This window comes from Canis lupus, chromosome 21 (assembly GCF_011100685.1).
Source record: "Canis lupus familiaris isolate Mischka breed German Shepherd chromosome 21, alternate assembly UU_Cfam_GSD_1.0, whole genome shotgun sequence".
In the NCBI taxonomy this organism is placed as follows: domain Eukaryota; kingdom Metazoa; phylum Chordata; class Mammalia; order Carnivora; family Canidae; genus Canis; species Canis lupus.
This window is the reverse complement of record NC_049242.1, coordinates 28,725,922-28,798,010: the sequence shown is the minus strand read 5'-3', so window position 1 is coordinate 28,798,010 and position 72,089 is coordinate 28,725,922. Positions and strand designations below refer to the sequence as shown.

The 72,089-nt window shown below is 39.0% G+C and overlaps 6 protein-coding genes across 6 annotated transcripts; all 6 read right to left on the bottom strand.

Moving 5' to 3' along the window:
- Positions 1 to 2,740: 2,740 nt before the first annotated feature.
- Positions 2,741 to 4,305, bottom strand: LOC485266 (olfactory receptor 51Q1). Its single transcript, XM_038568167.1, has one exon. The coding sequence runs from the start codon at positions 4,303 to 4,305 to the stop codon at positions 3,352 to 3,354; it is 954 nt and encodes a 317-aa protein (XP_038424095.1). The 3' UTR covers positions 2,741 to 3,351.
- Positions 4,306 to 10,022: 5,717 nt separating this feature from the next.
- On the bottom strand, positions 10,023 to 10,970 carry OR51Q1F (olfactory receptor family 51 subfamily Q member 1F). Its single transcript, NM_001388702.1, is given in 1 exon segment — positions 10,023 to 10,970. A coding segment is annotated over 1 exon segment (948 nt).
- Positions 10,971 to 25,463: 14,493 nt separating this feature from the next.
- OR51K7 (olfactory receptor family 51 subfamily K member 7) lies at positions 25,464 to 26,417 on the bottom strand. The gene is given in 3 exon segments (XM_038568166.1): positions 25,464 to 25,853; positions 25,855 to 26,111; positions 26,114 to 26,417. Coding segments are annotated over 3 exon segments (951 nt in total).
- Positions 26,418 to 37,902: 11,485 nt separating this feature from the next.
- On the bottom strand, positions 37,903 to 38,838 carry OR51K2 (olfactory receptor family 51 subfamily K member 2). The gene has a single exon (NM_001388700.1). The coding sequence runs from the start codon at positions 38,836 to 38,838 to the stop codon at positions 37,903 to 37,905; it is 936 nt and encodes a 311-aa protein (NP_001375629.1).
- An 8,323-nt stretch (positions 38,839 to 47,161) lies between these two features.
- On the bottom strand, positions 47,162 to 48,115 carry OR51AI5 (olfactory receptor family 51 subfamily AI member 5). Its single transcript, NM_001388699.1, is given in 1 exon segment — positions 47,162 to 48,115. A coding segment is annotated over 1 exon segment (954 nt).
- Positions 48,116 to 56,616: 8,501 nt separating this feature from the next.
- Positions 56,617 to 57,609, bottom strand: OR51M1 (olfactory receptor family 51 subfamily M member 1). Its single transcript, XM_038568165.1, has one exon. The coding sequence runs from the start codon at positions 57,607 to 57,609 to the stop codon at positions 56,617 to 56,619; it is 993 nt and encodes a 330-aa protein (XP_038424093.1).
- Positions 57,610 to 72,089: the final 14,480 nt, after the last annotated feature.

Genomic DNA, 72,089 nt, shown 5'->3' with positions numbered 1-72,089 from the left:
CCTGGACAGTCAGCCAGACCATTCGTCATTGAAGAACTTATTTTGCCCAATAATTCTGCTTTGTGTTTCCAAACTCTAGTCTCTTTATAGCTGAAATATTTCTACTGTCTTCTACAACTGACCTTAATTTTACAGTTATGGAAATATAGGTCATGGGTTGGTATAGTCTGGTAGGGCTGCCATAACAGTACCACAGACTAGGTAACTGAAACAACAGAAACTTATTTTCTCACAACTCTGGAGGCCTTGCACTCTTTCTCATGACTGGTTTCCTTTGAGGCCTCCCTTTCCTGGCCTGTAAAATGGCTGTCTTCTCCCTGTATCATCACATGGTCTTCCGAATGTACTTGTGCTTTTCGGTGTCCTAATCTTCCCTTTTTCATAAGACAGCAGTCATATTGGATTAGAGCCTATATAAATAACCTCATTTTAACTTAATTACCTCTTTATAGATTCTGTCTCAAAATACAGTCACAGGCTAAGATACTGGGGTTTAGAATTTCTTTTTTTTTAAATAATAAATTTATTTTTTATTGGTGTTCAATTTGCCACATACAGAATAACACCCAGTGCTCATCTCATCAAGTGCCTCCTTCAGTGTCTGTCACCCATTCACCCCACCCCCCACCCTCCTCCCCTTCCACCACCCCTAGTTCATTTCCCAGAGTTAGGAGTCTTCATGTTCTGTCTCCCTTTCTGATATTTCCTACCCATTTCTTCTCCCTTCCCTTCTATTCCCTTTCACTATTATTTATATTCCCCAAATGAATGAGACCATATAATGTTTGTCCTTCTCTGATTGACTCATTTCACTCAGCATAATACCCTCCAGTTCCATCTACATATGAATTTGCAGAGGACACAATTCAGCGCATGACACTGGTAGATCTCATTGTCCTGAATTGAATTTTGTTTTGTCACTTCTGCTCAGAAACCCACCCTCCCATCTGAGTAAGTCTGTAGGGGGCAGTGGGAATATCTGTGTGTGTGGACAATTACCTTTTAGCCACCCTAATTCCTGTTTTCATGGGGCTAAGACCATACATGTTTCCATAGATGTTCCCATCCATAATCCACAGTGTAACTTTTTGAAGGAGAGATGAAAATAATTCACATTTACATATTGTGTTTCATTGAAAACTTATGCCTTATAAGATGGGTATTATTATCCCAGTTTTAGAAATCCAAATAATGAACTCAGAGAGTTTAATAAGGTGGTCAAGAAGTCACACAATTAATAATGAAAAAAAAAGAGCAATTATTGATGTTGTCAGATGCTCCTCTTCAAAATCTGGCATGATCCCAAGATTTATTTTCCCCTCTGGATGTTTTGGGAGGTTCTTAAGCCTCTACTATCCATTGAAACAAAAGTCTTCTTTTTTTTTTTTAATTTTAGTTAACTTACAGGGCAATATTGATTTCTGGAGTAGAATTCAGTGACTCATCACTTACATACAACACCCAGTGCTCATCACAACAGCTGCCCTCTTTGATCCATATTCCTAACCATTTCCTTGACTTTTTTTTTTTTAACATTTGGATTTCCTGGTCCTGATTTCCCCTGTTTTGAGATGGCATGTGCCTTTCATTTTCCAATTTATTTCCCTACACCACTGGCCCATGGTCCTCTGGATAAATATACTAACTTCTAGGCTCTGACAAAGAAGGAGGAAAAGGGAGGGAAGGATGTCAGTGGAGAAAGACATACTTTCCCCACTTGTTCTCTGCTTTCGCCTCCTAACCCCCACTACACTACCATGGAAGCTCTGTATATTTTGATTTAAAACTAAGTCAGTTCTCATACTGGCTGCTTGTGCTACGGGTTCAGTAATCAGAAGCTCTGACCACAATCATAGCTGCTTTTCACTGCTATTTCTGAGAGCCAATCTCGTTTCCACAAAATAATGATCAGGAAGGCCATATTCCTTCTATCAGAACCTTTTCTGCAACAGAATTCATGATGCCAAAGGGAACTTGCCCTTAAGAATTTGAGCCACATTAAGGACATTAAGATTTAAAAACAAAACAAAACAAAACAACAAACAACAAAACAAAACTCACCACCACAACAAAACAGTGTTCTCTGGTCAGAAAAATGAGTTCTGATTCTTACAAATAATGTATGTAGACTCATTTGAAGTTTTAATTCTAAACACTAAAGGGAACTCTAGTAAGATAGGAGCCTTAGTCTAGCTGTGGGGGACCTAACTGACCATTCCACGCCAATCTTTTTTTTTTTTTTTGGCTTTCCAAGTCAGTTTTATTAATTTTAAGGGATAATTATCTTATCAAATAAGCCATGCTAAACATAACGTCCATAAAACGGTCAACATTCAAAAGGATTTTTCCTTAATTATATTCATGAATTTTTCTTTTTTTATATAAATTTATTTTTTATTGGTGTTCAATTTTCTAACATATAGAATAACACCCAGTGCTCATCCCATCAAGTGCCCCCCCTCAGTGCCCGTCACCCAGTCACCCCCACCCCCTGCCCACCTCCCCTTCCACCACCCCTAGTTCGTTTCCCAGAGTTAGGAGTCTCTCATGTTCTGTCTCCCTTTCTGATATTTCCCACTCATTTTTTTCTCCTTTCCCCTTTATTCTCTTTCACTATTTTTTATATTCCCCAAATGAATGAGACCATATAATGCCTGACCTTTCCCAATTGACTTATTTCACTCAGCATAATACCCTCCAGTTCCATCCACATCGAAGCAAATGGTGGGTATTTGTCATTTCTAATGGCTGAGTAATATTCCATTGTATACATAAACCACATTTTCTTTATCCGTTCATCTTTCGATGGACACCGAGGCTCCTTCCACACTTTGGCTATTCCACACCAATCTTTAGATTGCATATGTTCACTTAGATTTCATGTGCTGAAATCATGTTGGTTAGGTAAAACTGAATAGCTAAGAAACTTGATCTGTTTCCATCTTCCATGGAAGGTTTGTCACTCTTTTTTGCAACAGAAAATTGGAGCATATCCATGCAGTAGAGTGAACCAGCATAATGGACCTAGAATTAACCCAGATGCCTGAGTGGAACTGCCAAAGGGAATGGGTGGTGGGGGGCAACAAGTAAGGGATTCCTTCAAACTTATTTAACCAAACTCATGGGAGAGAAGCATATCCAAAAAGGAAGATGAAACTTAAATCTCTACTCAATTAACAAAGGTCATCCCACTGGCTGGTAAATGTGCTAGAATTTAATCAACTCAGATTCACATCTCTTTTGGATAGAATATTTGTGGCTAGATTCTTTCAGTCTCCATTTCTAATTCTGACTATACTCTCCCTATAAGCCTGTGACTCAACTCCTGAGTAATTTAACAAATCCACTCTTTCATTTTAAGCACATATTTCTTTGGGAAATGAGGTGGATAATTCCCTGGCGGATCTGCTTAGTCTTGACACTGTAAATGATGGGGTTCATCACAGGAGGTGCCAACAGGTAGATATTGGCCATGATAACATGGACCAGTGGAGAGGCATGCTTGGCAAATCGATGGGTCATGGATACTCCAATCATGGGGACATAAAGCACCAGAACAGCCAGAATGTGGGATAGACAGTTATTGAGAGCCCGGAGCCGCTCAGTCCAAGAGGCTGTGCCCAAGATATTTTTCAGGATGAACGTGTAGGAGAGAATGATGAGCAGAGGGTCCATGACAATAATGAGCAAAACCAGAGCAAATCCATACCAGCTGTTGACCCGGATGTCAGCACAGACCAGGCGGATCATATCCTGGTGGAGGCAATAGGAGTGAGAGAGAAGATGGGAGTGGCAGAAAGGCAGGCGCTTGAGTAGGAAAAGGGAAGGGAGAACAGCCAGGATACAGCGGCCAATGATGGCCAACCCAATCCTGCCAATGACTTCGCTGGTGAGGATGGTGTCATAATGGAGGGGGCGACAGATGGCTACATAGCAATCAAAGGACATGGCCAATAGGACTGAAGATTCCATGAAAGAGAATGTATGAATGAAAAATACCTGTGCAAAGCAAGCTTCAAAGCTGATCTTGGGAATGTTGAACCAGAGAAGCTGCATGACTGTGGGCAAGGTGGTGAGGGTGAGGCCCAGGTCAGTCAGGGCCAGCATGGAGAGAAATAGGTACATGGGCTGGTGGAGGGATGGCTCTGTGCGGATGACAGCGAGAATGGTGGTGTTCCCCACGATGGAGATGGTATAGAGGCAGCAGAAGGGGATGGAGATCCAGATGTGGAAAGCCTCAAATCCAGGGATGCCCGTGAGGATAAAGTAGAAGGGGACTTGGGTGCTGTTAGACACCTTGGACATGACCAATGAATGTACAGGGTCTTTGCTCAAAGAGAATCAGAAACATGAGAAACAGTGTTTGTCTTTATCATTTGCCCTAACCTGTATCCAAACAAAAGTTCAGAGTTATTGAATGTTAATTAAGGAAAGATTCAAGAACACCATGGTTGCTCTTCCTTGGCCTAACTCTGTAGAGATTGCTTTCATACAACTTGGATTCCTTTGATAATGCAACACATAGGAACTCATGAGCAATTCTTTATTTTATTATTTTTTTCCTGATTCTATTTTCTCACTCCCATTCAGTTCTTTTTTTTTTTTAATTTATTTTTTATTGGTGTTCAATTTACTAACATACAGAATAACCCCCAGTGCCCGTTCTTAGTGCCCTGGAATCTGCCTTTCATCCAAGTCATGCTACCAATACTATTTTTACAATGACTGGGGGTGAACTCCTACACACAAACATCATGGCTACTATCTGGTCCTCCTCCTTTTTATCCAGTGTCTTCTTTTGAATTTTCTTTTGACTTTTCTAACAGTATTCTCACCAGTTTCACTTTTTCTAAAGGCATAATATTCTCTTTCTCTGTTATTCACTTCATTATGCACTAAGGTCATTATTCCTCTTGGTCAGTCCTTATTTCTCATGTATCCTTTTTATTCTCATTACTTGATGTCATCAGATACCAAGGCTTTCATTTGTGAAGTATCACAATATAACTGGAATCAAAAGGAAGTATGTACAGGAGAGGAGAGAGAGGAATGTCCAAGTGAGGACAACCATGTATCTAGGTTCAGGCACTGCTCTAAGGGATTATCTGTATTAGTTCTTGCAAACCCCTAGCAAAAGCCTCCACCCCTCCTTCTTTCCCTGAGCACTCACAGAGGAGTCTTACTTGTGGTTTCTCTGGTCTGGTGGTGTCTTCTTCACTATCTGCAGCTTCTGCTTTCTGTTTGGCTGACATGATAGATCTCTTATAAGCTCCTGCAAATCTCTAGGCTGGAAGGTGGGGGAGATATGGCAGGTCCCCTCAGGATTACATGAAGAGGCATCTTGAGACCTGAGATCTCACTGGGAAGCCAGGAAGTCAGCTGTGTCCATGGGAGTCTTTGCTGCCCCTGGCACCCTCAGATAGTACAAGTCAGGACAACACACTGAAGTCCTGTTCTTAGAGCTTATTAAATATGATTTGAAACTACATGCTTATGCTTGGGAATGTATAATATCTCTAAAAATTACTTATGAGAAGCTCTCATCTATCAGTAATTTGAAACTGGGCAGAGTTATTGGAAGGAACAAGAGAGCTGCCGGTCAAAGCAATATTGTACACCACTTTCATGGAGCACACGCCCTGCAGCAAACCCCTGGGACTAGAAAGAGAACTTGTTTGTAATTATAAAATAAGTAAATGGTGAAAGCACATCAAAACTGAAATAGAAAGGAAGATTGTTCAATTATTAGTTGGCTATTTGGTGACTCACTTCGCAATTCACACAAAACTAAATTTCAAATAGATAAAGTATCAAATTAAATCACTAACAAAAGATCAAGAAAACCATATAAGAATTTACATATCTCATTGCAGGGGGCCCTAGCCTACGCAGCAATAGACAAAAATCACAAAGGGTAAGATGAGTGGATGTGAGTACCAAAAATGAAAACTTTCTCTGTAACAGAAAAGTAATGAAATTCAAAATAAACTTCTAAAAATATTTATTAAAAACATGCCATAGAAGGAATTGATATCTTAAATATAGAAAAGTTAAATGTATCAAAGTATTTAAAAAGCTAAATATTGTTAATATTTATTAATATTAGTATCACAATAGGTTAACAGGAAAGACAAAGTTCACAACAAAGTTTTGAGAAGTTCACAACAAAAGGAGAAATACAACAACCAGCAAGCACATGACAATATGCTTTACAATCAATATGTATCACAGCGAAATAATATAATTGTTGTTTTTAACCTTTCAAAAAAGCCAGAGGTCTTTTTATGACAACATGCTATGCAGATAAGGATATAACCATGCAGAAGGATTTGTGCTTTCCTGAGACACAATATGTGAAGTGAGACACAATATGACTTTAACCACCACTTTAAATCATTCTCATGCTTTGAGTAATAAAATTCACTCTGGAACAGAGTGATAAGGAAATCATTTTGAATGAGAATAAAATTTTATTCTAAAAATATGTTACTTAGTCTTATCTGTAATGACAAAAAGTAGAAAGTGAATGGTCAAAAAATATTAAGGTGTGTGTATGTGTGTGTGCGTGCGTGTATACACATATATATCATATACATATCTTGATCATTAAAATTATAAGTATATGCAACCACATTTGTTTTTTAAATATTATAGTGTATAATTTGTGTTATATAGTGAAGTAAATAGAAATGTTCTTATTGTTTGGGTCTGTGCTAAGAGCCTGTGGGTAGTTGGCACTTAACTGAGATACAGAATGCTGCCTGAAAGTGTGTGTGTGTGTGTGTGTGTGTGTGTGTGTGGCAGAGGTGGTGGTTGCAGGGTGTCACTAGCACAGGGGGTGGCAGGCAGTTAGTAAAGTTTTAGATACAATGAGTTTGAGATGATGCTGAGCCATCCTAATAGAGATGAAAATTGGGTATATGATTCTGGGAAACAAGAGAGGATTTTAACCTGTGGATATAGATTTGGACATTATATGTACATTAAAGGTAATGGATACCCATGATAATCAACAAGATAGCTAGAGAGAAATAAGAGAGGGAAAAATCAAAGGGTTCAGAGAGATTCCTGAAAATTGTGCCACTTGATAGCCATGTGTTAAAAGGAATTTCATTTACATCTTTGAGCTTAAGAAACTTAACTTTTATATTTATATAATGTTTCTTTTCCCTAGGGCTATTGTCATGATTTAATTCCATAATTTGAACCATCCAGTTATCAGTGGCTGCTTTCATACTCCATTAATAACAATAATGATAATAATAGCAACAGCGGTATGTAAGTAATGAAGAGGGACAAAGACGGATTCCATGTTGAGAGGTTTTTTGTTTGTTTGTTTGTTTAAGCCTGTTATGATTATCTCCCTTTGGAAAAAGGGAAAGTTAGGGCCATGGGATACATGTAATATATATTTTGAATACTCTTATATAGGTAACAAAAGTAGATTGTCCTCAGCAGCAGATTAATATTGCTATTTTAGTGTACCTGTCCTTTGAGTCATGAATAAAGTTAAATTACATAGTAAGGAAAAGACATTTTCTAGTAGCTTACTCTTAAAAATAAGTAAGGGTGAACTATTGAATCTGACGTCACTACTTGAGAGAATATGAATCTATAGCCCTTTGGTACCTGATGTGACACATTGTAAGTGAGTTGTACTCTAAGACCAGCTTCAACTTCCTGGATATGGCACAAAAACTCCACTGAACATAAGAACATTTTTTGAGACACACTTAAATAGGTGGTGGGATATTTAAGAATTTATTACAAAAAATGTATTACAGACTCTTAAAAGATTAAGAATTCCTAAAAGAATTATTAATCTATATGTAGTTTTGGGACTTGATTCTCTTTATTCCTGAATTATTGCTGTTACTGAGAACAATGTATAGAATTGTGTTTAGTGATTCAGAGGCGAGAGATGGGATGTGTAGCACAGGACATATCCTATATCTACCAGGAGGGGTAGTGGGTATTCCCACATCCTTTATATGTCTATATACATGGGTTAATAGTTAAAAATATCATGAAATAACATATATTAAGAGCAATCTGCACACTAAACTGTGATGTTTCTTTACTTACATTGAAAACTGCTTTTCACAGTCCTGGTTTTTTATCCTCTATTGATCCTATCCTTAATGAGAATGCTCCCTGATGTTCCTTTATCAAAGATATTCCTTCAAACCTAAGTCAGTTTACAGATGTTTTATATTTAATATTCATTCAAACTAGTTTACAGAGGTATAATTATACACATTTTACAAATGAAGAAACTGTGCTTCCAAAAAGTTAAACTTTCTCAGCTCATTTATTAGTACCCAACAATATAAAAGCAAAGTTTGAGCCAGCTAAAACGAACAAACAAACAAAAACCAAGTCTAATTATAAACAACTCTCAGTTGTTTCTATACATTCATACTCCAGAGACATCTGGACACATCCAGAAATGTCCATCTTAGAGCTGCTACCTGTGTCTACCATCTTCCTTGAGTAATAGTTTCTATCTCTCTGAATCCCTAGTTCCACCATTGAGTTTAAGTGAACTCTGCTTTGGAAATTAGTTCAACAGTTTCTCAAACCCCAAGACTACATATACTTTGGCTTTTGATATTTGGTGTTAATTTTTTTTTTCAAGTAGCAATGATCTCCACAATGGTTTTCATTTTTTAATTTGACTTCCTACTTTATCAAAGTTCTTGTAAATTCTTGCAGATTAAAATCACATGAGCCCCTGTGTTTAATTAAAAGCTGACATTTGCTTTAAAAGCATGTAGATGTCATAGCTTCAATAACTATTTTTTGATAAACTTATTTTTAATTGGAGTTCAATTTGTCAACATACAGAATAACACCGTGCCCATCCCGTCAAGTGACCACCTCAGTGCCCGCCACCCAGTCACCCCCACTCCCCACCCACCTCCCCGTCCACCACCCCTAGTTCATTTCCCAGAGTTAGGAGTCTTTCATGTTCTGTCTCCCTTTCTGATATTTCCCACTTATTTTTTCTCCTTTCCCCTTTATTCCCTTTCACTATTTTTTATATTCCCCAAATGAATGAGACCATATAATGTTTGTCCTTCTCCAATTGACTTATTTCACTCAGCATAATACCCTCCAGTTCCATCCATGTTGAAGCAAATGGTGGGTATTTGTCGTCTCTAATGGCTGAGGAATATTCCATTGTATACATAGACCACATCTTCTTTATCCATTCATCTTTCGATGGACACCGAGGCTCCTTCCACAGTTTGGCTATTGTGGACATTGCTGCTAGAAACATCGGGGTGCAGGTGTCCCGGCGTTTCATTGCATTTGTATCTTTGGGGTAAATCCCCAGCAGTGCAATTGCTGGGTCATAGGGCAGATCTATTTTTAACTCTTTGAAGAACCTCCACACAGTTTTCCAGAGTGGCTGCACCAGCTCACATTCCTACCAGCAGTGCAGGAGGGTTCCCCTTTCTCTACATCCTCTCCAACATTTGTCCTTTCCTGTCTTGTTAATTTTCCCCGTTCTCACTGGTGTGAGGTGGTATCTCGTTGTGGTTTTGATTTGTATTTCCCTGATGGCAAGTGATGCAGAGCATTTTCTCATGTGCTTGTTGGCCATGTCTATGTCTTCCTCTGTGAGATTTCTGTTCATGATAACTATTTTTTGTACAGTAAGAGCATTTCAAGTTTATAAAGCAGAATCTTATGCATATTTAATGGCAGAATCACATACTTAATGGCAAAGGCATTGTTAAAGAATCAGAACAGGGATTACGTACTAAATAATATTTTTAAACACGTTTTTTCCCTCAAAGTCATATGGTTAGTAAAGAATAAAATAGGGTAAAGGACTTTAGGTTTTTAAATTTCCTGTCAAGGAATTATGATTTCTATTTATTTACATAGAAACTTCTTATGCAATAACTGCTATTTCCCCTATCTGTGTTACTTATACTTTTGATGGAGGTAGTCCCTGCTCTTGACTCCATGCTATTAAATAAAATTACTCCTATAATCCTATACTCCAATCATTAGTACACTTTCCTTTGGAAAAGTACATGGAAGATTCCCTGGCGGATTTGCTTAGTCTTGACACTGTAAATGATGGGGTTCATCACAGGAGGTGCCAACAGGTAGACATTGGCCATGATAACATGGACCAGTGGAGAGGCATGCTTGGCAAATCGATGGGTCATGGATACTCCAATCATGGGGACATAAAGCACCAGAACAGCCAGAATGTGGGATAGACAGTTATTGAGAGCCCGGAGCCGCTCAGTCCAGGAGGCTGTGCCCAAGATATTTTTCAGGATGAACGTGTAGGAGAGAATGATGAGCAGAGGGTCCATGACAATAATGAGCAAAACTAGAGCAAATCCATACCAGCTGTTGACCCGGATGTCAGCACAGACCAGGCGGATCATATCCTGGTGGAGGCAATAGGAGTGAGAGAGAAGATGGGAGTGGCAGAAAGGCAGGCGCTTGAGTAGGAAAAGGGAAGGGAGAACAGCCAGGATACAGCGGCCAATGATGGCCAACCCAATCCTGCCAATGACTTCGCTGGTGAGGATGGTGGCATAATGGAGGGGGCGGCAGATGGCTACATAGCGATCAAAGGACATGGCCAATAGGACTGAAGATTCCATGAAGGAGAATCCATGGAGGAAGAAGAATTGGGCAAAGCAAGCTTCAAAGCTGATCTTGGGAATGTTGAACCAGAGAAGCTGCATGACTGTGGGCAAGGTAGTGAGGGTGAGGCCCAGGTCAGTCAGGGCCAGCATGGAGAGAAACAGGTACATGGGCTGGTGGAGGGATGGCTCTGTGCGGATGACAGCGAGAATGGTGGTGTTCCCCACGATGGAGATGGTATAGAGGCAGCAGAAGGGGATGGAGATCCAGATGTGGAAAGCCTCAAATCCAGGGATGCCCGTGAGGATGAAGTAGAAGGGAGCTTGGGTGGTATTAGTGACCTCAGGCATGCTTTTTAAATGCAAAAACAAAATCTGTGTGTTCCACAATAAGACATTTTATCAGTGTGCTACTACCATAGAATCATTATATATTCTTTAATCTAGGACCTAAATAGGTGTCTGGAATTGCTTTTTAAAAAAATTTTTTAAAGCTTTATTTATTTACTTGAGGTAGGAAAGGCAGAGGAGGAGAGGGGATCCAAGCATACTTCCCATTGAGCATACTCCCTGGATAGGGTCCATCTCACAACCCCAAGATCATCATGACCTGAGCCAAAATTAAGAGTCCGACATTCAACTGACTGAGCCACCCAGGTACCCCTGGAATTGCTTTTCATGAAAACTTTGACCAATACACTAGTCAGAGCAGTAGGAATCAATTATGGATTATTCTGCCATAAATTTCTATTTAAAATAACCTGATTTTTCCAGCTTTCATACCAACACTATTCACTAAAATTTAGCTTTATGCTTTCTTCAAGCCTCGTTATACACTTCCCACCAGCTCTTGTGTATATATATATATATATATATATATATATGTACATGTATACATAAACTTACAGATACTCATTTACTAACTGATACTTCTGTCATCAATATTTCAAAAAATCTTCTAGTAACCAAAGCAAGAGACTTATTTTAGTTCATCTTATACTTGACAGGCAGGAAGATAAGCTTCTGAAGACAACCTCCTTCTATTCAGTTGAATGGGAATACAATTTAGAGATGGAAGTATGGTGATGTCCAGGGGTTTGTTTGAGCAACAGCATGGATAGTAGTGACATTTTATTTTATACAGTAGAGTAGGAGGTACCTCTAGCAGAAGGATCACAGTTTGGTTTGTGCATGTTGAGTTTGATGTTTATAGGAGCTATCCAAGAGAAATGTCAATTGAACAGACAGATAGGAGGCCCAAGAGGAGAAATCCACTAGGGACCTTGGAATCTCTGGCATATTTAGAGTAGATGGGAACCTGGAAGGTGAAGTGATAATCTAGGCAAGAATTGGGGTCAGAATGGAAGAAGGCAGAGAACAGACTTATATAAGGAAAGGTAAAATTTAGTAATTGTGTAGTTGTGGAAGGAAAAGCAAAGAAAAATTGCAGTACTGCTCAGAGAAGTGGGTGGAAAACAAAGGAAATGGGAATTACAGAGGCCAAGAAGGTAAAGGATGTGGTCACTACAGTTCAGTGCTGCTCAGATACTCACTAAAACTAGTTCCGGAAAGCACCTATCCAGTTTAAGGATGTAAATGTCAATAGTAATCTTTTGGAAAGACATTTAGAGTGATGGGGAGAAGCAGCCAAATTAAAGTGGCCTGAGGAGTGAATTAATATGAAGAATTGCACAGTTTCTGAAGACCATGTGTTCTACAGGGGGCACTATACTCCCCCCTGGGGAGGAGTGTGAATGCACACTTGTAATTTTTTATTTTTTTATTTTTTTAAATTTATTTTTTGTTGGTGTTCAATTTGCCAACATATAGAATAACACCCAGTGCTCATCCCATCAAGTGCCCCCCTCAGTGCCCATCACCCAGTCACCTTGTCATTTTTAAATAAAAGAATTTATATAACCAGAGTAAATGGGGCAGCCCGAGTGGCTCAGCGGTTTAGCACCGCCTTCAACCCAGGTTGTGATCCTGGAGACCTGGGATCAAGTCCCAGGTTGGGCTCCCTGCATAGAGCCTGCTTCTCCCTCTGCCTGTGTCTCTGCCTCTCTCTCTCTCTCTCTGTCTTTCATGAATAAATAAATAAAATATTTTTTAAAAACAACCAGAGTAAATGAATAGTTATTAATTTTTGGACGGTTCTGAGAAGGAAAGCTGTGAACTTTCTTTTGAAGAAATACACATAGCACTTAATGTGTTCCTGTATTCATGATGTCTAACTATATTCTAAAATTAGGGAAAATGGGAAAAAGAAGATGAATATCAAAATGTAATTTTTTTAATTAGAAAAATTAAAAAGAATTTTAAAAAATCAAAATTATTTCTTTGAAAGGATCAATGTAATTTGAAACCCTTTGGGAAATCTGACCAAAGATAAAAGTATATAGACAAATATTTAGAAATCAAATGTAATGGAAGAGCCAAACTAAAGAAATTGCAGAGACCAATGAGAGGTCATCTTATTACCTACCATCCATGGAACAGTCCAGCCTTACCTTTGTGCTTTCTTGTTTCTTCAGTTCTCTCTGGGGCTTCTGTTCTCTGCCCTGTGGCTGAGTATGGTTATATGATCATGAAGATCCAGGCTGGAATGCAGCAGGTGGGTGGGGAAACCTTGGAGGGATCTTACAGGAATATGAATATTGTGCCCTGAGACCTGAGGCCCTAAGGGACAGAACTGGGAAAAATAACAATAGTAATAAATATAATAGTATCCAACATTAACTGAGTGCTCGACATGTACCAAAAATTGAGCTAGCAGACCCACAGAAATGTGCAGTTGTTGTTAAGTGACATGGGAAAGACATAGTCCATACCCTGGCAGTTTTTTTCTCAGTGGTTATTAGTTGCCTTCTGCTTACTGCCATAGCATGTGTAGTTTTGAGACAGACTGCTTGTTGGAAGGATTGCCATTTGATGTTGTCACCTTGAATACAACCAAACTCAGATTTGATATAGCTTGAAGATTTGGAGAAAGGTATCTGAGATCTCTTGATAGATTCAAAAGTCAGAGAGGCAAAATGGTGTTTCCTCTTGTAGTATCTTACAGATGTTAGTCTCAACTCTGTACTTTGTTTCTTTCCCAGGGAGGATGGCTCTCTACTCAGACAAGAAGGGGGTATGATGATTATCATCTAGAGATAACTGACCCAAGGTTTAATATGTGACTCTATTTAGCTTATACTTCTCTCTAGACAGTGGAAATCTGCATCTGTTCAGATGTTCACTGTGAATGGCTTGTTTTCTACCACTGAAGGTGCAGTGTTTCTACAAATGTGCATTCACTTTGTGATTCCTCCTGTATCTGGCCTACCTGGATTTTAGGATCTATTCTGGCTTTAAGAAATATGCAGTATTAAGTATATGATTACTCCATCTTTAGTAGGGAAGGCTTAAAAGACATAATTTAAACATTGAAAAATAAAGTTGTAAATAGACACTAATCAGCAGAAAGGTAAGATGCCAAAGTTGATAATATTGATAATAGCGGTAGTTCTTGAAGTTGAGATTGAATGAAGAGTAAATGCCTTAAGGAGCCTCGGTGTCCAACGAAAGATGAATGGATAAAGAAGATGTGGTTTATGTATACAATGGAATATTACTCAGCTATTAGAAATGACAAATACCCACCATTTGCTTCAACATGGATGGAACTGGAGGGTATTATGCTGAGTGAAGTAAGTCAGTCGGAGAAGGACAAACATTATATGTTCTCATTCATTTGGGGAATATAAATAATAGTGAAAGGGAATATAAGGGAAGGGAGAAGAAATGTGTGGGAAATATCAGAAAGGGAGACAGAACGTAAAGACTGCTAACTCTGGGAAACGAACTAGGGATGGTAGAAGGGGAGGAGGGCGGGGGGTGGGAGTGAATGGGTGACGGGCACTGGGTGTTATTCTGTATGTTAGTAAATTGAACACCAATAAAAAATAAATAAAAAAAAATAAGATAATAGGTAGAAGATGGTGGTGGACTGGGACATTCATTAATATCATGATTGTTTATGGTAAGAGATTAGTAGATAGTGTCTAAAAATAGAATATTAGATGTGTATGTTTTTGAATGGGTCACAAGATAAGACTTGTTTTTACATTTTTAAATGACCATAAAACCAAAAGATAATGATATTTTGTGGCACATGAAAAGTATATTAAATTCAAAATTCAGTGTCCATGAATAAAGTTTTATTGGAATACACTCATATTGATTTATATTGTCTATGGCTGTCTTAATACTATAGTGGCAGAATTGAGAGTAGTTTGGGAAGAAGCTGTGTGACCCACAAAACCTAAAATATTTATTATCTGGTCTTCTGTAGAAAAAAATTGCCAATCTCTGACCTAATAGGAAATGGACATAGGAGATAAACAAATTTCAAAGAAATGGAAATAGACATTTTCTTGGTCATACGAAAAGATGTTCACTCTCACTTATAATGGAAAAAAATGAAATCAAATTGAGATAGTTTTTTTATGCATCCTATTAACAAAATCCAAAAATATTAACACAGTGAGTGGCAAAATGATGAAAGAAGTACTTTCAGAATTGCTGACAGGACTGTTAATAGCTATGAGTTATATGGAGGTAAATGACAATACTTAGCTGTCAAATTATAAATGCATGAAATCCTTTACTCAACAATTTAATTCCACTTCTTTTTTTAAGATGTATTTATTTATTATTTTTTAAAATATTTTATTTATTCATGAGAGACACACAGAGAGAGGCAGAGACATAGGCAAAGGGAGAAGCAGGCTCCCTATGGGGAGCCTGGTGTGAGCCTTGATCCCAGGACCAAAGGATCAAGGAATCATGGCCCAAGTCAAAGGCAGATGCTCAACCAGTGAGCCTCCCAGGTGCCCCTCACTTTTGCTTTTAATAATAGAACTCAAAATACTTTTATATCAATAGAAATAAGCATAGAGAGATATTTCAATGGCATTACACTCATCTTTAATAGGCCTCAAATATTTTCACTTCTTGGTGATATAGCTAGGTTTATTTGAAGTTGAACATGAACTTCCTTCTCCATACTTACCCTATTGTATCCATGTTCTCTTTCCTCCTCTCAAAGAAGCCCCAACCCAAGGCCCTCAGTTTTAGAAAAGACAGAAGAGGGGGAAATTGACTTTCAGCCTGCCTGCCACACCAATATATTCCCCACACTCCAAGGAAGCTGCACTCTTGCCCTGGTCCACTGAGCCAATGGGAAATACCCCCTCAAAGCTCAAATTTGCCATTTGTAAATTTAGAAATTACAGTTTGTAGAATTTGTTTAAATACAACAATCTATTTTCTTTTCCATTCCTAAATTTCATCCAGAACTCCAGAATCACAACCTGAGCAGAAGGCAGACACTCAACCACTGAGCCACTCTGGTGCCCCTTAAGATTTATTTATTTTAGAGAGAAAGTGTGTGTAAGTGGGGGGAGGGACAGAGAGAGGGAGATGAGCAGACTCCCTGCTGAGTGGGGAGCCTCACAACACAGGACTCCATTCAAGGACCCTGAGATCATGACCTAAGTGGAAACCAAGAGTCAAATGCATAGGCAACTGAAACACCCAGGCGCCCCAATTTATTTATTTATTTATTTATTTATTTATTTATTTATTTATTTATTATTTTTTAAAGTTTTGCGGTTTCTTTTTTTTTTTAAGATTTTATTTATTCATGAGAGACAGAGAGAGAGAGAGAGGCAGAGACACAGGCAGAGGGAGAAGCAGGCTCCATGCAGGGAGTCCGACACAGGACTCGGTCCTGGGTCCCCAGGATCAGGCCCTGGGCTGAAGGCCACACTAAATCGCTGAGCCACCCAGGCTGCCCCAGGTGCACCAATTTAATTCCACTTCTAAAATAAGTCAGAGAAAGACAAATACCATATGATTTCACTATGCATTCACCGCATGTGGAATTTAAGAAACAAAACAATCATGGGGGAAAAAAGAGACAAACCAAGAAACAGACTTTTCACTACATAAAACAACTGATGATTATCAGGGGAGCAGGAGGTGGCTGGGGTGATGGGTAAAAAAATGATGGATTAAATAGGTGATGGGGACTTAGGAGTACCCTTGTGATGAGCACTGGGCATTATGCTGGTGAAATCACTGTATTGTTCACCTGAAACTAATATTACACGGTACATTAACTAGCTAAAATTCGCATAAAAACTTAAGAAAACTAACTTACAAGCATACTTTACATGTATGCAAGTTGGTATAGATACAGGATTATTCACCACAATATTAACAAGAAAACCAAAAATGGAAGCAGCTAGATATTCATCAACTGGGACCTGGTAAATAAATTCCTGTAACATGCAATGTACCAGAATTGACACAATGAAATGTTATGTAGATGTGAAATATATAGCTGTGCTCTTCACCTTCTGGTTGTGAATGATCTCAAAGATATATGCTTATATGAAAAATCAGCTAGAGGGTAGTGAACGATGTTCACTGGGAAAAAGTATAAACTCATATAATTTCTTCTTAATATAAATGCTTTTCTAAATGTAATAAACTGAAAATATTTGCTGATTTTGGAGAGGGCAAACTAGAATAACTGAAAAAGAGTCTTGTGGTAAATATATGTATATATTCAATAGGAAAATTCAACTTGGCGAATCTCTAACATTGCCAATAATATTTTAACTGTGTGGATGTCTAACATTGTCCATAGTGTTTACATTAAAATGTGAATACAACTAATAATTATTAATGTGAAAAATGACTACAAGAGATTAAATGGTAATTTAAAGCATGCTAAATTTTTTATTTGAAGAAGACATTATGAATAACTTTTGACTTTGTTAACTATATATGTTTACATTCTACTCATAGAATTAAAGTACCACTGGTAACTCCAAAACAAATAGGAAAAAGTAATTTTAAATCTGAGAGAAAGAGAAAATGAAAAAAATATGTAAATCAAAATATAAAAACCAGATAGGCTGAACAAATGTATTTTTTTCAAGTATTAATAATAATGCAAGTATAGACTCACAGTGACAGATAAATGGGTGGGAAGTCAGCGACAACTGAGAAGATTTTCAAAAATGAAATATAGAAAGCATAGAGATGACTGGTAACTGACTTGATAGAACAAAGAAAATGACTTGATTGACTACATAGGAACCTACTTAATTGACTACAGAGCAACAGGTGTGCAAGAAACCAAGCAATTCTATTAACTCAGAACTTTTCCTGAATTTGAGGCATTTGAGGAACATTTGGAACATCAGAATGTCAGATTGCATTTTTAGACACGTTTTTATTAAGATACAATATTCATAGATAAAAATACTCACCTTTTAAGTGAATAGCTTAATAATTATCATGAAATAAATAGATCCTATCTCCTCAATCCAGATCAAGAAATAAAATACTACTATGCCTCAATGGTCAATTTTGCTATGCTGTTCCATATGTACTTGAAAGGAATGCATAGTACCTAGTAGCTGTTGATTTCATTTTCTTTGTTAATTAGATCAAAGTTTTAAGTCATGTTTCCAATTCTTTTAAATCAATTTGATTTTTAATTTTTGCCTTCTTTATTATGCCAGTTCCTATGAAAATCGTAATAAAATCTATCACTATGGTTATGGATTTATTTACTCTTTGTGGTTCTGATAGCTTTTGCTCCATGTATTTTTTTCCATATTTAACTAGAAACTTTTTACATATTACATATGTAAAATCTTACATATTATTTTTTAAAGACTTTATTTATTTGACACAAAGAGCACAAACAGGGGTGCAGCAGGTAGGAGAGGGAAAAGCAGGTGTCCCCACTGAGCAGGGAGCCCTACACAGAGCTCAATCCAAGGACCCTGAGAACATGACATGATCTGAAGGCAGACATTTAACTGACTGAACCACCCAGGCTCCCTTTGCATATTATTTTTCATTAGGAAATGTCCTTCTTTATTGCTGATAATGCTTTTGCTTGAAGCTTACTTTATCTAATATTAAATAAGGCTATCCCAAGTTTCTTTTAGTTGGTGGTTACAGGGAATATCTTTCTAAATATCTTTACTTGAAATGTTTATGTATCCTTATATTTGGTTAGTTCTCAAAGGAAGTCCATATACTTCTAATTCTTGTATGTAATTATTGTATGACAATAATTGACTTTTTTTTAATAATTGACTTTTAATTGGAGTATTGTCCACTTATTTTCAGTAAATGAAGTGATTTTAATGCATTTAAATTTGCCATTTACCATATTAAAAATTTATCATACTCTTTTCTCATATGTTTATTTTAGATTACTTACTGTTTTATTATTATATTTTCATTTATATAAGATTTTGGTTGAATAGTAGTTCACTAATTTTTAATTTCCATATTAGTTTCCATTGAGATTAATTTAGGGATTTTTTGGGATGCCTGGGCAGCTCAGTAGTTGAGCGTCTGCCTCTAGCTCAGGGTGTGATCCTAGGGTCAGGATCCAGTCCCACATCAGGCTCCTTGCTGGGAGCCTCCTTCTCCCTCTGTCTGTCTCTCTCTCTCTCTCTCTCTGTCTATCATGAATATAAAAAATATATATTTAAAATAAATAATAAATAAATAAATAATAAATAAATACATAAAAATTCAAAAAATAAAATAAGAATCTTTTACTTATCAAGTGTTATGGATTGAATATTTGTGTCCCCAGGCCTCAATGTGATGATATTTAGAAGTGGGTCTTTGGGAGGTAATAGGTTTCAGTGAAGTCATGAGACTGAGGCCCTCATTATTGGATTAGTGTCCTTCTGAAAAGAGGAAGAGAGATTTCTCTCCCTACTGTGTGAGGACACAGCAGGAAGGTGGCTATCTGCAAATCAGGAAAAAGATCTTTGCCAAGAACCAAATCTGCTGGCACTTTCACCGCAACCTCCTCATCCTCCAGATTTGTGAGAAATAAATTTCTGTTGTGTAAGCTAAATCTATGGTATTTTGATTAGGGCAACCTGAGCTGATTAATACATTGTCTAATTTATATTTGTTTTTCACTACTTAGTAGAGCATGCAGGAACTGAATGCTAAATTAGTTCTACTTACCTCTTGCCATGTTCTGTCCTTCTGGTGATATGTATTTAAGTTTTGCTAATTTAATAACATGAAATATTCCATTTTTCCTTACTGTCAATCTCTATTTACATTTACCGAGGTATTGTTCTGTACTGCTCCTTGCAGCTCCATATTCAATCAGATGGTTGCCCTGTAACTTAGTTTTAGTGATGGATTCTCTGGGTCTTGGGAGGTTTTTGTAGCATCTATTTTTGAGTGATATTATATGTCTATATATAGAATACGTATGGGGATACATTTTCCTTAGGAAGTTTGATGGCATCACTCCATTGTCTTTTCTGGGTTTTGTTGTTGTTTGTTGTTGTTGGTGTTATTGTTGTTGTTAGAAAATCAGAAAAAGAGATGTTACTGTTTTTGTTGAAAAATTGACAGATTTATAGCAATGTTTTTTCCCTTAGCTTTAGCTTTAACATGTTCCCTTTAATTTTTGTTTTTCAACTATATGAAACCAGCCCAGGGATGTACTGCTGGTTTTGTATTTATCCTTCCTATAGTTTATTGTGTTTCTTGAATTTTTGGCTCATGTCTTATATCAGTTTGGGAAAACATATATGTTACTATATTCTAATATTGCTGTTGCCCCAGGATACTCTTCTTCTGGGGCTCTAATTCCATGCATACTTGACCTTTCCAGCAAATACCATATGTTCTTTAAGGTTTTTATTTGTTTTGTTATGCTTTAGCCTCTCGTTTCTCCAGAAACTCAACATTATCTATAGTCTGGATATGCTCTGAATCATTTTTCCCATAATTTGGTTCATTTTAAGTCATATCTAACATGATTAAATCCACCCACTTAGTCTTTAATTTCTGTTATTTTTTAGTATTTCCATTTTATTTTAATAGTTTTCAATTTGTTCCTTAAATTCTATACCTTGCCATATAAATTCTGGGCTATAGCAATCAAATTTATTTTAATAGCCGTGTATGCTGATCTCCAAAGCTGGATCTTTTTTTTTTTTTAAATATTTTATTTATTTATTCATGAGAGACACAGAGAGAGAGAGAAGCAGAAACACAGGCAGAGGGAGAAGCAGCCTCCATGCAGGGAGCCCAATGTGGGACTCGATTCCGGGACTCCAGGATCATGCCCTGAGCCATAGACAGATGCTCAACCACTGAGCCACTCAGGCATCCCAAAAGCTGGATCTTTTGTGGATCTAATCCTTTTGCCTGTTCTCTCCTTTTCTCTTGATCTTTGATCAATATTGTACTTTGCATTCCTGGTTAAATTTCAATGACTGACATGAAAAATTAACAGGATAGTTCAAGAAGGTGGTTAACATCTTCCTATTGAGAGTATTTAATTTTAGTTCTGATTAGAGTGACCAACCATCCCAGTTTATGGCTGAGGGGTTTACCAGGATGTGATGTTTTCTAAGATAAAGCCAGGAAAGTTCTGGAAAACTGGGTCTGTTGGTCACTTACAGAGTAGTAAAATTAGGTGTTAGTTGATTTTAAAAGCCAATGTTAAGCTAGTCCATTTCTCATTTTCCCTTATCCACTCAAGGTATAAATTTTCCAGAATCCAAATAAATGCCCAGGTATTTACCAGGGGATCCTTGGGTTCCAATTTTTGTCCCTCTACATTTCAGCCCTTTGTGATTACTAGAAGTTCTTCTCGTTTTACCAGCTACTACTTTTGAATTGGCAAGTTCCTTAAGGGGGAAAATGGCACCAAATATCAGGCTCACTTCTCTACACTCCCTTTGTCTTTGGAGTCTTGGCTTTTACATCCTCATTGCATTGGCTACTCTCTGAAGTCATTTAAAAATATTTATTTAATTTTTCTAGTTGTTCTTGGAAGGAGGATTGGTCTGGAACAAACTAATATTTATTCGATGAATGTGGAAATGCCTATAACATGTCATGCATTCTTCTCAAGTGTTGTTTCATAATTTAGCTTCATGCCTACCTTAATATAATGACATCATTTTGTCCTGTTGGCAAAATCAAGAATCAAAATAGTTTGTAAAGGTCTAGGAGTATCTGAGTGGCTCAGTCAGTTAAGTGTCTGCCTTCAGCTCAGGTCATGATCCTGGGGTCCTGAGATGGAGCCCAAGTTGACCTCCCTGCTCAGCAGGGGAGTCTGCTTCTCCCTCTGCCCCTCCCACCTGCTTGTGCTCTCTCTCTCTCACTATCTCTCTCTCTCTCTCTCTCCAATAAATAAATAAAATATTTTTTTAAAAGTGAAAGTCTACATTTTAAGTTAGAATAGTAATATGTCAGAAAAAGATGGAGTCAAACTTGATATTTTCCCAGGGTCATATCAGACTTTGCTCATTTTTCAGAATGAGCACCTAGAGATTTCTAGGGTCTTTTCACTGTGTGACCTTCTAGGATTTTGTCTGATCCTGAGGTTTTCTCTGAGACTGGACCTTAGGGGAAAAAAAAGTGAAAAAAAATTGGAAAGAAAGAAGTTAGAAAAGGTACATTATGTGTGGATTCTTTTCTAGGATGGAGCTTTTTGAAAGGTAGCCATTAAATTAGTCATGATCTAACAAACTATAACAACATTTAGAATCTCAGCGTCTTGATGGCTCCAAGTGTAAGTAATCATATTTAAGAAGCCTGAGCCTGAGGGTTCAGTAGCAATTTCATAAAGAGAGCAAAAGTGAGTTTTAAATTCTAATTTTATGTCAAGCTACCTAACAACCTGGCTTCATCATTCCTTCATGTACCTCTTCAGCTATAGGATGCCTTTTTCCAGGCATGCCAAAGATAGCCCTTCTTCTCTTTTCTCCCAGGGAACTGCCACTCTTGCTTCTCCAGTCATCTATGGTTAGATAGCCCTGCCTATAGTTTACCTGCTATATTTCACTTGCTAGTCCTAAGTCACAGTTGTCTGCAGAGTACAGTCACCCATCAGTGGGCTATGAATCTAGGGCATAGTTATAGACAACTTAAGATCCCTAGGTCAGAATCTACAGAAACATGGTGTCTGGAAACCCGGAATTAAAATCACAGAATTATCTTTTACAAATAAATCTTTGGTTGCTTTGGCACCTCTGCAATGTAATCCAGCAAACCATTTAAAATTATTTTTTTATTTTTTTGTATTTTATTTTAATTCCAGTGTATTTAATTTACAGTGTTGCATAAGTTTCAGGTGCACAATATAGTGATTCAACAATCTTTTTTTGAAAGATTTATTTATTTGAGAGAGAGACAGAGCACAAGTGGGAGGGGCGGAGGGAGAGAGAGAGAGAATCTCAAGGAGATTCCATAGTGAGCAGGGAGCTAACATGGGGCTCACTCTGAGTACCCTGAGATCACGACCTGTGTTGAAACCAAGAGTCAGATGCTTAACTGACTGTGTCACCTAGACACCCCAGTAATTCGACAGTTCTCTATATTACTCAGGGCTCATCATGATAAGTGCACTGTTAATCCTCTTCACCTATTTCACCCATCCTCTCACTTACTCCTCCCTGATGACTGCTAGTTTGTTCTCTGTAGTTAAGAGTCTGTTTCTTGGTTTGTCCTTTTTTTTCTCCTTTGTTTCTTAAATTCCACAAATGAGTGAATCATATGGTATTTGTCTTTCTCTGGCTTATTTCGCTTAATATTATACTGTCTAGATCCATTCATACTGTTGTGAATTGCAAGATATCATTCTTTTTATGGCTGAATAATATTTTTCATATATCTATATCTATGTCTTCTTTATTCATTCATCATTTATTGATGGACACAGGCTACTTCCACAATCTGGCTATTGTAAATAATGTTGCAATTAATATAGGGGTGCATAAATCCTTTTAAATTAGTGTTTTTGTATTCTTTGGATAAATAGCCAGTAGTGCAATTCCTAGATCATCGCGAAGTTCTATTTTTAAGTTTTTGAAGAACCTCCATATTGTCTTCCACTGTGGCTGCACCAATTTGCATTCCCACCAATAGTGCATGAGAGTTCCTTTTTATCCACACCCTAGCCACAACAATCAGACAAGAGAAAGGAATAAAAGGCATCCAAATTGGTAAGGAGGAAGTAAAAATTTCACTATTTGCAGATAACATGATACTATATACAGAAAACCCTAAGGACTCCACCAAAAAAACTATTAGAAGTGATAAATGAGTTCAGTAAGGTCACAGGATACAAAATCAATCTATAGAAATCCATTACATTTTTATACTCTGATAATAAGCAGAAAAAAATTAAGAAAACAATCCCATTTACAATTGCACCAAAAATAAGAAAAACCTAGGAATATATTTAACCAAAGAGGTGACACTTGTACTCTGAAAACTGAAAAATATTGATGAAAGAGTTTGAAGATGCCTCAAGGAAATGGAAAGACACTTCATGGATTGCAAGGATAAATATTGATAAAATGTCTATACTACCCGAAGTAATCTACACATTTAATGTAATCCCTATTGAAATGCCAACAGCGTTTTTCACAGAACTAGAACAAACAATACTAAAATGTATATGGAACTCCAAAAGACCTCAAATAGTCAAGGCAATCATGAAAAAGAAAAACAAAACTGGAGATATTACAGTTCCAGACTAAGTTTATTACAAAGCTGTAGTAATCAAAACAGTGTTGTATTGGCATAATATTTTTAAATCCATATTAAAAAGCTTTATTTGTGTGTGAGAATATTATAAGGTCTATTTTAAATTGGTTCTAAACATAGTTCCAGAGAATACAAAGTGGAACAGAGGCAGAAGTAGAAAAAAATATATATTTCTAAGATCCATGAGAGAACGGGCATGTCTCTTTTGTCACCACTTTATCTCTAGGGCTTAGATTTGTGTTTGATCCATGCATGTACTCAATTAATGCTATTTGACTAACTACTAAGAGGACCTGAGGAGCCACAGTTCTTGCTTAGTTGACAGTATGATTTAGGGGCTTAATAACTTAGACTCTGGAGTTTGACCTAACTGAGTTCCAATGCTAGCTCTTGGATGTCTAGGTTTGAGCAAGATGCTTACTTATCCAAGCATCACCATTTCATCTAAAAAAAAAAAAATCACATTAATACTACCTTATAAGGTTGTGGAATGTGGGTTGAAATAATTAAGTGTTTAGTATACATTTGCATCTCGAAAGCTTAGTTCCCTTACCTGGAAATATAAATGTGAAATTTCTATTTGAAGTATCTGCAAAGAAATAGCCAACCAGACAGAAAAATATTAATGTATATAAAGGGCAAGCTTACCTTTTTAAAAGATTCTGCATCCTGGGTGGGAGACTTCAGATTTTAGCTAATGAACAAGATTTTTAATCTTTGTCATTCTCAACTGGAAGGTTGAATGAATACCAGTCAGAGACAAGACTGGAAGCCTCCTTTAAGCTAGTTAGTGTTACCTCCTGCTATTGAGATCAGGTACTAACAACTCAAGATACTGTAATCCATTTTACATCCTCATTCCCTAGAACAGAGGACTCAGCAGATTTCCCAGGACACCTTCCAACTTCTGATTACCTTTCACATATGGAGAGAGTTACATTTTCATAAGCAGTCCTTCCTGCATTTCTGCTCCAGCTAGGTAAGGTAATGAAAAACCTCATGTAATACAACATTTAAAAAATAACATCAATTCTTTACACTATTGTGTCACACATAGTCCACTCCCACTGATACTCCACTCCAGTTTATTGCTAGATTATGCAGAACCTTCATCAGATAACATATTTTATTTAAGGTAACACCGTTTGCATAACATGCAAAACATGTTATGAATTATAGAAATTTATAGAAAAAAAAGTCCCCTCTTACTTTGTCCTTTGTTTAAATTCTTGCTTTTTTCTGTGAGAGCATTCGTACAATGCCACAATGGATCTCTTTGGTCTTAATGCTGTAGACAATGGGGTTGACAACAGGTGGGAAGAAGAGATAAGCATTGGCCATCATAGCGTGCACCAAAGGGGACACATGGAATCCAAGGCGATGCACCATAGATAAGCCAATCATAGGCACATAGTAAGTGAGTACAGCACAGATATGTGAGCCACAAGTGTTGAGTGCCTTCCTCCTCCCCTTCCCAGTAGTGATACTCAGTACAGTGTGGAGTATGAGCCGATAGGAGATCACAATAAGCAGTGAATCCAGCCCAAAAGTAGAGGTAACAATGAAAAGCCCATAGATATTGTTGATAGAAACATCCCCACAAGGTAGATGGATAAGGTTGGGGTGGAGGCAATAGGAATGTGCAAGGACATTATGGCCACAGAAGGGCAGATGCCTTAATAGCATGGGTAATGGGGCCATGAGAATAATGCTTTTCAGCCCCATGATCATTCCTGTGCCAAATATACGGGGCAGGGTGAGGATGGCTGTATAGCGCAGTGGATTATGGATGGCCACAAATCGGTCCACAGACATGGCCAGCAACACAGCTGACTCCATAATGGAGAAAGAATGGATGAAGAACATCTGAAAAAGGCAGGCATCAAAATTAATCTCAGTGGTGCCAAAAAGGAAGATGCCTAGAACTGTAGGCAGAGTTGTTGCAGAGACACCAACTTCAGCCAGGGCCAACATGGCAAGAAAGAGGTACATGGGCTGGTGCAAGGCGGGGTCTGTTCTGATGACATGAAGAATGGTGCCATTCCCAAGGAAGATGATAATATACATCAGGCAGAAGGGGATGGATATCCAAATGTGCTCTGCCTCCAGCCCTGGGATGCCAACCAGAATGAAAGTTGTAGGTAAAGACTCCAAAGAACTATTGGAGTTCTTCATCTTGAAATCTCATCACATGGGATCAGTGCTACCTTAAAAATTACAAACAAGCTAGTGAGGTCACATTATAACCGAGAAAGACTTCTAGACACTAAGGGAAGGGAAGAAGAAAACAAAGCTTACAGATTTATGTGGCCAAAAGTCTCCTGCCTGAAAATTGACAAGATGGCCACCATCAGGAAATTCCCAGTATTAAGGAGGTAATAGTCTCTATCAGAGAAAAACTCCAGGCTGATAGAAAATTATCCCTCTAAATTATACTTCACTTTGGATCTGCTAAGGGAAAAAATGGCTGTTTTGTCTTTGTGTGCAGATGTTTTGGTCTCAGAAAGCTGCTGGGAAGACAGACCCATGTAGGCAATCTCAGTTTTAAGGTGTGGATTAATGTCAGGGATTGGTGAACAAAAATATTGTTGGTAAATATGGATGTAAGGCAAGCAGAGTAGTAGATGAAAACAGCTAAAAATACCTGGTAATGAAAGTGGACATATGGAATAACTGAGATCCAAAATATGGCTAAGAAGTGGTAGTGACCGGAACCTAGAGCAAATGATTGAGAAATTAACTAGAAAAGAATGGAGTTTGGATCCACACTAAGTTAGCTGTTCTGTGCTTTGAAAGGACTAGGAAGCAACTGAAAGGATTATATATAACAGACATAATGAGGCAAGAACCAAGGCTGACGGATTTGCATGCTGATGTTAAAACTCATGAAAATATTCTGACGTGATGATATACACAATCTTTCAACTCACAGTTCTCCAAGACAACCTGTCTCATCCACTGGACCTTCTTTCTGACACAGACACACCTCCAATACATTGCCTCAACAACACTGGGAACCTAAACAGACTTTTAAGGAAGATTCTCCTGAGTGGGGCAGGAAGGCAACAGGGGGGAAGAGAAAAACAGTTCTCTAAACTGGGTTTATATCTTAAACTCAACACTGACTGAGAAGGCACAAGAATCACAGTAGAATCCTGAACTGACAAGGGCAGGAAGGACCTCTGTAGGTATTTTCATGATTTACATCATCCAAACACACATATCCAAACACATACACACACCTGCTCACACACTTGCACATATTTCCACACTGCTGAAATCTTGTCAGCATCTTTCCTGACAATGATTCCTCACTCAGTCATGGCTGAACTTACAGGGACCTCACTATTACATGCTAGTAGTTACTGAGGTCTTCTTTTCAGGTTAAGGGAACACCCAGTCAAGAAAGGACATGATTGGGGACGCCCAGGTGGCTCAGTGGTTGAGCGACTGCCTTCAGCTCAGGGCATGATCCCGGGGTGGAGTCCCCCATTGGGCTCCCTGTGAGGAGACTGCTTCTCTTTCTGTCTATGTCCCTGCCTCTCTCTTTCTGTGTCTGTCATGAATAAATAATAAATAAAATATTTTTTAAAAGAACTGGCATGATTAAAAATTAAGATATAAATGAGTGACTTATTAAACTAATTTCATTAATTTATAAAGGTGGTGGTGTTAAATATTACTAGCACACTAGTTATACAGTATTCTGTGGGGCAAGGGCACACAGATATAGACAAATTCTTATAGGTCCCAATAAACAAGTGGACTTAGAACAAGTTTTTAAATAAGAAATGGCAGAGCAGTTTTTTGCAGAAACAAGTGGACGACTTCAGTGTTCAACCTTCACATGCTTGAGTCTCCCCACAGAATGCAACCAAATCTTATGTTTGTAACAGCCCTTTCTATATGCATTTCTATCTTCATTCCAAGTTTTACCTACATTCCCAATTCTGCCAATTCCATTGTTATTTACAAAGAAAAAGCCTTCCCAGTTATTGTCAGAAACCCCTTTCATTGTGAGAGGATATACACCTATGGGCAACCAGCACTCCAGTATGCCATGCACTACGTGGGACCCTGGCAACACAGAGTCTTGATCCTACTCAGAAAATCTCTGCAACTTGCAACCACATTTCAAAGAACACACCCTCTCCCACTTACATGCAGGCACAAGCATCATGTATGAAAGACCTTCTCCCTAATCTAGTTAAGACTGTATTAAGTGCTACAAGAGAAAAAAAGGAAAGAAGGGAGAAATAAAGAAAATAAGGAGGGAGGGAAGGAGGGAGAGGGAGTGAAAAAAGGAACAAAAAAACAAAGACAAAAGAAAGACGAAAGAAATAAAAAAGAAGAAAGAAGAAAGAAGAAGAAAGACAGAAACCACAGCATAATGCAAACTCACTACCGCCCTCCACTACTACAATCCCTCCCTCCCGCCCTCCCGCCCTCCGCACCTCGCCTCCACCACCCCGCCCTCCAGACTCCAAGAAATAACCGAAAAGAAAGAAAACGCCCTCAAAGAAAGAAAGAAAGAAAGAAAGAAAGAAAGAAAGAAAGAAAAATAAATCAGGATACAATGGGAGGGACCTAGAGGGAAAAGCCTAATTTATTCTTAAAAATCAGGGAAAGCTCTCCTTGAGAAGTGAGATTTCAGCTAAGGCCTGAGGAATTAGAATTTTCCCAAGCTAAATGGAGAGGTCGGGGGCGGGGGGGGGGTGGGATGTGACATGAACCAGTGACTGTGGCAGTGGATGCCTAGGAGGGCATTCTGACCAGGGCTGAAAGAAAACACGGAGAGAACGAAACTATGGTTATATTAGGATGTTAAAGTCATTACTTGTTCTCATATATTTTACTTTCCTGAAAATATGAGAGGAAAACATGACAAAAACTAAGCCATGGCCTACCTGAATACAGGATCCCTGTGCACTTACCGTGGACTGACAGCTGTCTCAGCAAGCATTACCTTAAGAGAAGATCCAGTGGGCTGACTTAAAATTTCAGGTGAGTATATTCAGGGACAAGTTATTGACTTCAGGACATGATTGTCTGTCCATGTCAGGACTTCCCACTGCTGAGGAACTTATCTAGCTGTGGGGAACTTATCTCCTCCACTCTTCTCCCAAAGCCCAATGTATCTTTCTTAACCTTTTCGATGGACCAAAGTTGGTCTGCCTCTGGGTTGAGTGGCTGTTTCTCCTGTGTGTGGCCTCATTGCTCTTTGATTCCACTGTTCCCTATTTCTAGTTTATGTCAACCTTATGACCTGATATTGGAAAGCATAAATCTCTAAGGAGACTTGCAGTTTGGGTCTCTCTTTTCCTGTTAGCAGTCTACTCTGGCTCTCCATGCTTTCTCTCTTTCTCTGTCTTTCTCTGTCCCTTTTGCTTCTTTGCATCTTTTTTGTCCTTGACCTTCCAAGACACCCCTCCTCCCCAGCCAATCTAGGCTCAAGTTGCCTTCAAAATTATATTAAAAGGCAGCAATTTCCCTCAGTTTCAGATTTGGGTAACAAGACTATTTCAGGTTTGGGATCGAAAAGGGGGATTGTTTACTCTAAAGCCCATTGTAATAGAACAGAACAAATCAGCAGAGAGAGGAGAGTATGGTTCAGTAAATACTACATTCCTGGAAGTGGACAGAGGTGGAGGTGAATTTTATATGCAGGGCAACTTCACCTACTTAAACTTTGTGAAGCTCCTTTCTTTATTTTTAAAGATAGAGGTGTTGATACCTACCTCTGAGTGGCTCTGAGTATTGAATGTGAGCCTTTAGCAACCAGTGACTAGCAGCATCCCCATCCTTTCTTAGGTATCCTCAGAGGGGATCAGTCATGTTCAGATTATCCCCTAATTTCTATTAATAATGATCTTTCCTGATGGAGAGGGACTTGGTTCCCAGAGGAGCAAGTAACCAGGTAATTACACCACTCCTTCTTAATGTTCAGGGACCCTTAAAGGAAATAAGCAATGGCAGAGAGTCAATACCTATTTGAAATGAGCATAATAATAGTAAACACCTACTACAAGAATAAAATAATTGATGTATGTGAATAGTGTACAAAAAGTGTCTGGCTTATAAAAAGTGCTTTATAAAAAGTGTTTGGCTTATAAAAAGTGCTTTATAGCAATGATATTATTGTGACAATGTATCCTGGAGAAAAACTATATTAATCTACTATGGTCATTGGCTATCACTTTTACAAATATGCAGATAACAAGTAAGGAATAGGGCACAGAGTCGATGGTATCCATCAAATATCAAGGGTGTTTAATAAAAAGAGATGATGAAATCCAATGGGTTAAGCTCTTGTGAGGAAAAGTTTCAGATAGGGTTGAGGACCATGGAGGGGGAGATTGATCAGAAAGATTGATCACCAGCAGAAGATGACTAGAGAGAGCTGGCAGAGAGTGAGTATTTCCAGGCCAGTGTTAAAGAGGATTTAAAATTGCTGAGCCAATCAGGGATTTCAATTATTTGTGGATGGCTGATTCATTGACTAATTTTTTGATCAACAAGAAAAAAAAAAGATTTGGCAGGAAAATCCATTTTTATAGGACTTTCAAAAGTTGTTCTTAAAATATATTTTTGTTCTGCTGGTTTAACCAGAGAGAAAAGAGTTTTATACACTAAATGATGTGTGGCTAGATTAGATCCAGGTATGTATAAACTCAGCAGTGAGCTGACAGACGGATAAAATGCAGGGACTGCCTCAGACGTGGGTGGCCTTACTAAAGTCAAACAAATCCCGAGTGAATAAGAAAACAGCGGAGTTTGGGAGATAAATATCTGTGATCAGAAAATAGGCTATTGGAGATCCAGGAGATGCCACGGGGGTGAGTGGACCAAGTAGAATTGTGTTAAACACATCGGAAGTGAAGATGAGAAGCTGAATAGATGTCACTGAATGGATGAAACACCTGGACGCTGAGCCAAATTTGGGATGTTGGTATATTTTCCTCCAGGTGTCCAGGCCTGTTTCAAACATTTAGCAAAAATATTACGTATGAAAGGGATTGTTGTTTTCCATTATAAATTGAGTTTGGGTTCTAGGAGAACTTAGGTCAAATTTTCCTTCAGAAATTCAACACCGTTAGTTAACATTTATTATATCTTTAAGGATCCCTTCTTTCTCTTGACAAATATATGAAAATTAGAGTTTCTATTTATTAACTATTTTTATCAAGTAAGTCATACTAAGGACACTGCACAACTTTCTCAGAAAGACACATTTCAGATCATTGCACCAAATGGAATGTACAATATTTGCAGTGATTCCACAAGAAATATCTGCCCAAAATTTTATTTTTGATTTTTACAGCAACTTTTATATAAAACTCTTGCTGAGGTGAATATATTTTAGATGAGGCATTGGGATGGGATTATTGTTTTAAAAATGAAAGCTTGGGATCCCTGGGTGGCGCAGCGGTTTAGAGCCTGCCTTTGGCCCAGGGCGCGATCCTGGAGACCGGGGATGGAATCCCACGTGGGGCTCCGGGTGCATGGAGCCTGCTTCTCCCTCTGCCTATGTCTCTGCCTCTCTCTCTCTCTCTCTCTCTCTCTGTGTGACTATCATAAATAAATAAAAATTAAAAAAAAATTTAAAAAATAAAAATGAAAGCTAAAAATTTAATTAATTAATTAATAAAATAAAAATGAAAGCTGTAATTTTCTACCAAAACAAACAGGAATTACATAATCTGTATTTTAAATAAGGCTAACAATATTGAAGTATCAGTCATAGTATACTTCTCGAACTCCACATTTCACATAAAGTTTTTCCATAGGAAATTGAAACTAGCGAAATCCAAATGCTCCACATATGTAAACACATACTACACAAAATTTACTCGAGGACAAATATATTTGTGCTGTGTGTATGGAATTTAATTCTACATAAATTATGTGCATTTTTAAGATTATCATTTAATCATTATTCTTTTTCCTGGTTTAGCCAAAATTATCTATCAGATATAAGCTTCTTTAGAGAAAGTGCTTTTCATCTTCCTTGCTTTTGTTTTTTGCAAGTATTCTGTAATTTTGTTTCTGACAAAAATGAAAATGCCAACAATGGGACAACAGTGAGATACCGCAGTTATCTTAAAATAGGAAATCAGGTCTTTTGGACCTGATAAGATTGGACCCATGAGCTTGGTGTGTAATAGATCAAAGCCAATGAACGAATAAACCAACCTAAAACAAAAGCAAAAGCCAACCAAACAACCCACAATGTTAATTTTTAGCTGTGTGATATTTATTTCAGGTTTAGTAGATTATTCCTAAACATGAAGAACTTATGATTTCTTATTGTATACCAGAACTCTGTACTAGTACAAATTCCCTTAGTTCTTAAAACAACTTAAACTTAGTTTGACAAGTCATTTTCCGTGTTTCTTATAATCTAAAATATGTCTTAAACAAACAAATTTAAATTTGTTCTCGGAGGCAGGGGAACTTGTCCTTTCAATCTAGGTCAATAAAACAGAATAAAGTTATCACATAGATGTGAGCACTGCCAATCATCTCTGCATCAGCAGAATTTTAAAAAGGATTATAACAGCCCATTCCTATATTCTTTAAAGGATATGCTCAGTGGTGGGCCAAACTGTGTTTGTTGCTAAAATGTGAAGAGTGTAGATCTGCTTGAACTCCTGGGGAAGAACAACTTCTGCAAGTAGAGAGCTAGAAATAAAACAATTTTACAGTTTTTCTTACTAGGAAATTAAGTAGAAAGTTAAAAAACAGAACAAACATAAACATTTAAATTTTGCCTAGGGCTTCTGGTGTTTCCATATGTTAAAAATTTAAATTATACATTAGGCATCGCCTAAAGGGGAGTTGTGCTCAATTCTTAACAAACACTTAATATACCACATCTTGATAATTATCTCTTTATAACAGAGTAAATTCTCTTGGTTTTCAATCCAAGTGATATTATAGATACCTATCTTGGAGTGAGAAAAATATATTAGCAAAAATATTATGTATGAAAGGGATTGTTGGTAAGCAATGCTTGTTTACACCCATTGGCTTCTTGGATGATGAATAGGTAAGCTCAATTCCACTTGCTCATCCATGACCACTTCATGATTCAAAGACTAAAGCAAGTCCTAGACTCTTTCTAATGGTTAAATTTGAACTAATTTTAATAATGAGTTTGATCAATGTTAGAAGGCATTTCTCTTGCTTTACATACCATTACAAAAAATGAAATACTTTCCCTAATAACCTAAATATATTTAATATGACAGTATATATTTTACATTCCAAGAAGAGAAAATTTTAATATTATATTAAAAATTCTTCTTTCACAGTTACAAACTAATTTTCCTTAATCATCAATCTCCAAGATGAGTAATAAGAAAATTACTTTAATAGAAGTTCAATACAAATATGCAAAAGGCTAAAGCAATTCCAGGAATATAGAAAAATTAAAGTATTATATTATGCTATATTATAATTTATCAGATTCAGATTAGAATCATAAAGTGATTGTTTAATTAGTAGATGAATTATAATAAGAAAAATCATTTTGATTAGAAAAAAATCCAGATAAAGCTTGATGCAGTAAAAAAATTATTCAAATCTTTTTTGTTGTAGTTGGCCATTAATCTATATTAATATTTTGGATTCACCTAATTAGTGGGGTAGGCCATTTAAAGGAAAAAGGGAGTGGCCTCAGAATATTAGCTATGTGCTAGCTATGTGCATACTTTGACACAGGAAATCTCATTAAATAAATCTATGTCACAAAACTTGATGGTACCACGCCCTCCCTTCTCCAAGGATGTTTTTGAGATGTTTAATGTTAAGGATATTGTTGCTTCCTCCACCCAGGAAAACCTCAGCTCAGGTTTATATTCCATTCTCTTTTTCTTTTGCTTTAAGGTCTTCGTTTTTTTAATGTGAAGGAGGACTCTTCTCTCTTACCCCTCCTCTATCCATTATAGCTTATAAATCAGTAGTGGTGACCAAAGCCATAGAGAAGTCTGAATATCCTAAAGTGGCATCATTATAGTTCAGAGTGATCCAAGACTCCATAACTCAAAGGTCCTCTTTATTCTAATATGCCCTAACTTTTTTTCATACCCAAGCAAAATGCTATTGCATCTCACTTGAATTTGATACTGTAAGTATTGAGGTGGATTGAAGAGGAGAGAAAAGGCATTGACAATGGCAACCTATAGGAGTACAGACACTGTGCAGGCTGTCCAAAGTGGTGCACCTGGAAGAAAATGATTATCAACATTAAGTACAAGAGCACTCAGATATGAGGGCCTTCTGCCATTTTACCACAGAAACAATGTCTAGAATCTTACAAAAAAGCAGTATGTACAGATCACAATGAACAATGAATCCAGGGACACCTGAGTGGCTCAGTGGTTGAGCATCTGTCTTCAGCTCAGGGCGTGATCCTGAAGTCCCAGGATCAAGTCTCACATCAGGCTCCCTGCAGGGAGTCTGCTTCTCCCTATGCCTATATCTCTGCCTCTTTCTGTGTCTCTCATGGATAAATAAATGAAATTAAAACAAAACAAAACAATGAATCCAGCCTGTAGATAGCAGTGATAACAAATAATAGATGACAAATACCAATGAAGAAGTACTTCCAAAGAGAAAGTAGGAACACCAGACACCCAAGTCTCCAAAGTAATGTCCATTCAATAATGCAGGGAAGTGTTCAGATGTTTGGGCAGAAGAGTGGGTTACAGAATGCCAAAAAGTGATCCACTGAAATGACCTTCAGAATAACTAAACCCATGCATGCAGAGCACCTAGAGAACACCAAGAAGAAATGTATTTGGTACAGATCTTGATATGCTAAAGAAGAAGTGACCTGACACAGTAAATAGATTTGGAAAATATCTTGATCTCAGAGAATAGCAAAATATTCAGGATTATGAACTTGAATTTAAACAAGGCATGTTCAGTGTAAGTGAGGTAAAGAGACTTATGATGTATGCCAGACAGAAGAGTCTGTAGATTTGGAGTGCTCTCTTCCAATACCTAGATAAATGGCTCAGATGAGATCTCTGTAAATTGATTGGAGTTGGAATATTTTGCAAGACAGGTGTATGAGTGGATATTTGAGACAAATAAGAGGCTTATAATTATCGTTGAGTTATGAGTCACTAATTAGAACATCTTCAGTGTAGGTGATACAAGAAGGTTGTAGGTAATGGAAGGGAAAGACAGAACCGTTAATAAGGTTTTTACTCATAGTCTTCTCTGAAGCTCTCTATTCTGGGCAGAAAGTAACATAAACATACCAGGAGTATGTTAATCTGGATTCCAGTGTACCTGAGGGAGAAAGAAAAAAGCCATAATTTTAGTGGTCATCAGATACCCTACCCCAGGGGGTGACACTGCTATGTGGGCAGAGATGGAAGAGCAAGAATGATAACTAAACAGAATGGATATGTTTATGAAGGGAAAAAAATAGAATTATGAGCAGCATGGAGATAGTCTCATGGGAAAAAGAAACTTTATGTATGAAAGCTTGTAAAAATATTTTTATAAAACCTATCAGAAAAAAGAAACCCATATTCAAATCTTCTGTCTGAACCAGTCTTCACTGCATTTTGAGGCAGATTACCAAAGCATTTAATGATGAGGAATTTTAAATCACAGAGATATATATAAGTGAATTCAAATCTTGGCCTATAATCCCTTGTATAATGTGAACAATCTACCTTAAAGAGTTGCACAGATTCATAAAATATATTACATTTATAACTTTGATAACACCTTCACACATCCCCTTCCTATTTTCAAATTTCTTTCCAAATGTACTCATATTTCACATACCAAATCTAAAATATTACCATAGATTTTCCAAACATAATTAAGATTAAAACAGGTATGCATTTTGCCAATAGTCTCCCAAATGTTACTAGGAATATTTAAATAATGCATATATGCTGCGACTGAGGATGAATTTTGTATTGAAGTCATTAATGTTTTACTGAGAAGTTAAAAGGCTTAGTATCTTCCAGGAGTATATTCTTTCGACTTTAGAAAGAGAACCTGAAAAAGTAAAAGGGGGAGAAAAATGGTAGTCAATACAGAAACAGAAGGGAGAGAAAGAGTAATGGGTATACAATGTCATCAAATGGGGTTCATGCACACAGAATAAAAAAGATGTGATATAGACATAAGGATCAAGCAAATATATGTAGACTTGTATTGATTCATTCAATAATTAGTTTTTTCATCATCAAACATTTATTGAAAATCCACCAGAGGAGTCACTGGCTGTACGTAGTGAACCAAAACATTGCCCTACCTTACTGAACTTAAAATGTACTGGACATAAAAAATAAAACAGTACAAGATAATTATTGATTACCATTTTGCGTGTGGTATGAGACAAACAGCAAGAAGGAAAACTGCAGTTAGAATTCAAATAGGGAAGCAACTTGTCTTGTGAGGAGGACAGAGACACTTGTAAATCCAGGCCTCAATGAGGAAAACAAGCTTCTCAGAAAAAACAAGCTTCCTGTGTCTCCTTACTAACATTTCATGTGCAATGACTTCAACTCAGCACAGATTCTGGAAACTCACATTTCAAAATCTCAATCTGACTAAGGATATTTGGCATTAGCAAATAATTTTCTCTGCTTTCCACTTCACCATCTCAGTGTCCATGTACAGTAGATTTTTCCAATGATACCTTAGTAGGCGGAATTATTGTTATTCCCCAAAGTCAGTATTCCTCAAGAACTGTACAGATTCCTGATTTATGAAACTATTCCTTCTGGGCTTATTCTCAATTATAGGGCTTTGTTCTTAGTACCTAGCTTGCTTCTAATTGTCCTAAGATTTGAATAGGTTTTCAGTATAAACTCAAATATGCATATATATGTATATATACATAATATTGTGTATTTTTATAAGGAAGGAAAATGTTGAATGCTTTATTCTTAATTTTTTTAAATAATACAGATAAAGAATTCCTTTTGTGTCTCTCTACACCATCACAGTCTCCTCCAAAAGAAGCTATTATTATTATCAGTTTAACATGCATTTTTAAATTCAGAAATTAACTGATATTTTATATGATTAAATTGTTTTACAAAAAGTGTTATTAAATACATGAGTGTGTGTGTATGTGTGTGTGTGTGTGTGTATCTTCTTATCTCTTGCTTAAACTTTGAATACCTATCAATCTAGGCCTTTTTTACACTGTAGAATACTCCATAGTATGGATAGATTCCCAACTCATTAAACTGTTTACTTATGGACAGCCAATTAGTTTTTTTAAATTACTATTATTTTATTTCAAACATTGCTGAAGTGAAAATTCTTATTCAAGTCTCTGTGGTCATAAACAAACAGCAGAGCATAAATCTAGGGCAGTGCTAAGAATTGGAATTTCTGGGTTAAAGACTAGGTACATTTTAAGTTGATACATATAACAAAGGAGCTGACAAAATACTATACAATACTGATTTAGATTATGACCTCTTGTATATGAAATGTGAGCTCTCAATACATTCATCAAAATGCAGCCTTATCAACCTTTCTAACTTTGACAAGATGACCAGGTCCCATAGAGCTGCTACTGGTGCCATTGAAGCACTCTGTGCTTCCCTGGACCACCTTTGTGGTGATGAAAAGGAGTGGCTTGTGGGTAACCATCTCACCGACCCTAACCTCATTATTTTCTTGGAAGAAAGAGTTGGATGAGCCCCTGGCGAATCTGTTTTGTCTTAACACTGTAGATGATGGGGTTGAGCACAGGAGGCACCAGAAGATAGATGTTGGCCAGGAGTAGACGGAGAGCAGGTGCAGTGTGCTTCATGAAGCGGTGCACCAGAGCCACGCTGATCATGGGCACATAGTACACAAGCACTGCACACATATGTGACACACATGTGTTGAGGGCCTTACACCTTCCCTCCCCAGAGGTAATGCCCAGCACTGTGTAGAGGATCAGCACATACGAGAGGATGATGAGCAGCGAATCCAGCCCAAAAGTAGAAGTAACAATGCAGAGCCCCAGAATGCTGTTGGGACGTGTATCCCCACAGGGCAGCTGGATTAGATCTGAGTGAAGGCAGTAGGAGTGGGAGAGGACATTGTGGCCACAGAAGGGCAGACGCTTCAGGAGAAAAGGCAGTGGGAACATGAGCATCACACTCTTCAGTCCAAGTGCAGCACCAGTAGCAGCAATACGGGGCCTGGTCAGGATGGCTGTGTACCTCAGTGGGTTGTAGATGGCCACAAAACGGTCCACAGACATGGCCAGCAGAACTCCTGACTCCATGATGGAAAAGCAATGTATGGAGAACATCTGCAAAAGGCAGGCTTCAAAGCAGATCTCATTGGCACCAAAAAGGAAGATGCCCAACACAGTGGGCAGTGTAGAAGCAGAGACACCAAGTTCTGCAAAGGCCAGCATAGCTAGAAAAAGGTACATCGGCTGGTGCAGAGTGGTGTTTTTCCTGATCACTGCCAGGACCAGGCTATTGCCCACAAGGGCCACAAGATATATGGAGCAGAATGGGACAATAAACCAAGGGTACAGGGCCTCCAGACCAGGGAGACCAGTTAGCAGAAAATACTTGGGATTGAATTGACTGCTGTTGAACATTTTCCTATGTTGGAGTCCGAGGACTTTGACACAAGCAGGTACCAGAGATATAACCTGGGGTGAAATACATAAAGGTTATTGGAGAGTGAGATAACCTGCAATTTCCTCTGCGTCATATATCTGCCCACTTATGTCCCTCCTCCCATTCATGATCAGTTCTTTTTGGTCTTTGATGCTAAACAAAAATGTGGTGTCATACTTAGAAATAGGCAATCTTCAGAATAAGAGAATCTGATAGGATATTTTATCATTCCTATTTAAAACTAATCTCTATACTGGTTCCACTGTGTTTGGTAAGAATTTAATGTTTTCCATGTTTCTATCAAGAGATCGTATTGTGTAGTTTTAAAAAGACATCATTGGAAAAACATTAACACAAAGAAAGCTGTAATCTGTCAGACATTCTCTGAATTACCTGTTGGAGCATATTGGGTTTTAAGTAGCCTATGGAAACAGAGGTTAGAATATACTTACTTCAATGTTAGTAGAGGATGGCTCAGGAGATAAAGATTCTAAACGCCCATCTCTGCCACCCCAAGCAGTATCGAAGACTGCTCTCCACTGGAGACACAGACTTATCTAGTTTTACTGGATAAAACACTTCTAAAATGGGCTCAGTTCTCCATATTCTTTCTACTACCTTCTGAATGATCATTTTGGTTTTTACTCACAATGGAAGAAAACATGGAAAAAGTCAATGTTATAAAGGTTGATGAAAAGAAATACTTTGACCACTGGAATTTCTATTAATGGGAAGAAATATTCTGTCCAATGGATAAATCCTCTCCCACAGTCAATCCACACACGACAGCATGCTTAATCAATACTTACTGTGTCTATGAAAATGATGAGCAGTAGTCCATGTTTTTGAAACTGCACATATAAAAACAAAAGCCTTTTAAAAAAAGATTAATTAATTTATTTATTTGAGGCAGATGTGAAAGATAGCACACTGGGGACAGAGAGGAGTGGGAGAGGGACAGTGGAAGAAGGAGTGGGACAATCCCATGCAGACTCTCTGCAGGGCTTGAGGCTTGATCTCAGGACCCTGAGATCATGACCTGAGCCAAAACCAAGAGTTGGATATTTAACAAACTTAGCCACCCAGGCACCTCCAAAACAGAAGTCTTTTTATCCATGATGGCCCACCTCAATAGTGTTGATGGTTTTGGAAAGCCTGTCTGGAAGGCCACTTGCATCATTTTACACTATCCAAGAGATGAATATGTTGACAAAGGGAAAGATGTTTGCATATCAAGAAGTTGTATCTGTGAAGAAACTTCCAACTTCAGTATGGAAGTTCAATCAAAATTGACAGGTTAGAAAGAAAAATGAGAGAGGAAGAAAAGGATATCTTTCTCGTCAGGTAAAGAAAACAGATCTTATTTCCCATTGGAAACAAACAAATGTAAAAACATGACATGGAGGGAAGTGTATTGACTATGAGGAATTTGGAGACACAGAAGATGGGATACAATTGAATCTGCAAGTAGGACTTTAAATCTCTGATTTCAACTTTCTGGTAGGCTCTGATTTTTAAATCTGCAAAATGGAGATAATCATATAGTATATAGTAAAAATTAAGGAGAGTAAATATAATAATGTGTATACAAGAGTCTTTTCTTTTTAAAGGAAGCTCCATGCCCAACGTGGATCCCTAAAAGAGCCTTATAAACTATCTGGTGATCACTAACTATAAGAAAGTAGTATTGCCTCTCGTGGGAGACATTAGATCTTCGGTAAAGACCTGTGACTTCTCTCTGAGGGACAGATTTCAATGATGTCATGAGGTGTTCCTTGACTAGGAACCATTTATGTGGCTGATACTCTGAGCCTGACTGCTTTTCTAATTAGTATTTGGGGTATATTGTCCCTTTCAGCTTGACCCTTCCACTCCTCAATTTGGCATAACAGTCGAAGTTATTTACTTCCTGTTTATAGTATGTAAGAGTTTGCTTTGTTTTTAGCAATATCCTTGGATTACTTAGAATTCAACCTTCATTTACAAATGTGTATTTATTTATTGCTTCTTTATATATTGCTCTTAGATTTCATGTTATGTATTTTGGAATTTCAGAGCAGTGTGCATAAAAAGGTAGGGCTGCAGAGTATGGGGTCAGATTACCTGGGTTGGAATCCTGGTTTGTCACTCTCCCATGGGCTCTCTATTCCTTATCTAGAAAGCAGACATAATATGTAGCCCTAGGCTTGTCTGAGGCTTACACCAGTGAATGTGTATGAAGCAGGTAGCATACTGCATACTTCCAGCAACTGTTACTTTTGCTGGTGAAATAATGGTAATAATAATGTCAATGTAAGTCAGGCATTTAATTTTTATTTTATTTTATTAATTTTATTTTTTTAAATTTATTTATGTATTTATTTATTCATGAAAGACACAGAGAGAGAAAGAGGCAGAGACACAGGCAGAGGGAGAAGCAGGCTCCATGCAGGGAGCCTGATGTGGGACTTGATCCTGAGTCTCCAGGATCACACACCCTGGGCTGACAGCGGTGCTAAACCGCTGAGCCACCTGGGCTGCCGGGCATTTAATTTTTACATAATCATTTTTCACTCAGGCCTTTCTCTCTCCAGCCTTATTCTCTCTCTCTCTCTCTCTTTTTTTTTTTTTTTTGCAATTAAGCAATTTCTGAATTGCTTACATTTTTCTAGATTGAAGATAACAATTTTGTATCTTTATCCCAACCTTATTGCATTTACAAGTATCTGGAATGCCTGTAAGAAATCATTTGCCTCTGCTTCCTGAGCCATCAAGATGTGGATGAATGTCACCTATATTAAAACAACAACAACAACAACAAAACTGGTGCAGCCACTCTGGAAAACAGTATGGAGGTTCCTCAAAAAGTTAAAAATAGAGCTAGCCTATGACCCAGCAGTTGTACTACTACATATTTACCCATAGGATACAAAAATACTAATTTGAAGGGGCACATGCACCCCAACGTTTATGGTAGCATTATCAACAATAGACAAACTATGGAAAGAACCCAAGTGAGATACACACACACACACACATACACACACACACACACTGGAATAATACTCAGCCACAAAAAAGAATGAAATCTTGAGGTGCCTGGGTGGCTCGGTCAGTTAAGCATCCAACTCTTGATTTCAGCTCAGGTCATGATCTCAGGGTCATGAGATTGAGCCACACGTTGCATCAGGCTCCACACTAAGTGTGGAGCCTGATGGGATTCTCTCCCTCCCTCTCTGCCCCTCCCCACCCCCACTTACGTGGACTTTCTCTCAAAAAAAAAAAAAAAAAAAAGGAAATCTTGCCATTTGCAACCACCTGGATGGAGCTAGAGTATATTATGCTAGGTAAAACAAGTCAGTTAGAGAAATACAGATATCATATGATCTCACTCATATGTGGAATTCAAGAAATAATACTTGAACATAGGGGAAGGTGGAGAAAAGGGAGGGAGTCAAACCCATAAGAAGATACTATTAACTTTAGAGAAAAGATTGAGAGTTGCTGGGGGGTGGGGTAGAAGGATGGGCTAAATGGATGATGGACATTAAGGGGGGCAATTGTAATGAGCACTGGGTGTTATATATTAAGTGATGAATCACTAAATTCTACACTTGAAATAATATTACGCTATATGTTAACTAATTAAAATTTATTATTTTTTAAAAGATTTTATTTATTTATTCATAAGAGACACAGAGAGAGAGAGGCAGAGACACAGGCAGAGGGAGAAGCAGGCTCCATTCCATGCAGGGAGCCTGATGTGGGACTCGATCCCAGGTCCCCAGGACCATACCCTGGGCCGAAGGCAGCGCTAAACAGCTGAGCCGCCCTGGCTGCCCACTAATTAAAATTTAAATAAAAACTTGAAACAAATAAAAAAGAAAAAATGCTTGAATGATATACATAACATTTAATCATTGACTAAGTGAGTCAATTTTGGAGAAATTATCCTAATGAGAAATGTGAAAAAAATGTTTGACATTTTTGTCCAGAACAGCTTTGTGCACATACACATACAAAATCTGATATTCAAATTATGCTTAATTAAGCATCGTTTCATTTTATGAAACAAAATTTTAAATCATCTATTAAAGTGATATTTAATAATATGTAAAACAAAAGGCTGCTGCTTTCCACAAGCTACTCTAAGCATTAAAAACAAACAAACAAAAAATGTTTGCATGAGAAGGGAGCCATTGTGTAGAATTGCCAATACTGAGTATCACCCACCACGTCAAAGGAAACCCATAAAGTTTGAGAGAGAACATGCCTGTCTGTGATACAGGTTGTGGAAAGGGAGTAGTGGCCTGGGATCCAGCCTCAACTTTGTGTTTGTCATCTTCTTTGTCTACTGGCTGGTGTATTAATTTTGGAGGCACCAAGAAAAAGTGAAGGAAACAGACTCTAAAATGCATGGTATCCTCTGGCACTTCAAAACGGTCTGGTGGAGAGGAAGTCAGTGGTATCTGAACATCATCCATCAATTTGAATTGATAAAAGGAACAGTGTTTTGCTGTTGTTGTTGTTCCCTGCCTCCACTGTTTAAGATGAAAGGGAAATTCTTCTATCTCATGTCTGCATCCTCTTTGAAACTCCCATGAGATCTACCTCTTTTAACTTGACTCATCTGCAAGTCCTGACACATCCTAACACCTCTTTTCCCCTCCTGGTCATTCCTGTGATTTTTGTCATTATTTTCTTTTCTGCCTTCCATTTCTTAAGCACTTCAGCATTCAGATCAACTAAAAATTATATTTTAAAACCAGTGTAACTTTCATCATTGTTTTGGAACATCTGGCTCAGATGTCAGTCCTGTGGTGTCTTCCTCACTTGGGCATGTGGTTAATCACTTTCTGCAGCAGCACCTCCCTCTAATCTAGCACTCCATCCCCTGTATTGCCATTTAAGTTGTTCGTGTGCCTTCTTCTGGTTGTCTGTAAGCTCTTCCAAAGAAGATGGAGGGCCGGGGATCCCTGGGTGGTGCAGCGGTTTAGCGCCTGCCTTTGGCCCAGGGCACGATCCTGGAGACCAGGGATCGAATCCCATGCCGGGCTCCCGGTGCATGGAGCCTACTTCTCTCTCTCTCTCTGCCTGTGTCTCTGCCTCTCTCTCTCTCTCTCTCTCTCTGACTACCATAAATAAATAAATAAATAAATAAATAAATAAATAAATAAATAAATAAATAAAATAAAAAAAGATGGAGGGCCTACATTTTGAGCATGTCACCAGGGCTTAATAAAAGGGAAGGGACACAGGGAGGCAGGAAACAGGAAAGAAGGTGCATATTGATATGGTGATATCGTCTAGGCTGGGAATTTGAGGCAGGAAACAGGAAACAGGGGAAGGACTTTGTCTTCTTCTATCAAATGATATCCTCTCAAGACAAAAAAAAAAAATCATGTAATATCCTTTTACTCCATTGTATATGAAAAGCTGTTATCTTAGGAAGTCAGGGATCGATGCTGATGAAAGAGGTGTGTGGGTTGAGAGGGAAATATTTTAAAGGGAGGTTAAAGCCTGGTGTTTGGTGGGGAAAAGGTAATTCTTAATTAGAATTTGGTAATTCTTACTTAAAATTACAAGAAAAGAAAAACAATCTGCATTGATTTAGTACAATGTATCAGGTACTCTGGAAGGGTGCCCTGTATGTGTTATCTTTGTATATAGGTCACCTGACTTATTCTCAAAATACTCAAAACAACTCACTCATACACATTTAACAACTTGGGAAAGTGAGAGATCAGCATTTCAAGTGACTTGCCAACTCACAGTGGCAAACCTGCAGTTTAAGAGAACAAGGAGCCTGAACAAAAGTGGTACAAGGAAGCCCATGGTAACAAATGGGTTGGAGGAATCAGTCAACCAGATGGGGAGGAAGGACAGTGAAAAACACAGGTCATCGAGGAGCTGGTTTCAAGAGTGACTAGGCCTTACAGGCTATGTGGCTGCCTGCATGGGAAAAGGGGACAAGGACTATTGACATGGAAGGTGAGGGAGAGGAGGGTAAATAGGTCTAAGAAACAACGATTTAAAAGGAGAATTAAATACCTACTTTAAAATTTGGACTTGGAAAAAAAAAAAGGAGGTTTCCCTGCCCTAGTTTTCCTGAATTAATAGAGAAGAATTGAATAAAACAGATCAAGTATTTCTCTGCCACAGTGAGGCTTTCTGGATAAAAGTCTGAGTCCTGCCAGGAGAGATATTTCATGACATGAGGAAAGGGGAGCATAAAATCCGTGCTGGAAATGAGCTGCATCTCAGAAAGGAAACCCATTTCAGCTCACCTGAACAGATTTCCCATCCTCCTGATGCAATTGGCTGGACTTCTATGCCAACTCCACTACTCCTCTATGAAGGTCCACCTACCCATTCAAGGTAGTCAGTCTCAGGCTGGTTTCCAGCTCACTACCTGGAAGCAGGGGCTGACTGGCCTTCTTATTTATTGTGACTTTAGAACTAGCCTTCTCCTTCTCTCAATGTTACCAGGCAGTCCTCTGGGATACACAGGCAAACCAGACTCAGAAGAATGTGTTGCCTCTAGGCCTGCAGGAATTGGGCCAAGAGCAGAGGATCCCAGGAGATGCTCTCTGGGGAACTATAAGTCAAATTCAGAGATAATATACAAGATGTGTATGTGTGTGTGTGTGTGGGTATACATATCTGTGTGAGCATGCTTTTATGTGCATTTGCTAGTGTGTAAATTCATGTAAATATGCATCTGAATGCATGTGTGTGTGCATGTGTGTAGATGTATATATACCATGTTCCTTCATGTAGAAATTTGTTTGCAAGTTTTTATGAACCTATAAGCATGTATATTTTCCCACGAATATATTTACCATCAAATGTGCATTAGTGTAGGTGGTGATATGACAGAGGTATGTCCTTGACTCATTAATCCAAGGAAAGAACCCTTGGATCTGGGTGAAAAGTGAAACTGAATATCCATTCACGTCCGTGTATGTGCATAAATGTCCTGCATGTCTCTTATAATCTTATATATTTGTATGATAGTATATGTCTGCTTAAAGATCCTTCTAAAATACTCTGATAATTGTCCTTTGTCCTAAACCTTATTGGTCCATGACATTCTTGTGTCCTAAGGGGATAGCAGAAATTGTCTTGTACTGAAACTGGCAAAGTATCATCTAAGTGGCCTGTTGAATTTGCACCTTGTACTCAGATCTGGGGGTTTTTCCTTAGGTTAGCAATTCAAGGACATACTTCTGCCACATTACTACCTACAGATCTGAAACTCCGACAACCTCAATTTTTCTTGTTCAGGTTATAAATTAAGCTTTATTTTTAATGAGAAAGAGAGTAGAAATAGAGGAGGGGAAGGCAGAGGGAGAGGAAGAATGAGAGAGGGAGTCCTAAGCAGGCTCCACACCCCACACAGAGCTAGACTTGGGGCTCAGTCTCATGACCCTGCGATCATGATCTGAGCCGGTATCAAGAGTCAGGTGCTTAACTGAGCCACCCAGGGACCTTATAAATTAAGCTTTTATGCCTCCTCTGGACTTAATTCTGTCCCAGACTATGATATAGACAAAAAAAAAAAAAAAGATATATTGGAAAGTTACTCTTAGATATACAAAAAACTTTCCCTGTTAAATGTATATAATAGAATTATTTTTTTAATTTTTCTTTCATTTTGTGACTTTATTTTTTTATAAATTTATTTTTTATTGGTGTTTAATTTGCCAACATATAGAATAACACCCAATGCTCATCCCGTCAAGTGTCCACCTCAGTGCCCGTCACCCAGTCACCCCCACCCCCGCCCACCTCCCCTTCCACCACCCCTAGATCTTTTCCCAGAGTTAGGAGTCTTTCATGTCCTGTCTCCCTTTTTGATATTTCCCACTCTTTTTTCTCCTATAATAGAATTATTATATTTTAAAGAATGGTGGCAAACTCATTAGTTAATCCAAAAAATGTGAAGTGATGATTTTAGTCTCCACATAATCAGAGTAACTTATCACTAACAACATTATGTAATTAGAGTTCTACCAAATCAGTAGAGGAGAAAATATAAAAATCACTTTGAACATGCAAATATTTAAGTTAAAAAAAATCATTCTTTTTTTTAAATCATTCTTTTTAATATAAGAAAGTAGCCACTTTACATTCATAAGGATGTACATAAGTAGTATGAGCATAGACTTTATTTGATTTTAACATTAGAGTCAATTCACGATGTACAATCAATTGATCAAACTAAAATAGGTAAGCAGAACTTGCTTTAAGGTATGAAGGCTTAAAAAGAAGCGTGAACTCATTCCTCATTTTGAACTGCTGTAGTCCATTGCCAATGCCTCACTGTATCTTCCCCAGTGAAACCACCTTGAGGATGGCCCTGCGGATCTGCTGGGTCTTGATGCTATAGATAACGGGGTTCATGAGGGGTGGGAAGAGCACAGAGACGGTGCCCATGAGGATGTGCACTAAGGGCGAAGTGTGGTGTCCAAATCTGTGCACGATGGAAAGGCCTAGCACAGGCACATAGAAGCAAAGCACAGCCAGGATGTGCGAGACACAAGTATTGAGGGCTTTGAGCCTCTCCCCGGCAGAAGCGATGGCCAGCACAGTGCGGAGGATGACAGCGTAGGAGAGCAGGATGAAAAGGACATCTGAACCCATGGCCAGCATGATGATGCACAACCCATAGAGTCTGTTGAAGCGTGTGTCGGAGCAGGCCAGGCGGATCATGTCCTGGTGAAGGCAGTAGGCATGAGACAGAGACCCTGGGCGACAATAGTCAAACTTCAACAGATGCAGTGAGGGCGCAGCTGTGATGGCGGCACTGCGCATACCCAGCACAGCCCCGGCCAGTGCCACGCGAGGACCTGTGAGCACAGATGCATAATGCAATGGGAACCGGATGGCCACCAGGCGGTCCAGGGCCATAGCAAAGAGCACAGCTGACTCCATGAAGGAGAAGGAGTGCAGGAAATGCTGCTGCAGAACACACGGCACCAGGCCCACCCTCCGGGCGTCAAACCACAGTACACCTAACACTGAGGGCAGCGTGGACATGCACAGGCCCAAGTCTGTCACAGCCAGGATGGCCAAGAAGTAGTACATGGGCTGCTGGAGAGAAGGTTCAGTTCGTACCAGATGCAAGATGGTAGCATTACCTATGAGGGCCACCAAGTATCCTACAAAAATGGGTAGTGAGATCCAGTGGTGAGCCCATTCCAGGCCTGGGAAACCTGTTAGCAGGAATGTAGAGAAGCTCGTGTTGGCCCTTGGTAGGGTGGATATCCTCATTCTCAAGAAGTCTATTCACTCTAGGAAAAGGGGGTGGTGTTTTGAGAGTTACTAGGCCATTAAGCACTGAGCACTCCTGCTATCACCGGACCCCAATGCCCTGCTGGCTGGTCTGGTCTTTCTGTATACTGTGGACTCAGTGACCTCTTGATTAACCACTGCCCACAGAAGCAGCCTGTCATTTTCCTGCTTCCTCCCTTCTTTGTCTTATTCCCATCCATCCCTTTACTTACCTCATGACAGTAAGCCTCAACAAGGGTTTTTCTCTACTTTTGTTCTTAATCAGTTGTGAAAGATAGGGTTATTGTTGTTTTTTAATTTCTCTTAGAAAAAAATTGGGCAGCCCCGGTGGCTCAGCAGTTTCGCACCACCTTTGGCCTGGGGTGTGATCCTGGAGACCTGGGATCAAGTCCCACGTCAGGCTCCCTGCAGGGAGCCTGCTTCTCCCTCTGCCTTGGTCTCTGCCTCTCTCTCTCCCTCTCTGTGTGTGTGTGCCTCTCATGAATAAATAAAATCTTTTTAAAAAAATCTAGAGCTCAACCTTAACAGTGCTGAGATTCTCTGAAATTCTGTTACTCCCAAGTTGTCTTTTTTGTATGACTCAACCTTTCAAGTTTTTCCTGTAGAAGAAATTATATCCAATTTTTCTAAGCAAATCAAGAATGCCTGTAGAGAGTTTCCTCATCCAGTCTGCTCTCCTTATTGCCATTATGAGATCCTCCCCACATGTCCCTATGATCAGGAGAAGAGGTATCCTGCTTCTTTCCAAATCTAACCTCTCTCAAAGAACACATGACTCACTCTCCAGTATCTTATGCCTCAGGTATCTCAGATCCCTGGGAAGTCATGCTAATTCATCCTTAATACAGTCTACATCTTTAAAGCTGCTACCTTTACTCTTATTTCTGGAATTCTTAGGGAAGGAGGGTAGCGGGAGGGGATAGGAGGGGAGGGGCCGAGCGGGAGGGGAGGGGGGTAGGGAGGGGAGGGAGGGCGGAGTGAGGGAGGGAGGGAGGGAGGAGGAAGTAAGGAAGTCAAGGAGGAAGAAGGAAGGGAAGGACTCCTTTCTTTCTTTCTTTCTTTCTTTCTTTCTTTCTTTCTTTCTTTCTTTCTTTCTTCTCTATGTTTTTAAAGTATCTCTCCCCAGAAATCAAGCTGGGGAACTGATTCAACTTTAATAAATCAGGGCTACTTATTAGAGCAGTATTTCCTGAATAGGTATTGCAAAAAAAAGTGTATCAATAAGTGTACCTTAAAATAGAAGCAATAAGGGCCAAGCCTATTCTTTACTCAAATTTATTAAGTTTATAAGGGCAATAAGGGCCAAGCCTATTCTTTACTCAAATTTATTAAGTTTATTTTTTAGTTTATTAAGAACTAAAGACAGGAGTACTGGAGAGGTGCTCACAACACAAGCCCTGCTATCCGAGATCTCAGTGTCTGATGTAATATTTGGTTCTTCATCCTTATCAGTAAAATAATGATACTATTTCCTAAGTAAAGAATTGATGTGTTTTAATTAGCATATGATATGTATAAAATTTAGCACCAACTCTGGATTATAATACACAAATATATTTGCTATTGCTACCAAACCAAACAATACTTTTCTTGTATTCTTCCCTTATGAGTTTTACTCTTTATCTCCTCCTGTTATGCAGAAAGAAATTCCATCTCCTCCTTAACATGAGAGTGTTTTAGATCTTGGCATAAGATGCCACATGCCCTTGAAAGATTAGGAATCTACTGACAGTGCAACAGGCTGAGGGAGTAACTGGGGGCAGGGATAAAAGGAGATCCTGAGGAATAGATCACAGCATTTACTGAAGGACAGACAGGATGAGGCTGAGGAATGGGGGAAGGTATAATGAGGGTCAGTTAGAGGAAGGAAAAGAGAAATGGCCTTAAAACAAATATGCTGAAAGGCAAGTTGCAGAGACCCATGGTTCAGGAAGCAGAGGGGGCTGGAAAACTGTGAAGAAGTGGACAAAGAAGGATGAGTTATGGGGAAAGCTAGTGAGAAACATGTTGAAGGACAGAAAAGGGCTGGATAGGTGTCAGGGATAAACGGGCTTGGTGACTTAGAAGAACCTGAGGAGCACAAGATGAGAGTGAAAGCATGTGAGACAGAGCAGGAATGGATGGAGGAGCTGGTGGCAAGGCTAAGGTCAGAGAGAGGCTGGCACCAGACAGGCATGGACGGACAACTAGGGAGAGGACAGAGTCAGAGGAGTAGTGAAGGGGAAAGCCAAGGGCTAAACTAATGGGAAGTTTAGAGACTGAGGGAGGATGGAGAGAGAAAGGGTGAAGCAGAGAAAGGGGTGGGTGCAGAGTGGCAAGTCTGGAGGGGGTGTTGAGAAGAAAGGAGAGTCTCCTTTGAGACAACATGAGAGAGAAGCTGAGCAGCACAGAGGATGGGGATAGGGGATATGGTCAGACTGAGGAGCCGATATGAGAAGCATGAAGAACAGAGGGGTGAGGAGGCACCCAGGGAATCTCCAACTGCTCTCTATTCAATCTCACTCTCTCAAGCCCACTGGCAGTGAAGAACCTATGGAGTCCTGTGGCCTTCTGGACACAGTTTCTTTAGGTACCACAGTGTGGTGGTGAAGAAAGTAGCTCTGAAATTAGGTCTGCATTCAAATCATACCTCCAACATTTATTAACTCTTTAATTATGCTAATTTTTTATAATCTCAATTTCCTTATCTGAAAAAGTAGGACAACTATTACCCTTTGTAGAACATAGAGCCATTTATAAGCGACTCTACGTGTGGTGCAGTTAGAGCCACACACTCAACAGATGCAGATTATTACCTGCAGTTTCCAACACTACTTTCTAATTGGAAGTTCTCCACAGCAATTATCTACCTTTTGAGAGCTATAGCTCTTCCCTTCATATCTGCAGCAAGCTCCAAGGGAAAGCCAATAAGTCATCTGACAAAAGCAAAGAGTGAGAAGCTCAGAGTTGGGACTCAGAGCTCTTAAGCAGTTTTTGGACAACCAGCCACATGACTGGTGAAGTGAGTGTATCTTAACCTTTTTCTGCAATGGAAGATTTTCATGTGTTCCCTGCCTTCTTTCCAGGGAAACTATTGGATTTAAAGGGACTATGGAAAGAAGTGTTCTGAAGTGCTAGAAGCCATATCCGTTGAGGGACTGGAGTTGTTGAGGTTATGATCCATTCCTGCCATACCCTGTTTTACTCCAGTCCAATTCTCAGCCCAGTGCTAGGGGAGGTCACCAAGAGGACATGACCACAGGTTGACCCATAAGAAAGACCCAGGGAATCTGAGGCTTTTGACTCTTCACCTCTGTCCTTGAAATACACCTTCTACCTGCCTTCCTCATCCTCAGACACAGCCTTAGGAGAATAAGGTATGTTGAGCCCATCTGGAGGGTATACATGACTGAACCCACTCAAGATTCTGGTGGTAGGTGCAGAGAGCTACTTTTCCTGTGGTGCCCAAGACATGCCATTGTAAGTAACTTCCTTTGTTTATTAAACCTGCCATCTACCAATCTGGAGTGGCCTGCCTCTTTCTTCAATCTCTCCCTGCCCTCCATCTGCCAGGGCCAGCTTCAGATTTTACTCAGGAAGCTGCCATGTTTGCAAATGAACACCTAGTGACAAATTCTGGTCTCTCTTTCCAACCCAAAAGATCATGGGGAAATAAGATACCATAGACTGGCCATAAACCTGGAAGCTGCACTATCCCATCACCCTACCTATAGGCCTTCTAGATAGGAGGTACCAGAGACGTCACTGGGTTGGCTATATCTAGGCACCTTCAACAACTTACTGGTCCCTTGTTGTCTATGGCTTCTTTCTCCAATCCTGCAATACTTCTCACTTCCTGTCCCAGCCTCTTCTGACTAAATCAGGATGCAGGTCTGCATCTGCTGCAATGGCAATTATATGGCTCTCTGTTCTTCCCCCCTTGGGTCTTGGGCCCTCAGAGGAAACTCCTTTAGGTAAATGTAGACCTTCATACACCAAAGAGGGATCAGTAGCTTCCCAGAACTTGGTCATTGAGCACCCCATTTATCTTCCATGGAAATGTAGTGACCTTTAAGTACTGTCATGAGATACTTTGCAAATCAGATGGTTCTTCGTTCTCTTCTCCCACTAGTTGCTATTGTTACAAGAAAATTTATTGGTAAACCCTCAGTCCTCTTTTCTGTGATCCCCTTTTCCCCAGTCCAGCCTCCTTTTGAGACTCTCTTTCCTATCATATAGTTACCATGCTCATTCATTCAGCAAATATATAGACACCACAAGCTTTGGAACATATACTTGGGTGCAAATATCAATAAAACACAATCTTTGCTTTTGAGAAAATCATTGTTTTTTGCAGGAGACAGATCTGAAAAGGACGGATTCTTCCCAACAGAGTAAAAAACCAAAAAGATTTCACAGGAAATGTAAAGATTTAACAAGAATTCTTTATTAATGGCTGCTCCCTCACTGGGTCCAACATTCCAGATAGGGAGAGAAATACCCAAAGGCTTAGAGTTGTCCCAAAATAAGACATTATAGAATTATGTGAATTTCAATTACCTGGAAGACAAGTTTCAATGACATGAAAATATGTATTTTACAAACACAATGCCAGATTTGAAGGCTTAGGGAAGCGTGAAGATATTAAATAACATGACATGTTTGTAAAGAGTTTTGTATGTGGGAGTATAGAAATGGTGCTGGTAAATGGGCCACACACTTTACACCAAATATTATCATTAGCATGAACAAATCTTTGTTTTGTTGGTTTGTTCTTGTTTTTTACTGAAGAGGAGAACATGGTAGCTGAAAACATACACACTGCATGAGTATAGAAGTTCTATGAACTTAATACTAAAGGAGTTCACTTCCGTAGCATAGATGTTAAGGAGAAGCTAAGTAATAATGTTTTTTAACTTGAACTTCCTTCAGCAAAGCAGGATCTTGTTCTTAAGAGATTGATCCAGTTTAGAGAGGATGTCCAGCACCACTGTAGTTGCTGAAAGTAGCTCTGTGACCAAACAGAAAAATACAAATCCTCATCCTCACAGAGTGCACATTCTAGAATCTTTATATTTCCTTTATAATTATTTCATTAGGATAGATTTCTAGAAGAGGTGCTTCTGAGACACAGGGTATGAGTATGTTTAAGCCTTTCAATGCATCTCACTTTCTATAAAAGGCAAATCAAGTTATACTCTCATACCAGTGTGGGAAAATCCCTCTTTTACTTCATGCTTATTAACTTTTAATATTTGTTTATTAATGATCTTAAAAATTTTAGTTTTCATTTTAATTTTGAATAAAGTGGAAGTTTCTAAATATGTTATTATTTGTATGGATTTCCTCATTTTGAAGAGAAAGAAATTTAAATGTTAGTGGCTTCTCTGTTAATAAGTGGCACAAATAGGACTCAGACTTGAATCTATATCCAAATTCTGTGTTCTCAGTCAGTATACCTTCCATCCATTATGGGAAAACCATTCTGAATCTCACAGCTGCTTTCAGTGGTGTGGTCTGCTATGTAGACTTCCATTAAAGCTTAGAATGGAACCTATGTTTAAGGGGTGTCTGGCTTCAGGACAAAAAGACTCTAGTGCTCCTTCAGGCTTCCCAAGCCTAAAGCACTGGGATTCCAATGGCCCTCTACACATGGACACACATAAGCATGCATGCACACCCACATGCATGATAGCACACAAACACAGAGCATTTTATGTTGAGTTTTAGAGTTTGGTTCTTTTTAAAATTTCACTTTGTACTTTTGTTTGTATGTAAGTAGGAGGTATTTTAATTATAAAACATAAAGAATGATATAATAACCACTTGAGTAAATGTACATCTGTGAGCTTACCTGATTTTAACAAATCTTAACAGTTTGCTTATTTGCCTTAAATTTTTTTCCTAGATAGAATTAAAACTTTCCATGTAACATGGCTCACTTGATTTGTTCCTTTCCTTAAAACTATTTTCCAGAGTTTATCAATCTCAACATAGTTTTTAATGCTTTTCCTGTGTGTGTGTGTATGTATGATATACATTCAGTATTATCAGACTTTTTTCCAATGTTGCTAGCTTTATTGATTAAATATGATATCTTTTTGTTATTTATTTTATTTTCCAAATTCCTTATGAAGATATACAGATATTTTCAGATTTTTATTGGCATATTTGGCCTTTTTTTGTAGGTGCATTGCCTATTCATATCTTTGCTTAATTTCTTATTGGATTCTCTTTTTAATTTTTTACTGATTTATAGAGGTTCTTTATATATTCTGATCATTAAACATCAGTTACTCATATAGACATATGTTGCAGATTTAATCTCTTAGTGTGGTTTGTGTTGTCTTTTTGTTTTTGGTGTGTTCTGTTTTACTGTATTTTAATTGTCTATTCTCTCATATTTCCTTTTTTTTTAATTTTTTTAAATTTATTTATGATAGTCACAGAGAGAGAGAGAGAGACAGAGGCAGAGACACAGGCAGAGGGAGAAGCAGGCTCCTCGCACCGGGAGCCCGACGTGGGATTCGATCCCAGGTCTTCGGGATCGTGCCCTGGGCCAAAGGCAGGCGCTAAACCGCTGTGCCACCCAGGGATCCCTCATATTTCCTTTTAAACATTTTCGTTTTCCTTTTAACGTTTATATCTTTAATTGAATACATTTTATGTGTACTATTAGGTAAGGATCAAATTTTCTCTTCCACACGGGGAATAAATTTGGCTAGTACTGTTCAGTGAATAATCCAACCTTTCCCAACTGTCTTTAATATTACCTTTTTCAAGAGCCATTATACCAAGGGATCTTTGGTATGCTGTTACAACCATTTCTCCTCCCACTTTGACCAGGCAAACAGAAAAAAGAAGCCAAAATTTAAATCAGAAACCCATTTTACAGGTATTAACCATCTTCATGCCACCCAAAGGAATTCTCTCAGGCTAAGTATAAACTAAAAGATATTTAAATAAAATTAATAAAAAAAGAAATGAAGAGATGGCAGACGCTGGAATATAAAGGCAAGAGAAGTTGCCTTTTGTGGAAGTAAGGGTATGATTACTCTGGCCCCAGGAACTGTTAGACTCCTAAGTCCATGGAAAAAAAAAAAGAGAATTGAGTTTATCAAACAGACTCAGCAAGGTTTCTGTTCAGCCCAGATCATGGAGGAGAGGTGGTGGACTATATACAAGGTTTCCCATGCCCCAGAGCTGTGAAGAATAACTCTCAGGAAGCATTCTGGGACCTAGTAACCTGTGGCAGAGGATGCTGGAAGGGCCAGAGGGCCTGAGTGAAGCAGAACTAGGAAAATGATGAGGAACGTCCTTTGATGGATGGCATCACAAGGGGGTCCTCTTGGGCTTCCTGAGTGTAAAGAGAAAAAGTTTCCCTAGAAGAGTTCTCTTTCTTTGCTTTGAATTTCAATTTATGCCAAAATTGATAGTATATATTCATTGAGCATCTATTCTCTGCCAGTCATTGTATTTATAGAGATGTACTGGTTAACAAGACATGGCTAATTCCTGCAAGGAGCCTGTTTAGTAATCCATTCTGTAAGACAAAAAGAAAAAAGAAAGAAAGAAAACAAAAAAAGAAACTAAACTGAGACATGAAGCAGTACATTACTATGTGACAAATGTTACACTAGGAAATGCATTTCATTCAGTCAATGGTGTGAACAATCTTCTCTGCCAGTTTTAGGTCCACAGCCTCCTGAGCAAAGGGATTATGATTTACAAATATTTGTGGTATTTTCCTTTGTTGCAACTTTGTCACATTTCATATCATTGTGCAATATATCTCACAACTGAAATACCTAGAAACAAACACTGACTTCTGCTTACTGTCAGTAAGTCCACAGGAAAGGTAAAATCAGAGATGAGAAGAAGAGAAGAGTCAAGGTTGGGGTCAAGGGCTTCTACTAAATGAGTAGGACCAGAAGTGAGCACATCCACAGAAAGATTTAGAGGTGTTCTAATGGGATCATCCATTAGGAAAAAGTGACAAGTTCTGATTCTTCCAATGTGATTAAAGAGTCCAAAGGATATAGCTTAACCAGGATAGAAACTGAGGAGGACTTGATCAGGGCGAGAAGAGGGAAGCAATGCCAAGGAGCCATGGGATAAGGTACATTTGCTGAGGTGAATTTATCTCTTCTTCGCCAGGTTCTGTTCTGGGTGCTTTTTTGTTTACTATTCTCTTTTCATTTTTGTTCAATTTCACTTTAGTTTTGATATTCGTACACTGATGATGAACTTCAACAGAGTCTTCGTCTGGGCAGTTTTTGGTGCTACCAAAACAACTAGGTCTCATATATAGGAGGCGGCATTATAATTTAAGCAAGAGCATATCAGCATTCTTAAGCCATGACTCAGGAAAAGAAATTCATCCATATTTTATGTAGGGCAATGGAAAAGAATCCCAGGGAAAATGTGGGGTAAAGTAGGTTCTCAATGCTATTGATCTTTGGCCTGATTTGGGACCTCCTCCTGGGTACCCAGTGGAATTTTTAGCCCCAGGACTCAGCACTGACCTTCCTAAGACCCAGGAGCTTGCTGATAACATGACGGATCTCCTTGGTCTTAATACTATATATGATTGGATTAAGCATGGGTGGTACAAAGAGATAGACATTGGCCATAAGAAGGTGGACAGCAAGTGGTACATGCTTCCCAAAGCGGTGTACCAGAGACAGCCCCACCATGGGTACAAAGAATATCAGCACAGCACAGAGGTGTGAGGTACATGTTTGGAAGGCTCGGAGTTGCTCCTCTTGGGAGGCCAGTCTTGCCACAGTGCGCAGGATGACCCCATAGGACAGTGCGATGAGCACCAGGTCCAGCATCATAGTGAATACCACCACCGCCAGTCCATACAGGTTGTTGAAGGAGGTGTCTGTGCAGGCCAGGTGTATCACTTCCTGGTGTAGGCAGAAGGAATGGGAGAGGACTCGAGGCCCACAGTAGGGAAAAGTCTTCAGGAGGACGACAAGAGGAACTAGGGCCACAGGTCCCCGGAAGATGACAGCCAGGCCTGCCCTTACCACTCGCTGGCTAGTGATAATGACCGAGTACCTAAGGGGGTGGCAGATGGCCAAACAGCGGTCAAAGGACATTATAAGGAGCACTGAAGACTCCATGAAGGAAAATGAGTGGATACAGAACATCTGGATTTGGCAAGCTGAAAAGTAGATACCACGAGATTTGAACCAAAAGATTCCCATAGTAGTGGGCAAAGTTGACACTGACAGTCCCAGGTCAGTGAAGGCCAGAAAGGAGAGTAGATAGTACATGGGTGTGTGTAGACGATGGTTGGTCTTGATAATTATCAGAATGAAACAATTGCCTGAGATGGCCACAAGGTACATAAGGAAAAAGGGGATGAAGATCCAGTGTTCGATGGTTTCTAATCCAGGAAAGCCAGTGAGGTACAACATGGGGCTAAACTGAGTGATATTGGACAAGAGCATGAATTGAGGACTGAGGGGATATTGGGCTGGCATTTCTCAGGGATGGAGCTGAAAATAAATGAATATTTCTAGTTAATTCTTCAGTCTCTCTAACAGTCACACCAGCATAAACAGAATCATGATAGTCATCATCTTTGGTACCTTCTAATTCAGGATCAATTCTACCACCCTATTAGCTGTTCAGAACTGTCTTTGATAGCACCATCCTCATCGAATTTTCTTCAGTATTTCTATAAATTCTATTCCTTCTCAGTCTCCTTTGCTGGCTTCTCTTCACTGCTCATCCTTAAAATAAAGCCATTCCCATTCTGGGCAATTTTCTGGCCATAGTCTATTGTTTCTCCTGGCAATATCATTACTCTCATGACTTTATTTACCATCCATACATTGATAAATATCAAATGTATATAACTCCATGATTTCTCTTTTTTTCTAGGCACATTGATCTAGCAGCATCCTAGGCATCTGCATGTAGTTGTTTCAAAACGTCAAAAATTCAGTTTAGAGTCACTCCCTCCAGTAGGATTTCCTTTTATTTTGTTTTCATTAACTCAGTATAGGAAATTTTAACTTCAGAAATAAGTTGAGGAAAAGACATATATTTGAGAGATATTAGTAAATAGGCTGGACGAAACCTAAGAAGTGACTGTAGAGAGAAGTTTCTAGTATTGAGCCCTAGGCAAATTTGAAATTTAGAAGTCGAGAAGAGAGACTCCATAAAATAGTTTGAGGGAAAAAATGCCCATTGGATAGGGGAAAAAAATAGGAAAGTCTGGTTTTGTGTGTAAGTTTCATGAGGAATTAATTTATTATATATATAATGTTGCTGAGGGGTCAAGGTAATAAGGACTGAGAAGTGACCAGAAAATTAAGCAATGAGGAAATCCTGGATAAGGATGAAAGAGAAGTTTCATGGAATGGTTGGGAATAAAATATGATTCTAGTGTGTTCAGATGTAGGATTCCAGGCAGTGATGTGGCCCATTGGATGTTCATAAATTCAGAGTGGAACCAGTCATCGTTCTGGTGTGTTTTTAATTACTACACTTCTGTGCTCAAATGCAGAAGAGAAGTATGTAGAGAGTTACATTTACTCAGATTGAAGTTAGAGTAGGCTAGTAGGACTACAGTTAAAGGTGTATGCTTAGGAGTGATTATGAAGCTGTACTGTGGAGAAAAAACTGCATAAAAATAAAAGTGAAAGCATGGAGTGAGAGACAGTGAGAAGGACCAGGGTTCTAGAGTATGGGATGGGCTCGAGTTGCTGATTTAAGGTAAAGGACACAATCCTTGTTGAGAGGAGGTCAAGGGGCTGAGAGTGTGGCTGCTGATTGGATCAAAGGAGGGAATATTGGAATTTTAAGGATTTTTGTCTAGATCAGTGGAAAGAGCAAAGGAAGTTAATGCTAAAATATGAAGTGAATAAAATATGACTGGAAAGGTGACTGTGGAGGCAACAAGGAAAGGGTAGCAGCAGTGATAATACATACTGCCATGCACTGGAAAGAATGAGGCAAGAGATGGTGGGAAGGAAGAAGGTTCAGGAAGACTGGTGCCAGCCATTCATCACTTTGACAAGGGGGATGAAAGAACTACCCATATGTATCTTCTCCATTTCTTCATCCCTCAGTTCACTACTCAACCAACCACCCAATGACTTTTTTTTTTTTAATTTAGTGAAAGCAATGGTCTTTTTTTTTTTTTTTAAAGATTTATTTATTTATTTGAGGCAGAGGGAGAGCATGTGCAAGCATGAGCACACAGTGGAGGGAGAGTGGTAGGAGAGGGAGGGAGAAACTTTAGCAGACTCCACAATAGCAACTTTAGCAGACTCCAAACCTGACACACAAGGCTTGATCTCACAACTCTGAGATTGTCACCTGAGCCAAAACTAAGGGTCTGGAAGCTTAACTAACTGTGCCAGCCAGGCGACCCCAGCACTGCTCCTTAAATTCACCAGTGACCTCTAGGGATGAAATTCAATGGAGACTCTTAGTCAACACCTGATCTCTATAGCAATGCCTTCCTTTTTAAAGCTCTCTCTTGGAATTCTTGATGCCAATATCTGATGGTTCTCTTCTAATTTTTATGACAGCTCCTAGTTAGTCCCTTCCATCCATTGCTCAAATATTCATGTGTTCATGTTACTCAATCTCTTGACATTGAACACTTTCTCATTCATTATATAATCTATTATTATTTTACTTACAGACTGATAACCCTAAATATTTATCTCCAGCCCAGACAACTCTGTTATGCATCAGGCCTACATTTCCACCTTCCTGATAGTCTCCAAGTGGATGCCAATTAAATCCAACACATCTAATTTTGAGCCCATTATCTACCCTCTCCACACCTGATTCCCCTCCTATTTATGCATTTTTAAAAATAACATTTGCCACTTTCTAATCATCCAAGACAACTTTTTGGAACATACACTTCAATTGACTCTTTCCTTCTTCCTTGATCTATTTTGTAACTGAACTAAATATTTTTTACTTCCTAAATATCCCTTCGATCTATTGTTTTGTCTCCACTCCTGTGCTGTCATAGTTCCTAGTTTTTCCACGCCTGCTTAACTGACCTCTCTGTCACTTAACTTGCCTGCCCAATCCTCCCTCCCCTTGATCCATTCCCTGCTGCAGTCCTGGGGGTTGCCCAGTGTCCAGAGAATGCTAACTGCCTGAGTCGCTTGGCTGTTCCCAGTCCTTCACAGCCCCTTTTCACCAGAATGCAGTGCAGACTTGTGAAGAACTATGGGGAGAGCTCCAATTGATTGAGCTCATGCATGATTCATACACTGGGGAAACTTATAATCATCATGTATATTTCTCATGACCATGAAGCATTCCATCCTCACTACACAGAAGGAAACTACAGAAAAGGTAAATAACTTTGCCCAAGCTTCCCAGTGAGCTAAAAATATCAGAGACAGGAGCTGAGCCCATGTCAGCCCAATTCCCAAGTGTGTGCTCTGAATATGCTCACATTCTGTCTATAGCCAGGCCCTTTTGGCTTTGGTATCTTTCTCAACTCAACTTTTCTCTCTTGCAGACGGCAAATCCATATAACTCTTTTTACAATTCCCTATATGCACTTTTCTTGTTTTTATTATTTACTATTGCTTCATATCTTGCTTTCCTGAAAACAAAATCTTGATTTTCTGACCAGTGAACATTGACCAATCCTTTAAAACAGCAGAAATTTCATTTTCTCTGACAGATCTCTTCTGACTTTCTTGTATAGAGTTAGGTGGATCTTTCTTGGTACTCACATAATACCTTTGCTGCAGCACTGTTAAAGTGTAAATCACACACATACATCCTTTATATTATACACACATATTCTTATTTATACTTACAAGTAGCACCTACTTATATGTTAAATATATACAATTACAAATATGTATAATATAAATAAATAAGTATATTTACCTAAATATACTTTATATAGTATGTATTCTTCATATACATATACTCTTTATGTATAAGTATGTTATACATATTTATGCTTATATATTCATACATTTCTCACATACACTGCATATGATACATATTATTTGTAGCATACATGCTCCTTATATGTATGTTGTTTGTGTATTTACAATTTAAGATGTTGACTCATTGTCTTGTACAGGTAGGAGTCAGACTCTCTAAGAAATATGCTGGGAACCCAGAATAAGGTCTAAGGCATGGTAGGCACCACTAAATGCTTTTGCATGAAAAACAATGAATGAGTGAATGAATTAAGTGCTCAACTCTTGTCCTGATTAGTTGTATCTGGAGTTTGGTATTGAGACCTGTATTCACTGACTTTGGAATAATAAGGATGGGAAGAGGGATCTCGGGGAAAGGGAAAGTCTATAAAGAAACAATGACAGGGCTGGGGTTATTTTTCCTGGAAAGGAAGTTCTAGGGAGTTTCTCTGGAAATGAGATAATTATCCATGTTAAGGGAGCAACGGGTGTTTTTTCTTAAAAACAAACAAATTCCCACCCTCCTAAATTGGCTCCCATTCTCCTCTTGACCCTAAACCAGACAGCCAACCCCACCTCCAATCCCCAGCACAGCCTAGCACAGCCTACTCAAAAGAACTGGCAGGACAGAACCAGAGGAAACAGGTAAGACTCTCTTGGCTTCTGTCCCAGCTCCCTGCAGCCAGGTGGAGAGGTGGCTACTTGCTTTCCCTGAGACCATACCCGATCCTCTTCCAGGATAAGGAGAAACTGGAGCCCAAACTTTGATCCGCCATTGGAGTGGGCCAAATCTTTCCATCTGGGATAAGTGCTCAGAGGCCCAAGGCCTCTACCCAGTCTGGCCTTGGCCTCCAGCCTCCATCCCTTTGCTAGGGAGGAGGAGATCTACTTTGTCTTATGTGGAAGGGGTAACATCAGACCCCCTCTGGAGGTTGAGGCCCCACTAACCCCAAAGCAGAATAATGTCTCTGATAAAGGTTTTGAAGTGACTAAGGTTTTAAAAGCCCAAAACAAACAAACAAACAAACAAACAAACAAACCAGGAAGTCCAATTGTCCGCACATAGTCATGACTAATGACAATGTAACCGCAGTATTCATAGCAGAGATATGCAGAGCCCAGAAGAGGAAATTCCTGAGAAGAAGTTTTTCACTATGCAATGAACGAATAGATCTCTGCCTTACCTTTGTATTTTAAATATTTTTTTTTGTTTCAGGATGCCTGGGTGGCTCAGTGGTTAAGCATCTGCCTTTGACTCAGGTTGTGATCCTGGAGTGCCAGGATCGAGTTCCACATCAAGCTCCCTGCATGGAGCCTGCTTCTCCCTCTGCCTGGGTCTCTGCCTCTCTCTCTGGTATCTCTCATGAATAAATAAATAATTAAAAAATATTTTTGTTTCAATTTAATATTTTCTATTTAAAGAACTGAATTAGTGGTAAAGGCTATTGTTTCTTATGAGAAGGAAAATACACAGAAGAACTTGGAACTTCTTTTTTGAAGATGCCTCATTTTGAACCAGACAGCATTTCCACAATGGTCAAACTCATATGCAAACATGCCTCTTGTGACCAGGGTATAAGAGGATTTTGGAAGGGGGAAGGCATATCCTAGATACTGGGGAAGCCACAGGGATGTCTGTGTTAATAGGAGATCCTAGGGGCAGGATCTCCCCTGCCATGTTCACTGGTCTGACACACAAAATGCACTTAATATCTGAGTTGAATAAATGAATGGTGCTTGGTTGATAAGAAGACAAAGGAAGGCTGTGTGTACCAGATAGCGCTACAGGGAGGAGTCTATGGAGACCAGAGGGTTTATGGTATCTGTATTTCCAGACATCATCCAAGAAAAGCCTGACCTGAGCATATTGAGACTGGACCAAGGAGCCAGGCAACCCTTTCTCCTGGCCTCAGCAACAGAATATTGTAGATGGCATCTCCTCTTCTTTAGGGACAGAAGTCCCTGTTCCTTTCTCTGGCTCTGGTTCTTTATAAAGACTTTAGGAGTGTCAGAAGTGGGAGAGTTTCTGTGGGACCATGGAGTCCAAGACTTTTTTTTGCAAATGGAAAACACTAAGTAAGGCCCAGTGTGGGGAACATACTGGCCTCAGATCATTCAAGCATTTAGTAGAGGAGCCTGAATTAGACCTTAGACCACCCTTTACCAGGGTAACTGCTTCCCGGGACAACTGTACATCCCCTTCTCCCTGCATTCTTTCTCCTCATAAGATATCCCTAATCCCCAGACCGGAAACCCTGACACAGGACAGCAATAGAGGCTTACCAGAAGCTGCTAATGTTTTTTTTAAAAATGAAGCTCAGGTGATCTGTACTGGAAAAGGAATCAAGTAGGCAGGAGGGCACCAGAATCAGTGAGAGGCATCAGGCTGTGCTGCCAGGGAAGGTTTTATTCTCCTTTTTCCTCTGTGCATGTGAAGCACTATAGCACCAGCTGGGAGAAGCTGAGGACAAACAAAGAGTCCCCAGGGCTGGCAACACTGTGGGCAGAAGCTGTCATTACTCCCTCCCCTCTGCATCCCTCTCTCCTTCCATGAGTTCACCTAAGGCTGAAGAACCCTGACTTTATAGGATTTAATCTCCAGGCTTCAGCTGTTGACAGATCTCTGCTGTAGGAAAAGTGGCTCAGCTTCATCCCATTTTCATGCTACCTCATTCTCTCCCTCCCTTTGTTCATTAGAATGGACCCACAGTTTGTCAGAGAGGCAGGAAGTGGTATATGAAGATTATCCACACAGCTTCCACATCGGCTCACATTGCTCATCTTCCTGGAAGTACCATCACCATCACCGTCCCAATGTCCTCTCACTTCTGCACTAGTTTTCAGGCCTATGTATCTGTTTCCTTTTATGAGATTATTCATTCACCCATGGTCTCTGCCAGTCACTGCACCTTTGAACCTAGAGATCAACTAGATGAGAACTTTCCATATACACTTCCAACCCAAATACATGTTCTAGCCAGTTTCTCACTTTCCCAAGGCTTTCCACTCAACTCTCAATGTGTGGACACTATTCAACAAACTCTAAAACAAGTAGTCCTTCCCCAACATTTCCTCTCCTCTTGCCTTTTCCCCCCTTCTGGTAGCAAACACCACCATCTTTCAGAAAAATCAGTGTGTATTTCTTCCTCAGTTTATGTTACAAAGCTTAAATTGATTGATATGATCAGGTCATATGCACACTTCCTTTCCCTTTAAACACACACACACACACACACACACAAATAGAGACTTGGAGATTGCCATGAACAAAATGTTATATTATAATAATATAATCGTAAGCAGGAGATGGTTGATCAGAGTTGTGTGAGGGTGAACCTCCAAAATGAGGCATAGAGATCCAAAGGGAGGACAGAGGTCCATGAAGTTTATGACATGACAATGTAATCAGAACACACCCATATAAAAGATGGCACCACATTAAATCAGGTAAATAACTAGTGGTTATGGACAGACTGTATGCAGGCAACGTTACAGTGATAGGACAGGATGCAGAGAGCAGGTCATCTTTCAAAACTGTGGTTGATCCAGACAGTTCTGGCTCAGGCAACAAAGGGATAGAGTGGAAAACCCTCATTCAGGTTTGAAGAGAGGAAATCCTTACTGGAAAAATCTGAGAATATTCTGTCTTTATTAAAAACATAATTTTGGCCCTGTCCTAGAGGGAGCCTAGTTAGGGAACAATGCTGCTGTTACTATCATCAATAACAACTATTGCTATTATTTGAGGGCATCTATCACATATGAGAAAATACAATTATCATATAGGCAACCAAAGAAATGGACATAGCAATTACGTAAATTTGGGTGGGTTGAAACCAGCCCACCTGGAAGACACAAGGAATTGTTCAAATTGAGCTAGGAAGACTAAGAATTAATCATGAGATGGGACAGTATAGAAAGGGATTTCCAGGAAGAAGGAGTAGTATAATGTAGGGCATGGATATAAAGAAATTTTTCTGAGAACTACAGAAATCTCCAATATGCAACTATAAAATTTAAGAAAGATAATACCTTGGAATGAAAGAGTAGATGTAGGTAGAGATAAGACTCTGAAAGAATGTATACATATTGATGATTGAGTTTGAAAGGGCAAGGAATGACCTTATATTTTTTATAAAATATATTGTTAGCAAGACATATAAAATATTTAAAATCTGCACTGAAAAACATGGAGCTAGGTGAGATTTTTAACTCCTAGCTTTTCACATGGCTAAATAATACTATGTAATGGATAACCTGCCATTTATGTAGAGACTTGCAATACTTGCTTTATATTTTTTTTACTAGCATCTGTGTAATAGCTCCCCTTTGCTTCTCTGAATTTTATAATAATTTAAGGACTAGTGCCCAAGAAATTCTTATTTTACAAAATACAAAGTGTTCTTAGTTTTTTTTTCTAATTCCCCTAAATGATCTTTAAATTTATTTTATCATATCACAAAATAACCCTTTTTTTTAAAAGTAAGCTCTATACTCAACGTAGGGCTTGAACTCATGACCCTGAGATCAAGGTTCTTATGCTCCATGGACTGAGCCAGCCAGGCACTCCCAAAATAATCTTTTTGAATGAAGATTGATTACATTAAACATTCTTATTCATTTTCATTTGTTATGCATCTATTAAGTGTCTGCTCTGAAAAACCCTGAGTAGGGAGACATGACATACTATTGCCTTTATGAAGCTCATATTTGGTAAAAAAAAAAAAAAAAAAAGAAAAGAAAAGAAAAAGAAAGAAAAAAAGACTGTCAAACAGAGTTTACCAAACAGTATAACTAGTCCAGGCTAGGAGGGTAGAATTTGTTTCTAAAGGCTGGTGGGAGAGAATGACAAAGGAATAGTCCTTGGGTGCATATCTGTCTCATTGGGTAATGATGGTGTGTGTGGGGGGGGTGTGTGTGCAAAATTTGCCATCCCAAAATGTGTCTCTTTGGCATGTGGATTATTTTAGGCTGATTATTTTTAAGAAACCTAAAACTGACAGGATATATTGGATCCTAGCATGATTTCCACGGTCCCAATATAAGTTATATTCAAGGGAGCGTCTATGTTGTGTCCATACCTAACCAACAGAGTCTGGCTTGGTGGGGTAGATTTACTACAGAACAGCCAGGTCAATATGCATGGTGTGGTTTTCTAATATAACCACCAGGGGGAGACTTCAGATTAAAAAAGGAGTTAAATTCAAACCCTCTTCAAGTCCCAACAGATTAACAAAGTAGATCTTCCAGTTTCAGTTTCCCACATACTGCTAATCTCCACATAATGCTTTATCTCCCATCTTGATAGAGATTTTATTTATTCACAGAGAGAGAGAGACAGAGACATAGGCAGAGAGAGAAGCAGGCTTCTTGCTAGGAGCCGGATGTGGGATTCCATCCCACGACCCTGTGATCATGACCTGAGCAGAAGGCAGATGCTTAACCACTGAGCCACCCAGGTGCCCCTATCTCCCACATAGTTCTGAAAAATGCCAACCTGTGCATTCCTCCTCTGATGATCCCCTCTGTCTCATGCGTATGCACTGCAGACACATCCACACCCTATAACCCACATAAAATCCTGAAACTGATGTAGAGATGATATTTTTCTCTACTTTCTCAATTATTAAAGGTAACCTCATAGGATGCAGATGCTGTGTGCTTTAGTCCTAGTCATATTGACAGGCTTTGAATCCCCAATCTGACCACAGAACTAAAGGAAATCCTTAGAATTTTCAGTTTCTCTAGTCTCAGACTCAATTGGGTGTCTCTATTGCAGAAAACGGTGGTGGCCTTAAAGGGAGCAGAATTTGTGGCTTCAGAATATGCCTCTTTGGCACAAAGACTATTTTTTAGGTTGATTATTTTTAAGAAACAGACTCAAGAGAAGTTCTGAAAACCAACCAGGTGAGATTGCCTTTTTGTAAGAGACATTTGCATTTGAAAGAAAAACCTCCATTTCTCAGAGTGTCTTCCTTTGTGTACCAGGAAGTGGAGAATGGCTAAATCTCTAGAAGTTTATCAGTGAGGAAGGCAAAGACCTAAGTCTGCAAAAGAACTTACCCTTGATCACTGCTTTTCCAATAGCTTCCCATAACTGGCTTCCCACCCTCCAGCATCTTTTGTCTTAACTGGATCTGGGATTTAAAGTGGTGTCTTGGGCCATTTTGGTGGGTTACTTAGTTTTCCTGGGTACCGCCATGTATGCAAGTGGTATGCATGTTATTAAACTTGTTTTTTCTCCACTTAAACTGCCTTTTATTATTGGAGAGTGGGGGTTGGTCCCAGTCTTGAACCTTGAAGGGTAGAAAGAAAATTATTCCCACTACCCACCCTCCACCCCTCACAAAGCTCAGCATACTTTTTTTGTGATACAAGGTCCAGGTTTGGTGAGCCAGGACTTCCCTAAATCAACTTCATTTTGTGGTATGTGATTGATAGAGATCTTTCAGGCTGGTAAGACCTATACATGCTGGGAATGTCAAAGGGATCTTCTAGCCTGGTCTGAGCCCTTAAGAAAATTTCAAGCTGGAATTTATTTTGTCCATTCTCCTGCGGCCTGCATCTATGTAAGCATAGAAAGTCTAGAATGTTTCCATAAAGGAAGGCTCTCCATATCTTCCCACAGAAATCCTTTTAGCAAGTTCTTCTTTCCATATATCCTGCCTCTCACCAGTAATTCTAAAGAGGAACCTATTTTCATCCTCACTGCAAAAACTTTTCAGTGAGACCCCTTTTGAAAAGCCAAAGATCCATACCTCCCACCCCCAGCCCTAGCTTGGGCTAATGTCTACCTGGTATTTTTGTTTGTTTGTTTGTTTGATTGTTTTGGTTGTCTCTAATCATAGCCCATCAAGCTCAAAGAACACAAACACCTCTGTTACCAAAGCAGGTCTGACATTTCCCACACTTCTCTATAGGTCACTCCACTGTCTTTGCCACAAATCTTAAGAAAGAGAAGGCAACTTTCCTAGGTCTGGTCTCTTTGTTGTTCAGTTTGTGGCCATAAGTCTATGGTGAGAATATTGCCCCTATCTGTACATCCCCACACTGTGTGTTATAAAGAGACAAAGGACTAGAGTTTGCCTGCAGTGAGTAGGACTTGAAACATGCTGGAGAGATGATACCCATGTAATGAAACCAACATTAGTTCACTCCTTGGTGAGTCACAGATACACCAAGTAGAGTTGTGTACAAAGTAAGCTTTATTTGTGGCAAATAAGAAGATCATGGGAAATAGCTTCCAAAGCCCTGACTCTCTAAGAGAAGGTGAATGAGTTCCTTCTGTTTACAGTTAGGGTAAATATTTAGATTGGGAATCCTGGTCATTGGATATAGCGGCAGGCACATGGTCACACATACACCTTAAGGAATCCTACCTATATATACGTTGTATGTTATGTAAATGAGGCTGAGGATTTTTCCTTGGGCAGAGATTTTAGTATTATAATGAAGTAAAGTTCATTGCTAGTCATTCCAAGGGTCACTCCATGGTCCACATTTGTAGGGTGTGAGTCAGGTTTACCTCAAAGGGTCTGGGTGGTCTGGACAGGCAAGAAATCTTGTCAGGGCAGTCACCTTCACCTGGAGGGTAGTTTTGGATTTAATTTGCCTGAGTTAAGAGGTAATCTGTAAAGAAGAGCTTAATGAAAGATGTAAGACAAAGATAAGTAAGTACAAGCAGGTGGGCTGTAAAGGTTAGGTCTTAGGGTTTTACTGGTGACACTAAAAGCTTAGACAACCTTTAAAATACTTTTCTTTAATTATTTTTTTTTTTAAGAAAAGAGAGAGATTGCACACTGGAATTGATGGGGGAGGGTTGGGGAAGGGAAAGAGAGAATATCAAGCAGACTCCCTGCTGAGTGCAGAACCCTTCACACAGGCTCCATCTCAGGATTCTGAGGTCATGACCTGAGCTGAAATCGAGTGGGATGCTTAAGACACCCCCAAAAACCTTAAAAATGCTTTAAGGAAGGTAATAAAAACACACATCGGTGTTGATATTAGAGAAATAGAATATATTTGGGGAACTCATAAAAATTCCAGTGGGAGATGAGCAAAGTCATAGGATACAGTCAAAGAGGAGATGAATGAGACACGTTAAGCGTGTACAATCTATGCAACCTGCAGACTATCAAGGTGTGAGTTAAGCCTGATACATCGGCACATTGACACCTATATTCCCGTAACATAGAAATCTGGAACCATTTTCCTAAAGCCAAGTACACATCTCTTTAATTTATTTTTATCTGAGGTCTTGTCAGTTTCTATTTTACCTACCTCTTACATCTTCAGTCCCTTTACAATAATCTGTATTTTGATCCCTCTATTCTGAGAACTTTTGTTTTGTCTTCTTTATCAGGCTTCTTACCTCATTTCTCTTTTTTCCTCCTCCTTAATAGCATATTATCAGCTGAGCCATGATCAAGGAGGTAACATCAGTTTACTAAGACCTCTGAATCCGTGTGAAATTTCCTGAGGAGAAAGAATTTCTTATAAAGTCTGAGTGAGAGGCAGGTCCTCCTCTCTCCCCCCAAACAAATAGTGAGCATCAGGACCAGGCCAAACAGAAGAAAAATGGACACATTTTTTCTGAAAGAAGAGCTGAGAGTGAGTGCCTCCCTAAATTTGCTCCATGTGAGTCCTCTCGGGTGCCTATTATATATTAGGCATGGAGGATACACAATAATTAAGAAGTGATCTTGGGGACCCACATGCTGCTGAGAAAGACAGACACATAAGTAGTCAATTGCAATAGAATGGTTTAAGTGGACCCATAGAAATAAGAAATTAAACCAGCCCCAAGGGCTTAAAAGAAACCTCCTAGAGGAACAACCAGGTAAATCAATATATGACAAAATATCGCATTAGCCAGGGAAAGAAGAGGGAGAGAATATAGTTTTCTAAGCACACAACTAGCCACTGGCCTCTTTTCCAATGATGATTAAACTCATCCTCTTGGAAGATGGTATGAAAAAACAGAAGTTCATAGGACTTTAAAATCCACCTGAGGGGCTCAGTGGTTGAGCATCTGCCTTCAGCCTAGGGAGTGATCCTGGAGTCCCAGGATCGAGTCCCGCATAGGGCTTCCTGCATGGAGCCTGCTTCTCCTCTGTGTCTCTGCCTCTCTCTGTGTGTGTGTGTCTCTCATGAATAAATAAATACAATCTTTAAAAAAAATAAAATTTAAAAAATTTTGAAAAATGAAATGAAATAAAACAAAATTCAGTCAGGTCACTCAATTGAATCCCAGCCATGTGGCAAAAAGCAAGTGATTTAACTTCTTCCAGCTTCACTGTCTTGAGCATGTTAAAAAAAACCAAACCAGACCAAACAAAACAGAGGACCCAAGTTACATCACTGAAGTTAAGGCCTTAAATCAGTAAACCAGGGCTTAATACCAAATCTAATTTCAATTTCATCCTCTCCCAGAAATGTAGTTTTCACTGGTCAGTCAGCAATTTTCTGATGGGCACCAAATCTGTCACATGAACCTCTCCATTCCTGAAAGGAAGATGAGGTCAGCTGCATGAAAAGACTCCCAAGACTCCCAAGCACTCCCTCTAAAGGAATATGCCCTTGTCTGGAATAATTATTTCTTTTCTTTTGCTTACAACTTTCTTACCCCACCATCCTTCCAGTAAAAATCCTCCCTTTTGGGCAGCCGCTGGTGGCTCAGCAGTTTAGCACCGCCTTCCCCCCAGGGTCTGATTCTGGAGGCCTGAGATGGAGTCCCAGGTGGGGCTCCCTGCATGGTGCCTGCTTCTGCCTTTGCCTGTGTCTCTGCCTCTCTCTCTCTCTCTCTCTGTGTGTGTCTCTCATGAGTAAATTTTTAAAAATTAACAAAAACAAATGATTTAAAACCAAAAACAAAACAAAAATCCTCCCTTTTATATACCTCCTAAGAGAGTTCCCCTCTACTTGCTAGAAGGAATGCTCTCTGATTCATGAATTATTTAATAAAGCCAGTTAGATCTTCAGATTCACTTAGTTGAATTTTGGTTTTTAGCAAGTAGCATATGTTTATAGTATACACCATCCAGACAGCTATTGAGAGAATTACGTATAACAAGAAAGTGATAATTTCTGAAAAAATAAAGCAGTTATTTATGTCCTGAATTAACACTAACTGCTCTACATATACTTTCTTATGGAGCCTGAGAAAGAGTCAAACTCTTTCTGTTTCATTTACAGCAATGAGGAAGCCTACGGGGTGAAGTTTCTTATCTATGTCCTGCAGGTTTTATGCTAAGTTGTCAGTGGGATGGTTTAGACAGGGAGCCTTGGCCTAACTGTAGGCAAATGAGGAAGGAGCTGGACTATCTACTGGTGGCAATGGACCCAGCTTTTGCTCTGCTTCTTTGTAATCACACATAATACAATAGTGGCTAATAGGCTTCACACTACCCTTCCTCCTAGTTTTGAGGCTCAACTTCTTGGCTAACTTCAAAGTAACAGGATACTGCTTACTGGGGCCCTGCCTTTATCCAGGCCGCCCACTGCTCTACTGTCACCTGGCCTCTGCCAGCATCTGCACATTGACTCTGATCCCAAGGAACCTCACTCATTACTTGGTAACAACCATTGCTACTAACCTGTGGCCCTGAGTACTCACTTCAGGGTATGTGCCTGCTGTGTTCCAAGAACGATACTATTTGTCAAAGTTGGAGAATGAAAGTGTCTTTTTAGTCAAATTAAGGAAGTTCAACAGATTACACCCCTATACCCAGAAACATGCAGGTTTACACAGAGACATGCAGAAAGCCCCACAAATATCCAATTGTACAACAAACACTTGTTTAGAACCTACTATATGGGACAGCCCTGGTGGCTCAGTGGTTTAGCGCCGCCTTCAGCCGAGGGTGTGATCCTGCAGACCCAGGATCAAGTCCCACATCAGACTCCTTGCATGGAGCCTGCTTCTCTCTCTCTGCCTATGTCTCTGCCTCTCTCTCTCTCTCTGTGTGTGTCTCTCATGAATAAATAAATAAAATCTTAAAAAAAAGGAAATTCCTAAAATAAAAAAAAAAAATTTAAAA

Bases quoted from the DNA above. Each gene is read 5' to 3' on its own strand.
- LOC485266 (XM_038568167.1), bottom strand. From the start codon at position 4,305: ATGTCCAAGGTGTCTAACAGCACCCAAGTCCCCTTCTACTTTATCCTC.
- OR51K2 (NM_001388700.1), bottom strand. From the start codon at position 38,838: ATGTTCAACAGCAGTCAATTCAATCCCAAGTATTTTCTGCTAACTGGT.
- OR51M1 (XM_038568165.1), bottom strand. From the start codon at position 57,609: ATGCCAGCCCAATATCCCCTCAGTCCTCAATTCATGCTCTTGTCCAAT.